This window comes from Papio anubis, chromosome 2, assembly GCF_008728515.1.
Source record: "Papio anubis isolate 15944 chromosome 2, Panubis1.0, whole genome shotgun sequence".
Lineage (NCBI taxonomy): Eukaryota > Metazoa > Chordata > Mammalia > Primates > Cercopithecidae > Papio > Papio anubis.
The window spans coordinates 134,062,915-134,135,003 of NC_044977.1; positions in this window are offsets into that span (position 1 = coordinate 134,062,915).

Genomic DNA, 72,089 nt, shown 5'->3' on the forward strand with positions numbered 1-72,089 from the left:
ATAAAAATATATAAGTTTATTTATTTCTGGACTCTATTCTGTTTCATATCTACATATCTGTTGCTATGACAATATCACATTGTCTTTTTACTGTAGTGGTGTAGTATGCCTTGAAATTTTATAATGAAAGTCCCTCAAATTTGTTTTGTTTTACAAATTTGTTTTGGCTATTCTAGGTCCCTTGCATTTCTATGTAAACTACAGAATCTGCTTGATAATTTCTGCAAAATTAAAAAAAAAAAAAAGGCCGGCCAGATATTTTTGGGAGGAGAAAGTATTGTGTTGAATTAATAGATCCATTTTGAAAAACTTGATCTTTTAATAACATTGAGTGTTCCATGACTTTCTATTTATTTAGGTCTCCCTTAATTGCTTTCAGTAATGTCTAATGTATAGTACTTCCACATGGTAAAAATTTTTTTCCTAAATATTTTCTATTTTTAGGTTATATTGTAGATGGAATTTTAAAAATTTCATGTTTAAGTTTTTGTTGCTAATATATAGAAATGCAATTTATTTTTAAACATTGGCCTTGTATCCTGCTATGTTGGCAAACTTGCTTACTATTTCTAGTAGCTTTGTGATAGATTCATTTTAGCAGCTTTTTCATAGATGGTTTAGTTATTTTCTACATTCTACCATGTGATTAGAGAATGAGGGTGGTTTTACTTCATCCTTTCTTATCTGGAAGTCTTTATTTTATTTTACTTTTGTTTTATTAAACTAGTCAAACCCTCACACTGTTTAATATTAGTGATAAAAGAAGACTTGCTTCTGATTTTAAGGGGTAACACTCAGTCTTACAATTTGAGGAATTTTCTATTTCTATTTTTATTGAGAATTATATGAGTAATGGCCCTTGGATGTTGCCAAATCCTTCCCGGATTTATTGAGATGTATACATGGTTTTTCTTTTTTAGTCTGTGGATCTGGTGAATTATACTGTTTTATTTTTTAGTGTTAACTTTAACCATCAAATTGGGTACAGAACAAACATATCTCAACATAACAAAAACCATATATGACAGACTAATAGCTAGTATCATACTGAATGGGGAAAAACTAAAAGTGTTTCCTTTGAGATCTGGAACATGAAAAGGATACCTACTTTTACCACTGTTATTCAACATAATACTGGAAGTCCTAGCTAAAGCAATCAGGCAAGAGAAAGAAATAAAAGGCATCCAAATGGAAAAGAAAGAAGTCAAATTATCCTTGTTTACAGATGATATAATTTTATATTTGGAAAAACCTAAAGACTCAACAAAAGACTATTAGAGCTAAAAAACAAATTCAATCAAGTTGCAAGATACAAAATAAACTTACAAAAATTAGTAGCACTTCTATATGCCAACAGTTTAGAATCTGAAAAAGAAATCAAACAAATAATCCTATTTACAATAGCTACAAATAAAATAAAACACCTAGGAATTAACCAAAGAAGTGAACAATCTCTACAATAAATATTATAAAATGTAGATGAAAGAAATTGAAGAGGACACATAAAAATGAAAAGATATTCCATGTTGATGAATTGGAAGAATCAATATTGTTAAAATGTTCATACTACCTAAAGCAATCTATGGATTCAATGCAATCCTTATCAAAATACCAATGACATTCTTTGCATAAATAGAAAAATCAACTCTAAAATTTATATGGAACCACAAAAGGCCTGGAATAACCAAAACCATTTTGAGTAAAAAGAACAAAACTGGAGGAATCACATTACCTGACTTCAAATTATACTACAAAGCTATAGTAACAAAAGAGCATGGTACTGTTGTAAAAACAGACACATAGACAAGTGGAACACAATAGAGAACTCAGAAACAAATCCATATATCCACAGTGAATTCATTTTTTACGAAGGTGCCAAGAACACACACTGGGGAAAGGACAGTGTCTTCAACAAATGATGCTGGGAAAATTGGATATTCATATGCAGAAGAATGAAACTAGATCCCTGTCACTCACCATATACAAAATCAAATAAAAAATGAATTAATGACTTAAATGTAAGACCTCAAATTGTGAAGCTATTAAAATAAAACATTTAAGCAACTCTCCAGCACATTGGTCTAGGCAAAGATTTCTTGAGTAATAGCCCACCAACACAGGAAACCAAAGCAAAAGTGGACAAATAGGATCACATCAAGTTAAATACCTTCTGGCACAGTAAATGAAACAATTGACCAAATAGAGAGACAACCCACACAATGGGAGAAAATATTTGCAAACTATCCATCTGACAAGGCATTAATAACCAGAATATATAAGGGGCTCAAACAACTCTATAGGAAAAAAATCTAATAATCCAGTTAAAAATGGTCAAAAGATCTGAATAGACATTTCTCCAAAAAATACATACAAATGACAAATAGGCATATGAAAGGCCCAACATAATCATCAGAGAAATGCAAATCAAAATCACAATGAAGTACCACCTTACCCCAGTTAAAATGACTTTTATCCAAATAGGCATAATAAATACTAGTGAGGAGGTGGGGAAAAGGGAACCCTCATATTCTGTTGGTAAAAATGTAAATTGGTACAACCATGATGGAGAACAGTTTGGAAGTTCCTCAAAAATCTAAAAATAGAGCTACCATGTCATCCAGAAATCCCACTCCTAGGTATAAACCCCAAATAAAGGAAATCAGCACATTGAATAGATATCTGCACTGCTATTTTTGTTGCAGCACTGTTTACAGTAGCTCAGATTTGGAAGTAACCTAAATGTCCATCAATAGATGAATGGATAAAAAAAAATGGTACATATACACAATGGAGTACTATTCAACCACAAAAGATGAGGTCCTGTCACTTGCAAAAACATGGATGGAACTGGAGGTCATTATGTTAAGTGAAATAAGCTAGACACAGAAAGACAAACTTCACATGTTATCACTTATTTGTGAGAGCTAAAAATTTAAAAAGTTGAATTCACGGAGTTAGAGAGTAGAATCATGGTTACCAGAGGCCAGGAGGGATAGTGGAAATGGGGAATGGGATAGTTAATGGGTACAAAAATATAGTTAGACAGAATGAATAAGATGTAGTATTTGATAGCACAACAGGGTTATTATAATCTGTACATTTATTTATTGTACATTTCAAATAATTTATTTTACATGTAAATAAATTAAATGTGTAAACTAAAATAGTATAATTGGTTTTTCTTTGTAACACAAAGAAGGGATAGATGCTTAAGGTGATGGATATCCCATTTACTCTGATGTGATTATTATGCATTGTATGCCTGTATCAAAATATCTCATGTACCTCATAAATATATACTTACTATGTCCCTAGAAAAATGAAAAATAGAAAATGTCACAAAATAACATGTATCCCAAAAATATCTACAACTATTAGATATCAATTAAAATTAATTTTAAAACTTTAAATAAAAAATATAATAGAAAATAAAAATTGCCCACAATCCCATTAAAGAGAAATAACCACCATCGGCATTTTGGGTTATTTTCTTTCCTTCTTTCTCCCATCCTTCTTCTGATTTAAATCCTATGAATTTAAATAGGACATATATGTAACTGGGTGTTGAGGGACATCTCACCTGTTTCCCTGGAGTTGGCACAGAGGACCCAAAGCTCAGGGCAGAGAGCCATTGGTTACCCCACAGTCAAAAAGAGATCTTCAAACAACTGGGGTCCAACTGCTCACTCGGAATTTATCAAGAAGTGGCCAAACTTCTCCAGTGTGTATAAGCAAAAGTCTTCTGGCGAGGGAGAGGGAGGTGCATCAGAATCTCAAATGGTCTGCCCTATAGGGAGGACTGCACCACACCTCCCTCCAAAGCTAAAGGGCCTAGAATTGTCCAAAGATGGGGGTAGGTCTACAAGAATGAGGAATCAGTCTTTTTCTCCTGGGGAATCCTCTGCTGAAACCCTGTGCTTTTAGATCAGCTCTGTGCAAAAGAGAGATCTAAATAGCATGCAAAAAGAGAATGGAAAGCTGAAGGAGGAGCAGTCTCACTGCTTGGCAAGGTGAGCATGTATAAGCTCCTTCTGGAACTAAAGGATACCTTGAAAGTAACCTAGTTTGATTCAGCTTGCCTCTATAATACTCAAGGTATCATTTCCTAAAGTGATGGGGTTCCTACTATCCAGACACTGCAGACTGTACCTTTGGAACAGCAGCTGAAGAACATTTGGAGTTTCCTGGTTGCAGAGCTCCCATAAGATTCCATGCCATGGGGAGGTTCACTTGAGCAGTCAGAGGGTCTTCAAGTAACACCTGCCACATGGAGGGCTCCTATGTCAGGGGTTGTGAATCTGAGAAGCCAGCAGAGAAACCTACAGAGAATCATATTGGTGGTCCAGTTATGGAAAGGCTAGTCTCATTTCTTTCATCCTTCTTCCCAGGTTCCAATCCTTAAAAAGGCTGATCCCAGTAAAAAAGAGAAGAAAGAAGAAGGAAAGGTGGATCTCTTCCCTGTTCATGTCTTTTATGAGGGAGGCTGGGTCAGTGCTGGGCTGTGGGTGGGAAAGAGAATGAATGAGTATTCTAGGTTTTCCAATTTGTTGGCACATACTTTTTCATAATAGTCTCTAATGATTCATTGTATTTCTGCGGTCTCAGCTTTTATGTCTGCTTTTTTGTTTCTGATGTTATTTATTTGGGTCTTCTTTCTGCATTTTTTTTTTTTTTTTTTTTATAGAGTCTTGCTGTATCACCCAGGCTGGAGTGTGGTGGTGCAATCTTGGCTCACTGCGACCTCCACTTCCTGCATTCAAGCAGTTCTCCTGCCTCAGCCCCCTAAGTAGCTGAGATTATAGACATGTGCCACCATGCCTGGCTAATTTTTGTATATTTGTAGAGACAGAATTTTGCCATGTTGGCGAGGTTGCTCTCAAACTCCTGACCTCAGGTAATCTAACCTGCCTTGGCCTCCCAAAGTACTGGGATTATAGGCGTGAGCCACTGCTTCCAGCCTGGGTCTTCCTTCTTTTTTCCTTAGTCTAGCCAAGGATTTGTCAATTTTGTTTATCTTTTTGAAAATCAATATTTTGCTTCATTGATCTGCATTTTTTTAGTCTCAATTTTATTTATTTCTACTATGATCTTTATTTATTTATTTTTTTTCTTTTTTAAATTTTTTTCAACCTTTTATTATTATTATTATTATTATTATTATTATACTTTAAGTTCTAGGGTACATGTGCATAACGTGCAGGTTTGTTACATATGTATACATGTGCCATGTTGCTGTGCTGCACCCATCAACTCGTCAGCACCCATCAACTCGTCATTTACATCAGGTATAACTCCCAATGCAATCCCTCCCACCTCTCCCCTCCCCATGATAGGCCCCGGTGTGTGATGTTCCCCTTCCCAAGTCCAAGTGATCTCATTGTTCAGTTCCCACCTATGAGTGAGAACATGCGGTGTTTGGTTTTCTGTTCTTGTGATAGTTTGCTAAGAATGATGGTTTCCAGCTGCATCCATGTCCCTATAAAGGACACAAACTCATCCTTTTTTATGGCTGCATAGTATTCCATGGTGTATATGTGCCACATTTTCTTAATCCAGTCTGTCACTGATGGACATTTGGGTTGATTCCAAGTCTTTGCTATTGTGAATAGTGCCGCAATAAACATACGTGTGCATGTGTCTTTATAGCAGCATGATTTATAATCCTTTGGGTATATACCCAGTAATGGGATGGCTGGGTCATATGGTACATCTAGTTCTAGATCCTTGAGGAATCGCCATACTGTTTTCCATAATGGTTGAACTAGTTTACAATCCCACCAACAGTGTAAAAGTGTTCCTATTTCTCCACATCCTCTCCAGCACCTATTGTTTCCTGATTTTTTAATGATTGCCATTCTAACTGCTGTGAGATGGTATCTCATTGTGGTTTTGATTTGCATTTCTCTGATGGCCAGTGATGATGAGCATTTTTTCATGTGTCTGTTGGCTGTATGAATGTCTTCTTTTGAGAAATGTCTGTTCATATCCTTTGCCCACTTTTTGATGGGGTTGTTTGTTTTTTTCTTGTAAATTTGTTTGAGTTCTTTGTAGGTTCTGGATATTAGCCCTTTGTCAGATGAGTAGATTGCAAAAATTTTCTCCCATGCTGTAGGTTGCCTGTTCACTCTGATTGTAGTTTCTTTTGCTGTGCAGAAGCTCTTTAGTTTAATTAGATCCCATTTGTCAATTTTGGCTTTTGCTGCCATTGCTTTTGGTGTTTTAGACATGAAGTCCGTGCCCATGCCTATGTCCTGAATGGTACTACCTAGGTTTTCCTCTAGTGTTTTTATGGTATTAGGTCTAACATTTAAGTCTCTAATCCATCTTGAATTAATTTTCGTATAAGGAGTAAGGACAGGATCCAGTTTCAGCTTTCTACTTATGGCTAGCCAATTTTCCCAGCACCATTTATTAAATAGGAATTCCTTTCCCATTTCTTGTTTCTCTCAGATTTGTCAAAGATCAGATGGCTGTAGATGTGTGGTATTATTTCTGAGGACTCTGTTCTGTTCCATTGGTCTATATCTCTGTTTTGGTACCAGTACCATGCTGTTTTGGTTACTGTAGCCTTGTAGTATAGTTTGAAGTCAGGTAGCGTGATGCCTCCAGCTTTGTTCTTTTGACTTAGGATTGTCTTGGCAATGCGGGCCCTTTTTTGGTTCCATATGAACTTTAAAGCAGTTTTTTCCAATTCTGTGAAGAAACTCATTGGTAGCTTGATGGGGATGGCATTGAATCTATAAATTACCTTGGGCAGTATGGCCATTTTCACGATATTGATTATTCCTATCCATGAGCATGGTATCTTCTTCCATTTGTTTGTGTCCTCTTTGATTTCACTGAGCAGTGGTTTGTAGTTCTCCTTGAAGAGGTCCTTTACATCCCTTGTAAGTTGGATTCCTAGGTATTTTATTCTCTTTGAAGCAATTGTGAATGGAAGTTCATTCATGACTTGGCTCTCTGTTTGTCTGTTACTGGTGTATAAGAATGCTTGTGATTTTTGCACATTAATTTTGTATCCTGAGACTTTGCTGAAGTTGCTTATCAGCTTAAGGAGATTTTGGGCTGAGACAATGGGGTTTTCTAAATATACAATCATGTCATCTGCAAAGAGGGACAGTTTGACTTCTTCTTTTCCTAACTGAATACCCTTGATTTCTTTCTCTTGCCTGATTGCCCTAGCCAGAACTTCCAACACTATGTTGAATAGGAGTGGTGAGAGAGGGCATCCCTGTCTTGTGCCAGTTTTCAAAGGGAATTTTTCCAGTTTTTGCCCATTCAGTATGATATTGGCTGTGGGTTTGTCATAAATAGCTCTTATTATTTTGAGGTACGTTCCATCAATACCGAATTTATTGAGCGTTTTTAGCATGAAGGGCTGTTGAATTTTGTCAAAAGCCTTTTCTGCATCTATTGAGATAATCATGTGGTTCTTGTCTTTGGCTCTGTTTATATGCTGGATTATGTTTATTGATTTGCGAATGTTGAACCAGCCTTGCATCCCAGGGATGAAGCCCACTTGATCATGGTGGATAAGCTTCTTGATGTGTTGCTGAATCCGGTTTGCCAGTATTTTATTGAGGATTTTTGCATCGATGTTCATCAGGGATATTGGTCTAAAATTCTCTTTTTTTGTTGTGTCTCTGCCAGGCTTTGGTATCAGGATGATGTTGGCCTCATAAAATGAGTTAGGGAGGATTCCCTCTTTTTCTATTGATTGGAATAGTTTCAGAAGGAATGGTACCAGCTCCTCCTTGTACCTCTGGTAGAATTCAGCTGTGAATCCTTCTGGTCCTGGACTTTTTTTGGTTGGTAGGCTATTAATTGTTGCCTCAATTTCAGAGCCTGCTATTGGTCTATTCAAGAATTCAACTTCTTCCTGGTTTAGTCTTGAAAGAGTGTAAGTGTCCAGGAAATTATCCATTTCTTCTAGATTTTCCAGTTTATTTGCATAGAGGTGTTTATAGTATTCTCTGATGGTAGTTTGTATTTCTGTGGGGTTGGTGGTGATATCCCCTTTATCATTTTTTATTGCATCGATTTGATTCTTCTCTCTTTTCTTCTTTATTAGTCTTGCTAGTGGTCTGTCAATTTTGTTGATCTTTTCAAAAAACCAACTCCTGGATTCATTGATTTTTTGGAGGGTTTTTTGTGTCTCTATCTCCTTCAGTTCTGCTCTGATCTTAGTTATTTCTTGCCTTCTGCTAGCTTTCGAATGTGTTTGCTCTTGCTTCTCTAGTTCTTTTAATTGTGATGTTAGAGTGTCAATTTTAGATCTTTCCTGCTTTCTCTTGTGGGCATTTAGTGCTATAAATTTCCCTCTACACACTGCTTTAAATGTGTCCCAGAGATTCTGGTATGTTGTATCTTTGTTCTCATTGGTTTCAAAGAACATCTTTCTTTCTGCCTTCATTTTGTTATGTACCCAGTAGTCATTCAGGAGCAGGTTGTTCAGTTTCCATGTAGTTGAGCAGTTTTGATTGAGTTTCTTAGTCCTGAGTTCTAGTTTGATTGCACTGTGGTCTGAGAGACAGTTTGTTATAATTTCTGTTCTTTCACATTTGCTGAGGAGTGTTTTACTTCCAATTATGTGGTCAATTTTGGAGTAAGTACGATGTGGTGCTGAGAAGAATGTATATTCTTTTGATTTGGGGTGGAGAGTTCTATAGATGTCTATTAGGTCTGCTTGCTGCAGAGATGAGTTCAATTCCTGGATATCCTTGTTAACTTTCTGTCTCATTGATCTGTCTAATGTTGACAGTGGAGTGTTGAAGTCTCCCATTATTATTGTATGGGAGTCTAAGTCTCTTTGTAAGTCTCTAAGGACTTGCTTTATGAATCTGGTTGCTCCTGTATTGGGTGCATATATATTTAGGATAGTTAGCTCTTCCTGTTCAATTGATCCCTTTACCATTATGTAATGGCCTTTTTTGTCTCTTTTGATCTTTGATGGTTTAAAGTCTGTTTTATCAGAGACTAGTATTGCAACCCCTCCTTTTTTTTGTTCTCCATTTGCTTGGTAAATCTTCCTCCATCCCTTTATTTTGAGCCTATGTGTGTCTCTGCGTGTGAGATGGGTCTCCTGAATACAGCAGACTGATGGGTCTTGACTCTTTATCCAGTTTGCCAGTCTGTGTCTTTTAATTGGAGCATTTAGTCCATTTACATTTAAGGTTAATATTGTTATGTGTGAACTTGTTCCTGCCATTATGATATTAACTGGTTATTTTGCTTGTTAGTTGATGCAGTTTCTTCCTAGCTTCGATGGTCTTTACATTTTGGCATGTTTTTGCTTATGGCTGGTAACAGTTGATCCTTTCCATGTTCAGTCCTTCACTTCATGAAATCTTAGTTTGGCTGGACTAGTGAAATTCTGGGTTTAAAATTCTTTTCTTTAAGAATGTTGAATATTGGCCCCCACTCTCTTCTGGCTTGGAGAGTTTCTGCCGAGAGATCTGCTGTTAGTCTGATGGGCTTCCCTTTGTGGGTAACCCGACCTTTCTCTCTGGCTGCCCTTAAGATTTTTTCCTTCATTTCAACTTTGGTGAATCTAGCAATTATGTGTCTTGGAGTTGCTCTTCTCGAGGAGTATCTTTGTGGCGTTCTCTGTATTTCCTGGATTTGAATGTTGGCCTGCCCTACTAGGTTGGGGAAGTTCTCCTGGATGATATCCTGAAGAGTGTTTTCCAACTTGGTTCCATTTTCCCCCTCACTTTCAGGCACCCCAATCAGACGTAGATTTGGTCTTTTTACATAATCCCATACTTCTTGCAGGCTTTGTTCATTTCTTTTTCTTCTTTTTTCTTTTGGTTTCTCTTCTCACTTTATTTCATTCATTTGATCCTCAATCGCTGATACTGTTTCTTCCAGTTGATCGAGTCGGTTACTGAAGCTTGTGCATTTGTCACGTATTTCTCGTGTCATGGTTTTCATCTCTTTCATTTCATTTATGACCTTCTCTGCATTAATTACTCTAACCATCAATTCTTCCACTTTTTTTTCAAGATTTTTAGTTTCTTTGCGCTGGGTACGTAATTCCTCCTTTGGCTCTGAGAAGTTTGATGGACTGAAGCCTTCTTCTCTCATCTCGTCAAAGTCATTCTCCATCCTGCTTTGATCCGTTGCTGGCGATGAGCTGTGCTCCTTTGCCAGGGGAGATGTGCTCTTATTTTTTGAATTTCCAGCTTTTCTGCCCTGCTTTTTCCCCATCTTTGTGGTTTTATCTGCCTCTGGTCTTTTATGATGGTGACGTACTGATGGGGTTTTGGTGTAGGTGTCCTTCCTGTTTGATAGTTTTCCTTCTAACAGTCAGGACCCTCAGCTGTAGGTCTGTTGGAGATTGCTTGAGGTCCACTCCAGACCCTGTTTGCCTGGGTATCAGCAGCAGAGGCTGCAGAAGATGGAATATTGCTGAACAGCGAGTGTACCTGTCTGATTCTTGCTTTGGAAGCTTCCTCTCAGGGGTGTACTCCACCCTGTGAGGTGTGGGGTGTCAGACTGCCCCTAGTGGGGGATGTCTCCCAGTTAGGCTACTCAGGGGTCAGGGACCCACTTGAGCAGGCAGTCTGTCCCTTCACAGATCTCAACGTCTGTGTTGGGAGATCCACTGCTCTCTTCAAAGCTGTCAGACAGAGTCGTTTGCATCTGCAGAGGTTTCTGCTGCTTTTGTTATTGTTTACTGTGCCCTGTCCCCAGAGGTGGAGTCTACAGAGACAGGCAGGTTTCCTTGAGCTGCTGTGAGCTCCACCCAGTTCGAGCTTCCCAGCAGCTTTGTTTACCTACTTAAGCCTCAGCAATGGCAGGCGCCCCTCCCCCAGCCTGGCTGCTGCCTTGCTGGTAGATCACAGACTGCTGTGCTAGCAATGAGGGAGGCTCCATGGGCGTGGGACCCTCCCGGCCAGGTGTGGGATATAATCTCCTGGTGTGCCTGTTTGCTTAAAGCGCAGTATTGGGGTGGGAGTTACCCGATTTTCCAGGTGTTGTGTGTCTCAGTTCCCCTGGCTAGGAAAAGGGATTCCCTTTCCCCTTGGGCTTCCCAGGTGAGGCGATGCCTCGCCCTGCTTCAGCTCTCGCTGGTCGGGCTGCAGCAGCTGACCAGCACCGATTGTCCGGCACTCCCTAATGAGATGAACCCAGTACCTCAGTCAAAAATGCAGAAATCACCGGTCGTCTGTGTCGCTCGCGCTGGGAGTTGGAGACTAGAGCTGTTCCTATTCGGCCATCTTGCTCTATGATCTTTATTATTTCTTTCCTCTACTAATTCTGGGCTTGGCTTGTTCTTGCTTTTCTAGTTCCTTGAGGCACATTATTAGATTGTTCATTTGAAGTCTTTTTCATTTTTTCATATAGGCATTTATTGCCATAAACTTCCCTCTTAGTACTGTTTTTGCTATATCCTATAGATTTTGGTATGTTGCACTTTCATTTTCATTTGTTTTAAAATGTTTTTAAATTTCATTTTTAATTTCTTCATTGACTTGTTGGTCATTTAGGAGCAGGCTGTTTAATTTCCATGTGTTTATGAAGTTTCCAAGTTCCTCTTGTTATTTATCTTTAGTTTTTTCCATTGTGGTCAGAAAAGATATTTGATATAATTTCTACATTTTTGAATTTGTTAAGACTTGTTTTGTGGCCTAAGATGTGACTTCTTCTAGAGAACACTGCATGTTTTGAAAAGGATGTGTATTCCACAGCAGTTGTGCAAAATGTTCTGTAAATGTCTGTTAAGTCTGGTGTATAGTTTAACTGTTGTTTCTTTGTTGATTTTCTGTTTGGATGATCTGTCCATTACTGTGAGTTGGGTGTTGAAGTCCTCAACAATTATTTTATTGCAGTCCACCTCTCCCTCTGGATCTATTAATGTTCGCTTTATATATGTGGGAGCTCCAGTGTTGTTGGATGCATAGATTTTTAAAATATTTTTTATATCCTCTTGCTGAATTGACCACTTTATCATTATATAGTAACTTTCTTTGTTTCTTTTTACATTGTTTGATTTGTAATCTATTTTACCTGATATAAGTATAGCTCTACTGCTCTTTTTTTATTTCCAGTTGCATAGAATATCTTTTTCCACCCCTTTGCTTTCAGTCTACATGTGTCTTTCTTTTCCTTTTTACTTTCTTTTTTTGTTGTTGTTGAGATAGGGTCTCACTCTGTCAGCCAGGCTGGAGTACAGTGGCATAATCACAGCTCATTGCACCTCCTGAACTCAAGTGATCCTCCTACCTTAGCCTCCTGAGTAGCTAGGACCGCAGGTGCACACCACCATGCCTAGCTAATTTTTAAAACTTTTTGTAGAGATGAATCTCCTTGTTGTCCAGGCTGGTCTTCAGCTCCTAACCTCAAGAAAACCTGCTGTCTCAGGCTTCCAAAAAGCTAGGATTCCAGGTATGGGCCACTGCACTTGGCCCTATGTATGTCTTTATAGGTGAAGTGGGTTTCTTGTAGGCAGCATGTAATTGGGTCTTGTTTCTTTATTCATTCAGCCACTTTGCTTTTTAATTGGAGAATTGAGTCCATTTACATTCCGTATTGTTATTAATAAGTAAGGACTAACTAATGCCACTTTATTGCTTGTTTTCTGGTTATTTTGTAACTCTTTTCTTTCTTATTGTCCTTCTTTGTGTTTAAGTTACTTTCTCTGATAGTATGTTTTAGTTCATTGCTTTTTATTTTTACTGAAGTTTTTAATGGGTTTTTGCATTGCAGTTACAGTGAGTCTTAAAAAAATCATCTTATAGATATAAAAAGTTGTAAAGAGATGACAACTTATCATAGATCACAAAGAATAGAAACAACCCCTACCCTTTAATTTCAACCTTCCAGCCATTTTGACTTTTATTAGTCTTAATTTACATATTTTTATATTGCCTATATTTTAATAGGCAGCTGTAGCTATTTTTGTTTTCTATAGACTTGTCTTTTGGACTTCTTACTAGAGTTATGAGTGGATTGTGCCCCACAATTACAGTATTATTCTCAATTTGTCCATATCCTTAATTTTACCAGTGGGTTTTATACCTTTCAATTCTTTGGAATCTCCCCCCACTTTTTTTTTTGTTAGTGTTTTTTTGTTCTGTCTGATTGAAAAACTCTTTTTAGCATTTCTTGTAAGATAGGTCCAGTGGTGGTGAATTCTCTCACCTTTTGTTCATCTGAAAAAGACTTTATCTCTCCTTTGTATTTATAAGATAGCTTTGCTGGATACAGAATTCTTAGATGGCAGTCTTTTTTTCTTTCAACACTTTGAAAATGTTATTCAACTCCCTTCTGGCCTCTATAGTTTCCATTGAGAAGTCTGTTCTCAGATGAATTGGAACTACATGATATATTATTTCTTTTCTCTTGTGGATTTTAGGATTTTCTCTTTGTCCTTGGCCTTTGAAGTTTGATTATTATATATCTTGGGGTACTCTTACTTGGGTCAAATCTGTTTGGTGTTCCCTGACCTTCCTGTACCTTAACATTTATATCTTTGTCAAGTTTTGCTCTTGCTCTTGCTCAACTTCCTCTTAAACACCAATGATTCTTAGATTTGGTCTTTGGAGATAATTTTCATTATCTTGTAGGTGATCTTCATTGATCTTCATTATTTTTTCCTTTTCTTTTCCTCCTTTTTCTGTGTATTTTAAAATAGCCTATCGTGGAGTTCCCTGATTCTTTCCTCTGCTTGATCCATTCTGCTGTTGAGAGCTGCTATTGAATTTTTTAATTCAACAAATGTATTTCTCCATTCCAAGATTTCTGTTTGATTTTTCAAAATTATTTCAATCTTTTTGTTATACTTCTCTGATGCATTTCTGAGTTGCTTTTCTGTTATCTTGGAGATTTTGGCATTTCCTTAAAACTAGCATTTTTGAATTAATGTTCAGAAAGCACACATATCACTGTCTCATTAGGGTTAGTCACTTGCTTTGTTCATGTTTCCCTGTTTGCTGTGGTTTTTGTTTTTTGTTGATGTACATCTATCTCTTTGCATTAAAGGATTAGTTATTTATTAATTAGTCTTTTTTATGTGGCTTGTGTTTTTTTTTCTTTTCTTTTCTTTTTTTAGTGAGTATATTTGCTTAGAGGTCCTTTACTGCTAGGTTGCTGCCTTCTTTTCAGCTCTAGATGGTGCCTTAAGCCCAGGCTCACCTTGACTCCAGTAAATAATGGTAGCACTGCCCTTCACAAATGGGGAATTCCTAAAGGGAATGTCCGAGCAGTGTATGAAGGTTGGCTAGTGGTTCATGCCCAGGAGACCCATGGGACAAACATCCTACTGTGTGAAGCTACTGAATACCCACTCTGATTTGGCATTTCCTTTGGGCAAGTTATAGGAAAGAGTTTCCAGGGCTGGAGGTGGTAGTCCTGCCTTTCTCCTTTGTCTCTGGCTTTCTCAGGCATAATTTTTCCATCCAGGCATTCGTGATGCTTCATGATGCTCCGTGTTAAGGCAGGGACAGGTCTCCTATTTAGCTTTCTCCATGTCTTTTCATGGCTTAATAGCTCATTGCTTTTTGTTGCTTAATAATGTGCCATTGTATGGATGCACCACAGTTTGTTTATTCATTCATCTATTGAAGGACATCTTGGTTGCTTTCAAGTTTTGTCAATTATAAATAAGGATCTCATAAACATTAGTGTGCAGGTTTTTGCGTGGACATTGATTTTCACTCATTTGAAGAGTCACAGTTGCTGGGTAATATGGCAAGAATAAGTTTAGTTTTGTAAGAAACTGCCAAACTGTTTTCCAACGTGGCTGCATTATTTTGCATTCTCACTAGCAATGAATGAATGAGAGTTAACCTGTTATTCCATATCCGTAATGGCATTTGGTGTTGTCAGTGTTTGGATTTTCACTATTCTAGAAGGTGTGTAGTGGTATCTCATTGCTGTTTAATTTGCAATTCCCTAATGACATATGATATTGGGCATCTTATCGTATGCTTATTTGCCATCTGTATATCTTATTTGGTGAGGTTCAGATGATTTGTCCATGTTCAAATTGGTTTTTTTGTTTTATTGTCCTAGAGTTTTAAGAGTTCTTTGTATATTTTGGATACCAGTGGTTTATCAAATATGTTTTTTGCAAATATTTTCTCCCAAATGGTAACTTGTCTTTTCATTCTCTTAACCATGTCTTTCTCAAAGTAGAGTTTTAAATTATAAAGTCCAACATACCAATTTCTTTTATAAATCATGTTTTTGATGTTGTATCTAAAAGCCATCGCCAAGCTCAAGGTCAGTTAGATTTTCTCCTGTGTTATCTTCTAAGAGTTTTATAATTTTGTATTTTACATTTAGGTCTATAATTCTACACAAGTTTTTAAATGCTCTTCCTACATATCTTATATCAGCAAATAACTTTGAGGATATTAGACAATTGTTTTTGCTTCTTAGCAATTCCCTTCTCTCCAGAATCTTGACCCCTCAAGTCCTGACTTCCTGGGTAGCCCTGGACTTCAATTTCTGTCTTTCTAACCCTGTAAGGTTGCTGAAAGCTGTACTCAGTTTCTGTGTCTTTTAGCATCTGCTTGTTTCTTTGCTTATAAGCCTGTCCAACCATGATGTTATGAACTGGAACTACCGTAAGGGGAAAAAACAGCATAGCATAGAATATCATGTTTACGTCAGTGAGTTTCCCTCATTTCTGAGGCCTTGAACCCTCATATCCAGGGTGATTCAGTAGTTCTTTTATTTGTCCAAAGTTAGATTTTCTAAAAATTAAATCTATCTTTCTTAGTTGCTCCTGATAAGAAAATAGATATGCTATGAACCAATCTTCTATTAATAAAACTGAAAGGTATGGTTTAAAAGCACAGTTCACACATATCTTTATTGCCTAAAATCCTTTAAAAGCTCTCCACTGCCACTGAATCTGGCATACATGGAAGAATATACCCCATTATATTCTTCATCCTGTGGTTCATGCCCATGCTTCTGGGTCCAGTCTCTACTTCATATATGCTTTCAAGCAATATAATAATTCACAATGTTTTCTCATATTTATGTGCTTTTGCTTCTGTTTTTCCTTTTACCCACAAAATTCTTATGATACTCCAAATTACCTAATTACTCATCTATCTAGCTTCAAATCAAATGTCATCTTTTCTGGGAAACATTCTCTGAGCTCTCTCCCTAGGAAGAATTAATAGTTTGCTCGTTTACATTCTTATTGAATATATGACAAACTCCAATTACAGTACTTTTCACATTGCATTTAATTAATTGTTTTTGTCTCCATCTCCTACCTCAGACTATTAACTTTTCTATTATCAGCACACAATAGGACATAGCATACAATAGGAGATCAATAGATAACTATTGAACCATTACGTATGTGAACTGTTAAATCACCTGATTTATCTCACCATAGGTTCTCACTCTTATGTTTTCTCCATCACTCAGGAACATAGTTAATTCATCCATTTAATTTTTAAAATCTACTAATTCAACAAAAATATACCAATTACCAACCATGTGTCAGGTGCATTTCTAGGAAATACGGGGACTACAATGAAGAACAAAGTAGAATCAGTCATTGTCTTCATGGGGCTTCTAATCTAGAGGTATTAAGCTTTGCTTTTGAAAACGTTTCCCACATGGGTGGCAGAAAGCCATTTCAGCTAGAATGTTTCCCTCTCGGCTTTCTTTCTTTATTGTTTGTCTTAGATCTGTTGATACAGTTTGGCTCTGTGTCCCCACCCAAATCTCATTTTGAATTGTAATCCCCATGTTTCGAGGGAAGGACCTGTAATCCTCCTGTGTCGAGGAAGAGAAGGGATTGGATCATAGAGATGGTTTCCCCCATGCTGTTCTCATGATAGTGAGTTTTCATGTGAGCTGATGGTTTTAAAGTGTGACACTTCCTTGTTCTCGCACACACTCTCTCCTGTCAACTTTTGAAGAAGGTGCCTGATTCCCCTTTGCCTTCCACCATGATTGTAGCTTTCCTGAGGCCTCCTAACCATGCTTCCTGTTAAGTTTGCAGAACTGTGAGTCAAGTAAGCCTTTTTCCTTAATAATTACCTAATCTCAGGAAGCATTCTTTTTTTATTTTTTAAATTTTACTTTTTGATAAGTTATTGGGATACAGGTGATATTTGGTTACATGAGTAAGTTCTTTAGTGGATATTTGTGAGAACCTGGTACACCCATCACCTGAGCAGTGTCACTGCACCATATTTATTGTCTTGTATCCCTTACCCCCTTCCCACTCTTCCCTGCAAGTCTCTAATATCCATTATATCATTCTTATGCTTTGCATCCTCATTGCTTAGCTCCCACATATCAATGAGAACATATGATGTTTGGATTTCCATTCCTGAGTTACTCCACTTGGAATTTTATATATATATGTGTGTGTGCATATATATATGTATATGTGTGTGCATATATATATATATATATGAGTTTCTTTATCCACTCATTGATTGATGGGCATTTGGGTTGGTTCCACAATTTTGCTATTGTAAATTGTGCTGCTATAAACATGCGTGTGCAAGTATCTTTTATAAATAATGATTTCCTTTTCTTCTGGGTAGATACCCAGTAGTGGGATTTGGTGGATCAAGTGGTAGTTCTACTTTTAGTTCTTTAAGGAATCTCTACACTGTGAATGTAAAGTAGTTAAGGGAGTATTCTTTATAGCAGTGTGGGAATAGGTTAAAAACATCTGTTACACTAAATGTCATTACAGCATTTCATACTCTCATGTATTGTGGCACTCTATATGCAATAGAAAATAACTTACTATGCATTATGTAATATGTACTATGGAAAACTGTGTACTATGGAGGTGTTTATATGCTGAGACTTCCCATCTCAAGTAGCAGTTAAAAGAGTTTAGGTGGCTTTCAGTTGGTTTACAGAGAATGTTTCATTAACCAATATAATTATTTTGTCTCCATTTAAGTGACAAGGATAAAAAAATTTATGTCAATTGATATTGCCAAATGAAAATTTGATAAAAATATTTCATTTGATGCCAAATAAGCATTTGTTTGGACCCTTTTTCTTATTCTCATTTTGGGGTTGGAGGAAATGGAGAGTAATGGATATTGTAACACTATATGGTAAGTTCATCATGTGTGGCAGCTAGAGCAAAATCTTGAACATATTCTATCAAATATATAATGGTTTTCCATGATGAATATTTTAGTTTTCTTGTTATATTTACTACATGTATCTGTATCTCAGTAAATGACAAATTCTTAGACAGTAGGAATTATAGGCTATGAAAGTGCATTCCTTCTAAAGGGATTTCCTAAATGTTAAATGTAAAGGTTCTAAAATTTAAATTGTGCCTTAAAATTTTTACATTTAATTCTTGCAGTATTTTATTCGAATTGACCTATAAATTTAAAAGTGATCATTGCTTTTTAGACCTGCATTTATCACATTTCTAATACATGAAGCAAAATAAAGCGTGGGAAAGTTATGCCTAGGATTTTAAATACTATAAGACTTAGACAGCCGCACAATAACAGTGGGAGACTTCAACACACCACTAACAACATTAGACAGATCATCAAGGCAGAAAACTAACAAAGAAATTCTGGACTTAAGCTGGCCACTTGGCCAATTGGAACTAAAAAACACAGAGTATCCAACAAAAACAGAATACACATTTTTCTTGTCTGTACAGGGAACAAATTCTAAGATTTGTGCTCAGTCATAAAGCAAGTCTCAATAAGTAGAAAAAAATTGAAATCATGCCAAGCATGCTCTTGGTCCACAGTGCAGTAAAAATAGAAATCAATACCAAGAAGGTCTCTCAAAACTACACAAATACATGGAAATTAAACAATTTGCTCATGAATAATTTTTGGGCAAACAATGAAATTAAGTCAAAAATTAAAAAAAAACTTCTTTGAAATTAATGAAAATAGGAACAGAACTTACTAAAATCTGTGGCATGCAGCTAAAGCAGTGTTAAGAGGAAAGTTTATAGCACTAAACACCTTCATCAAGAAATTAGAAAGATCTCAAATTAACAATCTGACATTGCACCTAGAGGAACTAGATAAAAATAATAAACCAACCCCAAAGGTAGCAGAATTTAAAAATGACTAAAATCAGAGAAGACCTAAACAAAACTGAGATGCAAAAATCCATACAAAAGATCAGTGAAACCAAGAACTGGTTCTTCGAAAGAATAAACAAGATTGATAGACTGCTATCTAGATGAAGGAAGAAAAAAAGAAAAAGGAAGAGAAGATCCAAAAAAGCACAATTAGAAATGACAAAGATGGCATTACAACCAAGCTCACAGAAATACAAAAGATCCTTAGAGACTATTATGAACACCTCTATGGACACAAATTAGAAAATATAGAGGAAATAGATAAATTCATGGAAACACACAACCTCCCAAGATTGAATCAGGAAGAAAGTGAAAACCTGAACAGACCAACGTCACTGAATCAGTAAACAAACTAACTGAAACTGAATCAAACACCGAAACAAACACAAAACTTAATCAGAAAACAAACAAACAAACAAAAAACCCTACTAACGAAAACAAAACCCTGGACCAGATGGATTCACAGTTAAATTCTACCAGATGTACAAGGAAGAACTGTTACCAATCCTACTGAAACTAGTACCAAAAATTGAGGAGGATGGCTCTTCCCTAACTCATTCTATGAATCTAGCTTCAACCTGATACCAAAATTTTGGAGATATACAATGAAAAAAGAAAACTTTAGACCAATATCCCTGATGAGCATAGACAAAAATATTTTCAACAAAATACTAACAAACTGAAACCAGCAGCACATCAAAAAGTTAATTCACCATAATCAAGTAGGCTTCATTCCTGGGGTGCAAGGTTGGTTCAACATACAAAAATCAGTAAATGTGACTCAATGCATAAACAGAATTAAAAATAATAACCATATGATCATCTCAATAGATACAGAAAAATATTCTGACAAAATCTAACATCACTTAATGAAAGAAAAACCCAACACACTAGGCATTGAAGGAACATACCTCAAAATAATAAGAGCCCTCTATAACAAACCCACAGTTAATATTATACTGAATGGGCAAAAGCTGGAACCATTTCCCTTGAGAATTGGAACAAGACTGGGTACTCAATCTTAGCACTCCTATTCAACATAATACTGGAGTCTTAGCCAGAGCAATCAGGCAAGATAAGAAAAATAAAAGGCATCCAAATAAGAAAAGAGGAAGTCAAACTATCTGTCTTTGCTGACCACATAATACCACACCTAGAAAAGTCTAAAGACTCTGCAAAAAAGCTCCTAGAACCGACAAATTATTTCAGTACAGTTTCAGAATATAAAATAGCATTAAAAATCAGTAGCATTTCTATATACCTGTAACGTTCTAGCTAAGAGCCAAATCAAGAGCACAATCACATTTGCAATAGCCACAAAAAACCTGAAACACCTAAGAATACAGTCACCAGAGGAGGTGGAAGATTTCTATAAGGAGAACTATAAAGCAGTGCTGACAGAAATCAGAGATGATACAAATAAATGGGAAAACATTCTATTTTCATGGATTGAAATAATCAATATCATTAAAATGGCCATACTGTCCAAAGCAATTTACAGATTCAATGTTATTCCTATGAAACTACTAATGTTATTTTTCACAGAATGAGAAAAAAAGTATTCTAAAATTTATATGAATCCATGGAAGAGTCAAAGTAGCCAAAGCAATCCTAAGCAAAAAGAACAAAGCTGGAGGCATCACATCACAACTTCAAACAATACTATAAGGTTGCAGTAACCAAAACAGCGTGGTACTAGTACAAAACAGACACATAATCCAATGGAACCTGTTAGAGAACTCAGAAGTACAGCCACATACCTACAACTGTATGATTTTCAAAAAGTCAATAAAGACAAGAAATTGGAAAAGAACTCCCTATTTAATAAATGGTGTGGAGATAACTGGCTAGCTATATGCAGAAGAATGAAGCTATACCCCTCCCTTTCACCGTATACAAAAATTAACTCAAGATGATTAGAAATGTCGATGTGAGACCTTAAATTGTAAAAATCATAGAAAAAAATACTAGGAAATACCCTCTAAACATTGGCCTTGGCAAATACTTTATTAATAACTCCCCAAAAGCAATTGCAACAAAGATAAAAATAGACAAGTGGGACCTAATTAAACTAAAGTCATTTTGCACATCGAAGGAAACTATCAACAGAGTAACCTACAGAATGAGAAACTTCCTAGACAACCTACAGAATGAGAAAAAATATTCACATACTACATATCCAACAAAGATCTAATATCCACAATCTATAAGAATCTTAAATGAATCAACAAGCAAAACCAAATAATCCCATTAAGAATAGGCAAAGCAAATGAACAGACACTTCAAAAGAAGACATAGAAGCAGCCAACAAACTTGAAAATAATGCTCATTATCGTGAATCATCAGAGAAATGCTGACCAAAACCACAATGTGAGACCATCTCACACCAGTCAGAATGGCTATTATTAAAAAGTCAAAAAATAACAGATGCTGGTAAGTCTGTGTTTAAAAGGGAACACTTATACACTGTTGGTGGGAATGTAAACTAGTTCAGCCACTGTGGAAAGCAGTTAAGAGATTTCTCAAAGAACTTAAAACAGAACTACCATTCGGCCCAGCAATCCTATTGGTGGGTATATATTCAAAGGAAAACAGGTCCTTCTACTAAAACACATGCACATATATGCTAATCACAGCACTATTCATAGCAAAGACACAGAATCAACCTAGATTCTCATCAACAGTGGATTGGATAAAGAAAATGTGGAACATATGATACATTGTGAAATACTATGCAGCCATAGAAAAGAATGAGATCATGTCCTTTGCAGCTACATGGATGGAACTGGAGGCCATTTTCCTTAGCGAGTTAATACAGGAACAGAATACTACATGTTCTCGTAAGTGAGAGCTAAACATTGAGTACACATGGACACACAGAAGGCACCAATTGACATTAGGGACTACTGCGGTGGGGAGGACTGAAAAACTACCTGTTGAGTATTATGCTCACCACTTGGGTGATGGGATTATTCGTATCCCAAACCTCCAGGTCATGCAATATACCAAAGTAACAATAAACCTGCACATGTACCTCCTGAATCTAAAATACAAGTTGAAAACTGCTTACAAATATAATTGAGACTTTTAAATAAATGTTTAGTATAAGTAAGCATTCACATATGAGAAGGATATAAGAGGCATCTTTTAATAGGTTGAGGAGGAAATATTTTATTTGACCCTGGAGTTCATAACAGTCTTATTTACACTAAAACATTAAGTGCTGTGTATGAGAGAAATAGAAAATCAGATCAAAATATCTGAGGGATGAAGTATTTCTTGAAATATTCCTTGGTGAAAGGAAACAATTCTTAAAGGAGTGGGTATGATTTCTCTAAAATGCACACAAATAAAACCTTTCTTCAGATTTTATTAATCAGTTCAAGTAGCTTAATGTTTTGACAGTAAATTTCCTCACAGTGACACTGAAAAGAGGAGCAAGGAACAGGACCAAGATATTCATTCCATAGTGTAGGAGATGGGCCCAAATTAAGTGCTTGAGTGTGGTGGGGTGGGGTGCAGTTCTGTGTGTGAACATTTGAGATAAGGAGATCAAAGTGCAAGAAGCATACAACTTATCACAGAGCACAGTGCAGTTCACTCCTCAGCTGCAAGACAGCTGTAAACCCTCGTTTGGCCACAGGATACTCAATACCAAAGAGCATGTGTAGGCTGGGGAAATTAATTGGTATGCTTTGTTTGGAAGCTTCAGAAAAGATAATAGACTGTGTGACTTCTAGCATATTTACAGTTCACCTTGGGCTTTTCTTAAAGTATAAAGTTTCTTTGGCTTGAACTTGGTGAAGGATATGAAGAAAGCACAAAAATCCAGTGGGATATTAGTTGGAAGGCTCATACGCTCTAATTAATGGGGGTGGGGAGCAACTAAGGAGAAGCTTAATGGGAGGGAATCCGGATGTAGAACAGCTTTAAAGTAGGGATAAGACACTTCACTGGGATAACACTCAATGTTCTCATTAACTTTCCTCACAAATTCAAATTCAAGCTCTGTTGCTGGCATATGAGAACCTACATCTTATAGTCATACTATCTCCTTTTTCCTAGGGTCCTCCAAGTCTAGGATTCTAGGTCATCTCCTCATGGCCTTGCCACTCCATGCCTGGTGCCACTACTCCTGCCACTACTCCTGCCACAAGGGTCTCCCTGCCATTCTTCCAGCACTGGCTGGGCACCTCTGGTTTTTCTCCTCCCTCTGCCAAGGCACTTTTCTCCCCATCTCCCTGGAATGCTACACGAAATTCACAATAGACCTAATGCTGTCTCTTTCAAACCTTCCCATTCTCCATAGCCTCTGGGTCCTTTGGGCCCCCATGGCAGTAATCTCAGTAATCACATTCTGCCATATTTTATAGGTCAGTTTTATATCCCTCTGGTTCACCTCTTGGATTGTAAGTTCTTTCAGGTTCTGGGCAATGAGTTGTGCATGTTCGCGCTCCTTATAGGATCTAACTACTACTACTAATATTAATCTTTACATAGCACTCACATATCATTTATTTATTTGTGCCTCACAACAATCTTGTGAGAGCAATGAAACAGGGAGTGATTTCTCTACTTTACAGAAGCAGAACTTGAGGTTCAGAAAAAGTAAGCAATTTACCTTCAGTCACACAGCCAGGAACTGGGAGTTTCTAGACTTAAGTTCAGGTCTTTTGACTTTGTTCTGCTTTAATAAATGACTGTGAAGTTGAATTAAAGGATCCACCAGTCTACATCCTAACAAGCTCTAAATAACTACTTATATTCAGGTTCAAGCTGGTGAATGAGCTCAGGGAGAAGGGCCTTAGTTCATGGTTTGAGATCTGCAGCTACCCAAAATCTGTAACTGAATTTGACTTTGAATCAGTCAAAAGGGGTATTTTCAGCTTCATTTTGCTTGGGGTTTGTGTGAGCTCTGATTAAATGCAACCAATCTCTGCTCTTTCCTATTCATCTTGTCGAGTAAGAGGCTTTCCTTTCCTCCCTGAGAGGAACACTTGAATCTCATCAAAGTGAGTGGCAGGGGTTTTACTTAACACATATGGCAAACCAAAAAGAGAGGGCAGGAGATCTCCAAGAGTGAATCCAGAGAAGCTTCTAACAAAGAGGACAGTTAATTTGTAAGGAAAGGGCTAGAGGAAAAATCATCAGCAACACTGGCACTATCAGCTGAGAAAATACTTTGAAGGAAATAAGCCGAGGCATCTTGGTGTCTTGTAGCAGAATGACATGGAGTTTTTGAACATGATTGTATACACAGGACTCAGGAATTGGTGGCCACAGTGCTCTTACCTGGTGCAAATGGGACAAAACTCTTTACCTCTGTGTGGTCTTGTATGGAGTTTGTAAAGCTAGAGAGAGCTTCTTTAGGGTATTCTTCCTAGGAACATGCTTGAATCCGCTTTTATTGGAAACTGCTCTCAGACAAAAATAAGAACACATCCTCTTTTGATGTAAAACATCTGACATCTCCAGGATGTAGGTTCTAAGTCAGAATGTTATGTCTTTTATTTGCCAATATGAGTTTCTTTAGGGCTGATACCACATCAGTGAAGGCACAGTCGATGAAAAATGCTCTGTTAACAGTTTGGTAACAAAGCAATTTAATTTGCCTCACAGCCCCATTGCCGTAGGCTTAAATCTGGTTTAGATCCCACATAGAAATATTTTAGAAGTCCCAGATACAAAGTTCCCAAGAAAGTTTTGCCCCATCCTGGTGTTATCAATGCATCTGCCCTTTTCTTTTGTGCCTATCGTTTCTACAGTCTTGGGTATTACAAAATAATCTTTGGGACCTCAGGCCACCCCAGCCTTGGGTTTCAAGAGGGTTGCGTAAGGAAAGACAGTCTTGCCCCTCCCCTGGTTTTCATACAGGACCAGCAGTCACCCACAGAGTGGTTGACTGATTTCCAGGGGGCATCAGATCTGTGTATGAGCTATTATGACCAGTGACCACAGCGCATCTGCTGGGTATTGTTGCCTCATTGGGACCTCATTTCAGTGTCTGTTGGTGTCCCTTGAAAGGATCCCTGCTGTGTCTACCATGCAAATGACCATTTCTTCTGTCCTTTGTCACTTGTGCCCCACAAACACTGGGAAACATTACCCAGGTTGCTGCCAAACACTTTTGCATCATTTCTGAGACTTCACAGCCCTTTGTAGCCCACTCTGTGGCTGAAGCACAAAGTAGGCCGGTTTCTTTGCCCTATGGTGTTATGAACTGTTAGCAAGGCTCCAGAGCAATACTTTCCTGTGCCTGTTGCTTTATGGTGGTTTTACTGAAAACAGTTATTTTAATTATTGCTTTGTAGCCTCCAAGAGCTTCTCCCCCAAGGACTAGACTAAGAACAAAAAAGCCGCCAATGACGAACACCATATTCACGCTTCCTCACCTCCTCCTCCTACCCTCAGCCTTCTCTGAGGCTTTGTCAGAAGACCTTCTTGCCTGCATCATTCCCCTTAGCACAAGTTCTAAATATATTTAGGAATATGTTAAGGATCATTTTGTTCATTACTTTATTAGTTTCCTATTGCTGCTGTAGCAATTTACCACAAACTTAGCAGCTTAAAAACAGCACAAATTTATTGACATACAGTTTTGAATGTCAGAAGTCTGAAATGGGTCCACTGGGTTAAAATCAGGTCGGCAGAGTTGCATGCCTTCTGGATGGAGGCTCTAGAAAACAATCGATTTTCTTATCTTTTCTGGTTTCTAGGGACTGCCCTAATTCCTCTTGGTCCTCTTCTATCTGCAAAGCCAGCAACGTAGACAAGTCCTTCTCACTGGTTTCCTGTCCTCTGCATCCCTTTTCCACCTATAAGTACTCTGTGATTACATTGGGCCCACCTGGGTAATTCAGGCTAAGCCTGCCATCTCAAGGTCAGCTGATCTCTTTATTACACGTGCAACCTTAATTCCTCCTTGCCACATAAGGTAACATATCCAGAGGTTCTGGGAATTCAGACGTGGACATCTTAAATTATCTTACTTGTCACAGGTGACATAGTATAGCTCAGTGAGAGCTACTCAAGATGGCTCTGCATGGGTAATAGGCAGGGTAGACCAGCTGAGTAAAGAACACAGCCAGTGTGACTTGGGGTTTCTTGATGAATTTGCCCTTGTCCCTGGAGCATGTTAGTCACAGTCTGGCTAACCGAATTAAGGTGGCCACTTTCTATCCTTGCAAAGGCTCACTGCTACCACACACTGCTCTGCTCTTTCCTCTTTGTAATCTTCCATCTCCCAAACCCTTTGCCACCATAACCTAATCAGCTGCTGCAGGTGCTGTCCTGATGTTGGAAGACCTTTTAAAGGCCTCTAGACCAAAACTTATACTCTCATCCTCATACTAGATGCTGACAGGTAGGCAAATCAGAGCCTACTTTGTTCATGTCTGAAAAATATCTCCCCTGCCGGACAGCATGTTCTGGGAATAATTATTGTGACCTGGAAATATCACATTGGCTACATTAATTGGTCCACTTGGACTGAACATAGGCTTTCCTCACAAAGTAGGCATGAACAGCTGGGACTTACATGTGTTCTCTCCATAGACATAAAGACTCACTGATTTCCAGACCACCTAATCTGACCTCAATCTACTCTCACCTTAACACATGAGGCCTTCTTGGCACAGGAGAATCAAGATGGTGCTAAATGAAAACTAGGACAGGTAGATAGGATCAGAACCAGGAGGTAGAGGAATCCTCAGCCCTTCCAACACCATCACTATAGATCTGTGGGCAGATTGTCAGTTTATCTCAGCACCAACGACCACTCTTGGGTCACTGAGATATTTTGGATATTTCGTGAGATATTTGTAGTGCCTGCATATATCTGTGGTCTAGTCTTTGCCCTGCAGAAACACATTTTCAGATTGGTTAATGAAATGATGCTAACTGGTTCTCCCTTGCATTCTCTCTAAGATTTTTCATTTTACTTCATTTCTGTATTTGTTCATGTTTTGGTGCTCACACATGTACAACACTGATACCACATCTAGTCATTGGTAGCGTATGTCAAAACAAAACAAGCTCCAACTAAGTGAAATACCAGCACGTTTCCCCAGATTCAGAGATGGGCAGTTCATTCTCTCTGAAAGCACATGATATTCAGAATAAGCATCTCTTGAGAATACCAGAAATCTAGTAAAAATTCCCATCTTGGCATAATTTTGATCCAACTTATATGGAAAATATGAGAACTTTAACCTAATTTAAGATGGAAATGTAACCCATTTACAGTATCTGTACACCCTAGATGAATAATAAGTTGTCATTCTCATGTAGTGCAAATGTATCTCCTAAGTTTGAATTTCTTGTTTTGCAAATCCCTTGAGAAGGAGAATCTCGAGAGAAAAGTAAGAAACAGTGAGAGTCAGCAAGTGGTTCCCATGCCCCACAGCTAATTTGAGCATCAGTGATACCCTAAGCAGCATCCTGCTGCCATCTGTAATGAAAAACATGCTCATTTCTAATTTGTAGCATTCCTCCCCTTTCTGATTATACAAGATGGGTTCATTTATTATTAATCCAGTTTGTCAGACAGCATGGCCCTTCAAGTGTCAGGCTTCCTTGTTTCCAGGCAGTGAGTTTGTGTAGGAGCAACAAAATTTCAGAATGCACAGATCAGCAAGCTCTTGACTGTACCTGATTAAAGTTGGATAGGCCAACTTAATAGGCTTAAAATAATTCTACATGAAGCAGCAGGACACGTTTCTATATTTGTCCTTATTATTGGAAAGGACATGGACTAAAAAAAATGTTACTTTTCTTCCAAACTGCACCTGATTTGAAAGGGAGTGAGGAAAAGACAATGATTCCTCTTTGTCTATACCAAAGAGCCTAGAAATTGAAAATAGCAGAGGAGACATAAACTCCTAGGTTACTTTAAAGATAGTAGTTAAACACACAAATATACACATGCATGGACACATGCACACACACATACACAAAACAATCATAGCTTTAGGGAACCTACAGTTTAATGTTAACCAGATTTTGATATCATGCTGTCATTGAAAAAGAGTGCTAGACTTGTCAAATGAAGACTTAGATTGGTATAATTCTCAGGAAAGGTGCTTGAACCAATTATCTGTTTATGGGCCATGTGACTGGGTTCCAACACACACCTGGAGAAAAGAAAAAAAGCAATGCATTATGGGGAACAGACATGGATACTATGCACTTCAATACAGTAATTATTATGTAATAGACTGAGAAATAATCTCTAGCTTATTTCCCAGCCATTTGAATGAGCACTGGAATAATTTTCCTTTTGTGTTTCTTAACTTTAGGGGAAGTGGGTAGATAAAAAGACCACGTGACAAAATCTTGAACTACATACAGGCATACCTTTGAGATCTTGTGGGTTTGGTTCCAGACCACGGAAATAGAGCAAATATCACAATAAAGTGAGTCACACTATTTTTTTTGTTTCCTAGTGCATATAAAAGGTATATTTACCTTATGCTGTCGTCTATTAAGTGTGCAATAGCATTATGTCTGAAAAACAATGTACATACCTTAGTAAAAAATAGTTTATTGCTAGGAAGTGGCAACAATCATCTGAGCACTCAATAGGGTGTAATATTTTTGTTGGCGGAGGATCTTGCCTCAGTGTTGATGGCTGCTAACTGATCAGGGTGGGTATTGCTAAAGGGTGGGGTGGCAGTTGTAGTTTCTTAAAATAAAACAAAAATGAAGTTTGCCACATTGATTGACTCTTCCTTTCTCAAAAGAGTTCTCTTAGCATGCAGTGGTGTTGCATAGCATTTTTACCCACAGCAGAACTTCTTTCAAAAGTGGAGTCAATCCTCTTAAACTCTGCTGCTGTTTTAGCAATTAAGGTTATGTAATATTTGAAATCCTTTGTTGTTATTTTAACAATGTTCACAGCATCTTCACCAGGAGCAGATTGCATCTCAAGAGACCCCTTTCTTTGCTTATCCACAAGAAGCAACTCCTTAGCTCTTCAAATTTGATTGTGAGACTGCAGCAATTCAGTCACATCTTCAGGCTTCACTTCTAACTCTAGTTCTTTTGCTATTCCCACAACATCTGCAATTACTTCCTCCACTGAAGTCTTTAACCTCTCAAAGTCATCTATGAGGGTTGGAATCAACTTCTTCCACATGCTTGTTGACATTGATATTTTGACCTCCTCCCATGAATCGTGAATATTCTTAATGCATCTCGAATGTGAGTCCTTTTCAGATGGATTTAAATTTGCTTTGCCCAGATCCATCAGAGCAATCACTATTCATGGTATCTTACAAAACGTATTTCTTAAATAATGATTTGAAAGTCAAAATTACTCTTCTACCCATGAGGTGTGGAATGGAGGTTGTATTAGCAGGCGTGTAAACAACATTAATCTCCTTGTTCATCTCCATCAGAGCTCTTAAGTGACCAAGTGCCTTGTCAAGAAGCAGTAATATTTTGAGAAGCATCTTTTTCTGAGCAGTAAGTCTCAATCTGAGCAGTAAGTCTCAACAGTAGGATTAAAATATTCAGAAACCATGTAAACAGTTGTACTATCATCCAGGCTTTATTGTTCCATTTATAGAGCACAGGCAGAATAGATTTAGCATAATTTTTAAGGCACTAGGATTTTTGGAATGGTAAATGAACATTGGCTTCAACTGAAGTCCCCAGCTGCATTAATTACTAACAATAGAGTCAGCCTGTTGTTTGAAGATCTGAGGCTAGGCATTGACTTCTCTTCTCTAGCTACGAAAATTCTAGATGACATCTTTCAATAGAAAGCTGTTTCATCTACACTGAAAATCTGTTGTTTAGTGTAGCCACCTTCATCAGTTATCTTAGCTAGATCTCCTGGAAAACTTGCTGCAGTTTCTACATCAGCACTTCCTACTTCACTTCCAGCTTTGTACTTTTATGTTATGGAGGTAGCTTCTTTCCTTAACCCTCATGAACTAACTTCTGCTAGCTTCAAACTTTTCTTCTGCAACTTTCTCATCTCTCAGCTTCATAACATTGAACAGTTAAGGTCTTGCTCGGAATTAGGCTTTGATTTAAAGGAATTTTGTGGCTGGTTTGACCTTCTATCAAGATCACTAAAAGTTTCTCCTTAAGAGCAATAAGGCTGCTTTGCTTTTTTTAAAAATCATTTTTGTGTTCATTAAAAGTTAGTAGCATTTTAAACTTCTTTCAGGAACGTTTTCTTTGGATTCACAACTTAGCTAACTATTTGGCACAAGAGGTCTAGCTTTTGGCCTATCTTAGCATTCAACCTGCCTTCCTCACTAAGCTTCATCATTTTAAGCGTTTGGTTTCAAACGAAAGACTTGCCACTGTTTTCAGTTGAACACTTAAAGACCATTGTAGGGTTATTAACTGGCTTAATTTTAACATTGTTGTGTCTTAGGGAATAGTGAGGCCTGAGGAGTGAGAGAGAGACAGGAACTGGGCAGTCAGTGGAGCAGTTAGAGTACACACAACATTTATTGATTGAGTTCACTATCTTATATGGGTTAGTTCATGGCGCTCCATAACAAATGGTAACATCAAAGATTATTGATCACAAATCACCGTAACAGATATAATAGTAATGAAAATTTGAAATGTTATGAGAATTACCAAATTGTGACCCAGAGAATTGAGCACATGCTGTTGGAGAAAATGGTGCTGATAATCTTACTTGAGGGAGGGTTGCCACACACCTTCAATTTGTAAGAAAACAAAAACACAAAACAAAACAAAAAAACACTACCTGCAAGGCATAAAATGAGGTATGCCTATAAAGTAAACAAATTTTCATCTGTTTGTTGAGAGCTTTTTGATAAAAGTCTCTCTTGACATTTTTTTCTTCTTGGTAGTACCCATCAGAAACCCAATACTTTGATCAATCAAAAAACTCTCTGGGCAGGTTCTTGCCCCTGGCATGGAGGTGTCTATATATGTATTACCATTCACAATTGGTAAGCCATTCACAATTATGACTTTTGTGCTGGTACAAACTTTGGAGAGTGTTTAGGTAAAAAGGAACAACAGTGGTGTGGGGGCTATGAGAGATTATTTATGCAGATTCATCAGCCAGAAAAACCAAGTGGACAGAGTAATCCTAGATAGAATCTGAAATTGGCACCAAGACAAAGAGGGAAGACTGCAACTATTAAGGATATGGGAAGTTTCATTTGCCTAAAGGATGTAGCTGAAAAATCCTTGATGCAGGTTGCCAAAAATTTCATTCTCAAATCAAAGAAAAAAATTAAAGGTAATTGCTACTCTATGTTGATGGTTCTCATTTGGGGAAAAAGTCTGCAATTTTGCCTTCCAGGGGACATTTGGCAATATTTGAAGATATTTTTAGTCATCTCAACTAAAAGGAAAAGATCCTTGTTATGAGCAGAGAACAAAAAAAGAAATGGTTTGGGAGAGAGCTAGCCAGTCTTGCTACAACCTCATTGAATATCAGTTTTTCATCTGTAAGATGGATATTATAATACTTTATTTAGCTATTGTAAAGATTAAATAGGGTAACATCTAAAATACTTTTCACAGTGCCTGACACATAGTGATTCCTCAATAAACTGTCACTATTATTATTAGCATTATCGCATAATTTTAAGTAATGATATTACATTATCAAGTCAGGGGAAAATGACTTGAGAATTTTAGGAAGCTCTTAAAAAATAAATTTCTGACAAACTTCAAGCCAACAATGCTAGTAAAAAATTAAATGAGGAAAGATGTACAGAATTCAGTGTGGCAGCAGTAAAATCTCCTGGCTGAATCGTACATTAGTAGGATATATACAAAACATGAAAAAACATATTACAAAATAGCTTTAAAAATAAAGAAATATAAAACAGAGAGAACAATCTTGACTAAAGCCTATAACAAGACTGTCCAATAGAAATGCAATGTGAGCCCTACTTCCAATTTTAAATTTTGTAGTAGCCACATTAAGAAATAAAAAGAAATAAGGAAATTAACTTTAATAATATATTTCATTTAAGCCAACATATTAAAAATGTTATCCTTTCCACCTGTAGCCAATATGAAAAATTGTCGGGTAGTTTCTTTATTAAGTCTTTAAAATCAAATGTGTATTTTAGACTACAACATATTTTAGTTTGGACTAGTCACATTTCAAGTGTCTAGTAGACACGTGTGACTAGTGACTATCATATCAGACAGCAAATGTGTAGAATATAGTTGTAAAAATGTCATGAATGACAAAACTAAGTCTTCAAAGTCAAAGTCAGAGGAAAAACAATAATAAAGAGGATACAAGTCTGTTGATAGAAGAAGATTATTTGACGTTAGTATTTCTTAACTATTTTTAAATTTCCATCCTTCTCCTTTCGCAAACTTATTGCCCAGTAGATGTGGTTAGACCTCATCTTAATTCACAGTATGTGATAAAATGTGGAGAGATCATTCTGAGTTCTAATAATAAATTAAAATATCTCTTACTGGACAAAACATGTTTTAGAGAATTGAGAAATTCTCAAATAGGTGGGAGAAATTGTAAGTGGCAACAGGGGTATGGAAAGACTAATACTGGGAAGAAGCAATTATGTCCTGATTATCGAATGAAGAAAGTTCCATGAACTCCCACACAAGCTTGATATGCTCCTTTGCCATAGTCAAGTTCTGGGTCCTAGATTTCTTATCCATAGAATAAGAAATAGAGGTTGAATCTTATGAATTTCATGGTACCTTTGTGTTCTAACAGTCTATAAATCTGTAAGATTATCCAAAGATGAGTGTTCGAACAATGAGAAAGAGGAGAGATGATCACTGGGTTTAGCAATCGTTTATGGAAAACAAGTAACACCAGCCTAACTTCATTTCTTCTTGTGACGGAAAGGCTAGGATTATAGCACATCTGGATTTTGGGAAGAGATTTGGAAATTATATTTAATGACCACCTACTATTCATTTAACATTCATTCAACAGACACTATTGAGCATCTACTATGTTGTATTTCATTTTTCCATAGTTTGTAAAATGTTTTTTGTCTCAATATCTTTAGAGGTACAAGTGATTTTTGGCCACATGGATAAATTGTTTGGTGGTGAAACCTGGGCTTTCAGTCCACCCATCACCTGAATAGTGTACATTGTAACCACTAGATAATTTTTTATCCGTCATCTCCCTTCCACCCTCCCCTCTTATAAGTCTTCAGTCTGCATTATACTACTCTGTATGCTTTTGTGTACCCCTAGTTTAGCTCTCACTTTTAAGTGAGAACATACAGTGTTTGGTTTCCCATTCTTGAATTACTTCACTTACAATAATGGCCTCCAGTTCCATCCAAGTGTCTGCAGAAGACATTATTTCATTCTTTTTTATGGTTGAGTAGTATTCCATAGTGGAATACTATCACACCATGGAATGTATATCACTTTTTCTTTATCTCCTCATTGGTTGATGGGCACTTAGGTTGATTTTGTATCTTTGCAATTGTGAATTGTGCTGCAATAAACATGCATGTGCAGGCGTCTTTTTAATATAATGACTTCTTTTCTTTTGGAGATACTGAGAAGAGGGATTTCTGGAATGAGTGGTAGATCTGCTTTAAGAGAAATCTCAATACTGTTTGTCACAGAGGCTGTACCAATTTACATTCCCATCCCCTTTTCACCATATCTGTGACAACACTTTTTTTTTTTTTTTTTTTGACATTTTAATAGTGCCCATTCTGGCTGGGGTAAGGTGGTACCTCATTGTGGTTTTAATTTGCACTTACCTAATAATTAGTGATGTTGAGCATTTTTGTGTATGTTTGCTAGCCAATTGTATATTTTCTTTGGGAAAATGTCTGTTCATGTGTTTTGCCCACTTTTTAATGGGATTTTTTTTTCTTGCTGATTTGTTTGAGTTCCTCATAGTTTCTGAATATTAGACCTTTGTTGGATATACAGTTTGCAAATATTTTCTTCCATTCTGTAGGTTGTTTGTTTATTCTGTTGATTATTTCTGTGCTGTGCAAAAGCTTTTTAGTTTAATTAGGCCCAATTTATTGATTTTGCTTTTGTTACATTTGCTTTTGGGGCCTTAGTCAGAAATTTTTTGCCTAGGCCAATGTCCAGAAGAGTTTTTCCTAGATTTTCTTCTAAAATTTTTATGGTTTTAGGTCTTGGATTCTAGGTATCTTAATTTTAATTTTAGACACTAGGGATTTGATAGTAGATAAGATGCCTCTTAAGAAACCAATTATGCAAATTTGACTATGGAACAGTGTGGAAGATACGAGGGAAATATGTTTGAGGGGTCACTTAACTCCTTCACAAGACATTACAGGAGATTTTCTCTAGAAAATGGTTTCAAAGCAGACACTTGAAACTATTAGCCAGAAAGGATTTTGAGGTATGAGACCAAGAAGAACATCTCAGGAAGAAGAGATAGTGGGCATGAAGTCGCAAACATCAAAACAGACTTAGTTTATAGAAGAGCAGTGCTTCTCAAATTTTAATGTTCACATTGGTCACCTGGAGATCTTGTTAATCTTTTTTATCCTTAGGATCCTAATGCGTACATATGCACAGAGACAGAAGCAACCCAGCAACCCTCAGCATCACAATGAGATGATTTCCTAGTTTTCTATCTTTCACTTTCTGGAACATGGATTCCTTTTGCAGATGCCACTCAATAGGTAGGCAACTGTCACATGCTTTCTTTATGCTTAAGAGATGGAATAGTAGGTTTTACCACATGGCTTGTTAAGTAGGAAAGCCATGCCATTAGCAAGCACAAGCCTCAGTGGCACAAAGGTCAACCAGTTTTTCCTTCATTGAAGAAAAAGCAAACATGCATGTTCCCTATAAAAACATTGATATTTAACATTTAACTCAACCCTCGTCATTCATTAAGAAAAGGAAATTCAATGAATCAGGCAGATATGACTATGGGAAAAACTGCTTCTGAAGAATCTAGCTGTTTACAGGAGTTCGAGTAAAAGAGAAATCAATTTCTGAAATAAACATGTTAAATATAGATTGTTACCATCATTATAAATACTGTTTATTTTGTTTTTATTCCTATAGTGATGATCTTTTATATCTTATACAACTATGTTTCTTCAGTCTTTTGGAATACTTATTAAAGAATCTCATTGAGTTTGAACTTTAAACTTCTGGGTCAGAAAGTGAACAGTGATGGTCAAAATCCTAGCTATTTCTGATTTCCAAAAACAAACAGATTTTTAGGAGACACATTTTGTAGGTCATAATTTGTGGGAAATGTAGTAGGCACAGTAAATTGGCAGCAGAGAGAAGGCAAAAAGTAATAGAAAACAGACAAGAACTAGAAAAGCATAGCCATCTGGGATCATTTAGTGAAGGGGCAGACAGTTCTACACACCTCAGCAGTCCCTGGGGAATCCCTAGGTCAAAGGGCATAATCTGTTTTATAAAGCTTCCCATCCATAGAAGTTTTAAAAGATGCCATTAAATAGTGTTTGTGCCTAAAAGAGAAAAGATGCCTTTTGGGGAGTGAATAGAGGATTGATTGGGAGCAGAGAGATGTTTAGGGATTTAAAAACCCAGAGATTTTGAGAGGGAAAGAGGAAAAAGAAATGGATGACAGATTGCATTCTTTAATGTTATACAGCTTTAGGTGCTTTGTTTTAAATGGTTATAAAGAAAATGAAAAAAAAAAAAAAAAAAACTCAAGCATGCACTGAAAAGTGGCAAAGCTAAAGTATAACTGTTTCTGCCTGACTGTAGATCTAGGAAATGTGAACATGGTAGGTTTTATACTGTCTTTACTAGGTTTCCCCTTGGAATTATGGGCAGCTTCATTGCTTCCTCTTCCAGCCAAGTCTCCATCCTGCTGAGCCAAATAAACACCACTGAGGTGATTTCCCCAACCCCCTTACCCAAGGCAATCAGGTACAAGAGGGTGTGAGCTTAGAAAATGAAGGTGACAGTTGAAGGCTTAAGGACCTTGTCAAGACAACAGCAATGATGCCAGCCTGCCAAAATGCAGATGAGAGACTTAATACAGAAATAGAAGGACTCCCCCAACAGACACTTAATGAAGTGACAGTTAGTGTATGGGACCGTGCCAATAGTCCCATCTACAATGTGAACTCAAGTACTATTTTTAAATGATGCTTATTGGTTCATCCATTATTTTCATGGTTTTGTGCATGTCATGTCTTCCTAGCTGGCCCTGCAAATAGTCTAAAGGACATAATTAAAACCATTATAATCATTGCAGTTAATTATTCTATTGTTTTTACTAGCAGAAACACATCAGACTTACTAGAGTTCTTAGTTGCCCTAAAAATTACACATGGTACATTTTGTTTAACTGTGGTTCAGAAACTCAAAAACCATGGGTCAAAATGGGAAGGGATCTTATGACTATGAGAACAGGATGTGGGCAGCAGAGCGTGAAGGTTATGGTTGAATATTTAATGTATTATGTACCCAATATTCCTGCTTTCTTTCTGTTTAATTTGCAGAGACAATAGTCATAAACCAAAGTGAGCCAGAATAGTTTGTGATTCACTTATGCTACAATTAGAACATTTTAGTGAATTTTGGTACTTATTGCTAGAGCAAAAAGAGCAAAATCCTCCCTCTCTCCTTTCCTTTCTTCCTTCCATCCTTATTCTCCTCCTCTCTCATTCTCTCTAAAAAAGAAGTTTTTTTTTTAGCTTGTGCTAAGTAACACGTGTAGTCTGGAAGCAAAAACCTAAGTCTCAGATTCAAGTCCCTAGTATGACATGACCAGACTTGAGCTTCATTGGTGCTAACTATATAGAGGATTAAGCCAAAAGCTAAGCTGGGCTAAGTGCAGATCTTAAAGCTATGCTAAAGAGTGTGAACTTTCTCATAGAATGTGCAATAGGGAATCATTCAAGATTTTATATGCAATACAAGTTATTTCATTATATTTTATGACTTTCTTTCTTGGAAGAAACCTAGTATCATACAATTGATGCTGTTTCAGTTTGTGCTCTGTTATATTTGCTAACCAGAAGTGCTACACATAGCATAATAAAGCATTCTTTTCTGCCTCCAGGTTTCCATGGTATTCCCACATCCCACATCCTGAAACTCTCCATGGAATTGTCAACAGTGCCAGAGTTAGAAAAGTCTACAGCAAGTGGACTTTTGTTATCAACGATTCACTAGTAAATTGTCATAAGTTACTTTCCCAGTGTTGGAAGGAATTATTTCTCAGGGCACCATTAAAATTAATGGTTGGATACAACGATTGGGTTACAGAGAAGCAGCAGTTTGGTGGGGAAGGCAAGGGCTTTGGGTCAGCTCGGCCAAGTTCTGAATTTTCTATGTGTCTTTAAGTGAGTTTATGTTACCTGAGTTTCAATTTTTTTTAAAAAAAATATAAAGTTGAGGTTACCGTCTCATTTTGAGGATTAAAAAAAAATCGTTTATGTGAAGCACCTAGCATGTAATACTCATAATGATAATGATACTCAGTGATAAAGAAAATGATAGTGAAGTAATGATGATTTTAATGGTAATAATGATGATAATGAGGATTGTGGTGTACTTTTGGGGGGTCAGTATGGTATCAGTGGTTAAGATAATAGAACCAGACTATTAGGTTCATATCCTATCCCTGGCACTCACTAGCTATATGGTCTTGGGCAAGGGTACTAGTTATCTTTTGCTTCATTACAAATTACTCCAAAACTAAGGGGCTTAAAACAACTTATATTTATTATCTAAGGCATGACTTAGCTGTGTCCTCCACTTCTCATTCTCTCAAAGGGATGCAGTTAAGGAGTTGGCCCAAGGTTTGTGGTCCCATCTGAAGGTTAGACTGGGGAGGGATCCACATCCAAGCTCACTCATATGGTTGCTGGCAAGATTCTGTTCCTTTAGGCCTGTTGGACTGAATGTCTAAATTCTTTGCAGGCTGTGGGCTGAAGGCTGCCCTCAGTTCTTTGCCCCATGGGTGTTTTTGACATAGTAGCTTGCTTCATCTAAACCAGCAGAAAAAACAGTCTGTTAGTAAGACAGATGTCACAGTGTTTTGTAACCTAATCATGGCAATGATATCTCATCGCTTTTGCTGTATTCTCTTTGCTTGATGTAGGTCACTAGGTCCAGCCCACAGTCAAAGGGAGGGAATTACACAAGGTGTGAATACTAGAAAAGGAGGGGGATGCTTGGGAGCCATCTTGGAAGTCTGCCTCCTTAGCCCAAGTTACTTAACCTCTCTCTACCTCAGTTATTCCACCCACCAAATAGAATTAATGATAGTACCTATTTGCAAGAGCTATTGTAAAGATTAAACAAGTTAATATTTATAAAGTGTTTATGCCTGCCACATAGCAGGCATTCAAGGATTGTTTAACATTATTTTACCTCCGTTTATAGCTCTTTGCCCTGCTATCAAAGTATTGGCCTGATGTACTTAATAGCACCTGTCACTCCAGGTCGAAAATTGGTTGTTGCGTCACCAGTTAATACATAAATATGGCAACAAATTTCAGGGCAAGATAGTGCTATGGACCCTTCAAGGAACATTGTAGAATGAGACTTGAGTCCAAGTTCTATTGTTCTCTTAACAAGATGTGTAGTGGGGGCAAGTCACTTCACACCTCTGGGTGGCTATATCTTTATCTGTGAAATGAGGACTTCAGACCCTATTGGGATGATATTAATGATATTTAGCAACTGCCTGGGGTCAGGCACTGACCAGTCAGCACAAAGGCTGCTGTGAGCAGTGGCATGGCCGTGCTGCTCTGGGCTGGCTGCATGTCAGCCTCAAAAAGTTATCTTCACAGTTCCTCTACCCTCAAACATCTAAGATCCCATGACATATTCCAAATCACTTAATGATTTCATAATCCACAAAACCCTTTTTATTCCCCTTACTTTCATAACTTCTTACCAAGGTGGTTTATAAGCCAGCATGCTAAAACAATCTCAATAAAAAGCCATTTAATATTATATGATTATCCTAGTCTGTGGTTTTAAACGGTGTGAGCAAATGTATCTAAATATAATCATGATATTTGGTTCAGGAGCTAATCCCATTAAGTGTGTTTTTAAAACTCAACAAATGTTATTTCAGACACTCATTACCAGAATGAAAATTTTAACCTGAGTTTGTCTCTGGCAGATCTTCTGGATCCTCCTCAGGAGCTCACATATGCCTTCAAACACAAATGTCACCCAGTAAAGTGACAATGTCCTTGCTCTGTGTCTGTTGCTTCCAAGACTCCCTGTGTGACTTGTCTCTTTCCTAATGCTTGCTAAGTACCTGATACTTTCCTATGCAGGAAGCTTATATGAACTAATTAACATTTAATGAGAGGAAACCAACTGATTAGAATGCTTTCCGTGGTACTTTAGCTAATAAATGTTGTATATACTTTTGACTGCATCTCGTCAGCATGTGGCTTCGCCTCTCGACTGCACCCCCCCTTTTTTTTTTTCACAGCTCTGCCCTGCTCTAGGGCTTGCTACAGTAACCTGACTGAACAGTTCGCCTTAGTTAATTTGAGAAAAGTTTTGGACCAAATTTATTGAAGTAAATATTTGGATTAAACTTTGCTTAGAGCAGTAAGTGAATGGAGCTTCTGAATCCAAATCAAGACCAAATCATTCCCACCTTGCCTGATGGAGAACAGTGAATTTGATGAAAAGCAAAACCTGCCCGGCAGAGTCCCAGGCAGCTGAAAATGATTTTGCCTGTGTTTACAAAGGTAGTTAGGGCTGTGCTAGTGCAGTGCTGGAGGCTCAAACAGAGGGGCAGGAAGGTGTAACTTCAGAGGCTCAAACGTTTCCCGAGGATTAGCTGGATCTAGCCATTCCATACCTGCCAGTGTCTTCTGATTTATGGAAAGTGCCCTAAGATGAGCTGGGTCAAGGTCTTTTACATCAAACTTCTTGGTCAGGTATTATCAGTAAAAATCCATTGAGCTGCACTTCCCCATTTATTTATAGATTGGCTACATGTAGTTCAATTGTTAATGTCTCAAAGCATAACATACACTTGAACTGAAGTCCAGCATTGATGGCAATGGATAAGTTCACATTTTGAAAAATCATGATGATTTTTGTCATATTTGAGTAAATCCTCATGGTTTTAACCTCATGATATGGCTGGGATCAAAACATAAGTAGGACAAGGGTCGACTCTTTTGAGCTGAACAATTTTCTTGTTGTTCACCAGTGCTTGCCTAATTAATATTATCTTTAGCATTCAGATATTTTGCAGGAATATTTTAAGCAACAGAACCATTTTCTTTTAATTTCAAATATTGGTTTTGTTAAAACCAGATAACATAATATGTAAATCCACACAAACAGGGCCATGCAAACTGAAATGAGTTGTGAAACAACAAAGTGAAAATGAATGAGCTCTGAGCCCTGCTGGGCAGTGGAATGTCCTCCTCCTTCAAGACATGTCCTGTGTGTGTTTGTCATGTGTGAAAGAGAGGGAAGGGAGAGCACCAGCATTAGCCTAGTTATTAGATGTTAGAAAAGCTTAATTTCTGTTTTATTTTAAAATAAAGTTATTACAATAAGAGAAATTCTAATATTTTCTTACCACTCAGCTGTGGATGGTCTAGAACACCCCCCTTAAGGACTATGGGTCTAGATCTTATGTCTGAAGACACAGTCTGGCCAGATCTACTTAAACTAGAATAAGCCTCTAATGGTCTATTTTATTTCTCTCAGTTCCCACCTCCTTGACCAAGCTGCAGAGAACTGTTCTGACACTTGACTCAGTGACAAGCTTGGGATTTTCTTGCCGTGTGCACCATAAGGCATAGCTGTCATCTCCATTCAACTGTTCAGTTTTGTTCTGATCTCCCTAGTCTCCCATGAAGTGAATTAAATGGTCAGGATGGCTCAGTGCATAGTGGGACCTCCCTGAACAGGTACTCTCTTCTGTAGGGTAATCTGAGAGCTTCCAAGAAGCTTCTTCAACTTCCATAAATCTAAGCTTCTTGCTATTAGATGTTTGTTCTTTTTCTGTCATCAGGATGGAGCATGATGTAGAGAGGGTGTGGGGTTGGCCATTAGACAAATGTGAGTTCAAGTCCTGGCTTTGGGACATCCTGTGTGATCTGGAACAAATTCTCTCACCTCTCTCTGTGCTTCAAGGTCTCCATCTTTTAATGAATATAATAATACATATTTTATTAGATTGTTGTGAGAATTATGGAAAATACAGATAAAGCATCTAACCCAATATCTGAAGGTAGGTATTCATTACATGCTAACTATTGGTACTCATTGTTATAGTTGTTGTAATTATGCAAATTTTTTTCTTGGAAAGATAATGTTTTCATAGACATTATTATTATTATTATTATTAATACCAGAAATGAGTTTATTAGAAATTAGTTGCATCCCAAGCCTGAAATAGATTATGGATCATGTACAGGGAAATTGGTGGGGAAGGACTGGCTATGGAGTGGGCCCCAGGGACTCAATGGTACTCAGTTACTGAAATGCATTGAGCCAAGGGTATGAACACAATGAGGTAGAAAGCCAAGGTCTATCTGGATTATGTCATAGTCAAAACCCAGAAGTCCAGGTTGGCTGTGAGAAAAAATAAGCCTCATAAATGTTCTGCTCCTGTGGGGCTTAGTGCTTGTTGGGAGCTATGTTTTAAAGGAGGTGTAATAAGGTCAAAGGCTAGAGAGCAGAGCATCTCCCTTTGGAGTTCACTTTCTTATCAGTAGTGCGTAAGAGTTAAGTAAAGCTAGGTATTATAACAAAACAACTCCCAATCTTAATGGCTTCACACAAAAGGTTTGCTTTTTAGCTCCTTCACAGTTTAGTGTGGGTTGGTGGGCAAGCAGCATTCCGCATACATGTGCAGGGGCCCAGGCTCCTCCAATTTTGTGGCTCTACCTTCCTCTGGGTCCTCTCAATTCAGTTGCAAATAGGGAAAAAGCAAGGGTCATGTCTGGGAGATGTTCATGGGCAAGGTTTGGAAGGGATGCACAGCACTTTTTCTCACCTTCCGTTAGCCAGATCTCGGTCATATGGGTACACCTAACTAACTATAGGAGAGGCTTGAGATGTTCCAGGTGTGTTACCAGAAAGGAGGGAGAAATGCAAATATTGGCAAACAATTGCAATTTGCCATAAATGACTTTCAAACTTCGTGGACTTACCCTAGTACACAATCAACTTCATATCAATACTCAGTAACCCAATCCCTACACACCTCCAGAACTTGCAAACAATACTTGTTCTTATTACATGTGACACCAGTGAATATTTTCTATTTTATCTCACTTAAAAGTACTAGTTGTGCCACAATGAACTCCACAATCTGGCAGAGTGAAAAACAGTATTCTACATTGTAAGCCTGAGGATAATATCCCACTTATTGTTACTAGACAGAATATGAGGCCCCGCCTGCAATGATCAGAATCTGTGCCTGACAGCATCCGCTGGGGAGACCTGTGATGAGAAAACCCATAGATGGGTCCAGAGATGGCAGACTTCAGTGACACCACCTGTGTAGTTTAGGGTTCCACCTGGGATGAGACCCGGTATTCAAACATTTTTCTTTCAACACAGCCACCTTGAAATGTAGTTAAAAATAAAAGCAGAACAAAACCAAACAGATCCCTGATCCTTGGGTAAACTTTCCTCCTCATTTCCTCCTACATTCACAAGCTGTGAAACAGAATGTCATCTCATTAGCTGGACTTCATACTCATATCCCCCTGCTCCCATCCAAGTAAGAAATTGGTATCTCATACTTCAGATACCACTATTTTAAGAGAGTCATTTTCACACTGCTATAAGGAGATACCCGAGACTGGGTAATTTATAAAGGAAAAAGGTTTAACGGACTTACAGTTCTGCATGGCTTGGGAGGTCTCAGGAAACTTACAGTTATAGAAAATGGGAAATCAGGCATGTCTTACATGGCAGCAGGTGAGAGAGAGCATGTGTCAATGCAGGAAAACCTGCCATTTATAAAAACATCAGGTCTCGTGAGAATTAATTCACTATTATGAGAACAGCATGGGAGAAACCACCTGCATAATCCAATCACTTCCCACCAGGTCTCTCCCTAAGCACATGGGGATTACAATTCAAGATAAGATTTGGGTGGGTACACAAAGCCTAACCATATCACTCCTGTAGGATGAACCATAGATATACATTTTTCATATTTTGATATTTATACTGCAGCATGAATATATAATCCTCTGTATTTCATTATACAGAACTTGCTTGTCATTACAGTGGTATTGAATTTTCACCTGGCAGTTGAGGTATAGAGCCTTATTGTTAAAGAAAGACAAAATCAGGCATAATGAAGGCCTTCATATATACGTTCTCACTCTATGCATAGAAGTTCCAGGAGGTACAAAGTCACATTCTTATCTCCAAATCATGCAGTGCATGTAAATTGAGTTGTATAGCATTTAATCTGAGAATATGCTCTCCAAACCCTCTCTGTTCTCTCCTGGCTCCATCAATTAGTCTTAGCATGAATTTTATTTTCTGTAGTGTGGCTATAGTTTACTATTCTGAATATTAAAGTAACCTGGCTTTTATATGTGGAATGCTGGTTTTCTAATCTTTAGAAACCAAATTACAAAATGAATTTATAGGTGAGGAACAACATAACAAAAACTGAATTGGCTATATATTAATGGCAGCTGTGTGTATAACAAATATAAATTACCTTCTGTTTAATGAGAGTTCACTTTAGGAGTGTTCTTAATGAGTAAATGACTTATATCAATAGAAAAAGCAAGAGGTAAAATTTCAAGTGACTGAGATGATCAGACCACATGATATGATGAACAGAGTACCTGAGAATCTTGTGACATACATCATTATAGACTCTGGTCACTGCAATGTACCACCAGGCAAATGCTTAAGTTAGATCATTCTAATATCTAATACCTTTTTATATTGAATTTAAAGCCACTGGCACTGCATGCTTTTGGCCATGCTAAAATCTGTCTTTCTTTAGGCTGACTTCACATGGATCCAGTTAACCTTCAATATTTAGGACTTTGCTTTCAGGATTAGCAGTATTATATTTGTGGTTGAACTGGCCCAGTGAACGTTTTCCCCATTCTCCTATTTTATTGAAAAGAACGACATTGGAAATTGTGGTTCTCAGTTTAAATTGAAGACTTGACAGTTTTCATTATAAGGATGATGTCATTGAGAACCACAGGGACCTACCTTCCCAGAGTCTTCAAGGAAAAATAAAACCACTGGAAGGGGTAAGAGGTGATAATTAAAACTTTGAAACTGTGATAGGTTAATGGTATTATTTTACAAACAATGAAAAAGATGCTAACATATGACTTTATCAACAAGCCTTTCAAATATCTAATTTAAGAAGTAAGAATATAAGTATCTTATTAAAGTTCTGTGTTATTATTTTACCATCCCTCACCCTCAAATACCCATTCATTCGCTTATTTGCTTATTCAGCAAACAGTTATAAAGCCTGTTATGTGCCAGGCACTGTTCTGGGTACAAATGAATAAATCAGATAAAACTCCTTTCCTTTCAAGAACTTATACTCCAGAGGGCAATAAATGAGTAAGTAAAATGTGAAATATGTTAGTGCTGAAACCTGAGGAGAATAAGAAAGAAGAAAAGAGGGAGAATAAGTGGCAGAGAGGGGTTGCAATTTTAAACAATATGTCCAGGAAAGGACTCACTGATAACATGACACATAAGTAAGGACCTTAAGGAGGTGAGACAGTGAGCCACGTGATACCTGGGGGAAGAGGGTTCAAGGAGGAAGAAGCGAAGACTTTGAGTGGGGAGCATGCTGGTGTGTTTGAGGAACACCAGTAGGGCAAGGTGACTACAGTGGATATGGTGAGGTGTAATGGAGGAGTGCCATGGTGGAAAGGTGACTGAAGGCCAGAAATGCAGGGTGTTGTAGAACATGGTAAGTATCTTGGCTCCCACTGTGAGTGTGATGGGGAGCCATTGGTGTTTTCAGCAAATTAGTGACTTACACAATTTAGTTCTTAACAGGATCACTCCAGCCACTTGTTGAGAATAGGCCAGTTAGGAGGTCTGTGCAACAGTCTAGAACAGGGATGATGGTGGCTTGAACCTGGGTGGTAGCAATGTGGATCTGAGGAGTGCTTGGATTTTAGAGAGTTTGAAGGTGACACCACCCAGATTTGCTGATGAATCAGATGTGAGCTATAAGAGAATCAGAAACATGAAGCCTGAAGAAGTTTTTGTGGTGTTTGTTTGTTTGTTTGTTTGTTTTTGGAGGGAGAGACTGGGAGGAGCAGGTTTAGGGGAAAAGAGAAGTTCATTTTGGGTACTATTAAAATGGAATGGTGATATCAAGAAGGCAGTTGGCCATTTGAGTCTGCAATTCAGGGGACATTGTGCTTTACTTCCAGGTTTTTTCAACCCTCCTGTATATTGGACAATAGAGCTGTTGTAAGTTAGTAATGGGGCAACTTTATCTTCAAAGAAAGGTGGTCTAACCTCTGGTTAAAGATTGAGTTTCATTTCATAAAAAATAATTTCTATGCAGGATGCTTTTCTTAAGATTCATCTTCATAGTTGGCTACCCTCACCCAGTTGCATAATCATAAGGTTCTCTTTTTCTGTAGTGTCTATCATGACTTGGAGGGTTTGCTTCTGACCTCAAGCCAATTTAGTGTCTATTAATTCAGCTATTGACATATAATATGGCATATAATATGAAATTAGGCTCAGGGTATTTCCTCTTTGTCCCATGATGCAATAATTATGCATAAGTTTGTGACTTCTTACTTCTGCAGGGTTTTGGCCATACTTCTAATTAAAATATAATTAGCACCCCACCCCTTGTCAGGAAAAGTGTTCTATTCTAAACTGAGCAGGTCAGGGCACCAAAAGTGGGCATCTGAGGTGACTGAGAATTCACACTCAGAAACATCAGAGAACCTGGGCTGAGCCCTTATGATAACACACTACACAAATGACTACCCCACTATCTTGAAGAGTGGATTTTTTTCTTTTGTATATGATAGGAGGTTGATGGATTGTGTCTGCTGCAGAGACACAAGGAGAGAAAGGTGACTCAAGTCCCAAAATAGCCCTTCTGAATGCATTAGGAGAAAGCATCTCTGACACAGACAGGAAGCAAGGGAAGAGGCGGCAGGAATTGGTGACAAAATGTTCATAGTGCGTTGGTCACCAGCATTGATTCATATTAAATTATTGTCCTCTGCTAAGAATGACACTGTCCTCTGCTTTTATTTTAAATTATAAAAACACTCTAACAGTACACAATTACCTGAAGATTAAATTGATTGTCCATTATCTGTATTTTAACAGTCTACTTGGTAAGTGTTTCCTACCATTTCTTCATCACTTCACTCCCGGTTGGGGTTTGGAGTGGGTCTTATGCGTAGTTGTATTTGATAATGTGGTGGTTATGTACCTGAATGCTCTATAAAAGTAACAACCTCAGTATTGAAGTGACACAAGAAGAAAGTCTCACTTAAGTTTGCTGTAAATAGACAAACAATATCTGAAAGAAACTTTAATGGAAGAAATTATCCCATTCACAATAGCTGCAAAAACCATTACAGATATCAAACTCAATAAGAAATATGTAGGAAATATATGAAGAAAATGCTAAAACTAGTAAAGGAGATAAAAGGAGACTAAATAGGCAGGAAGACTCACTAATGTAAAGATGCAAGTTATATCTAAATTAATCCATAATTGTGATGCAATTTCAATAAAAATCCCACTGGGGTTTATTTTGTTTTATTCATGAATTGTTTGTTTATTCTGGTCAAGAATAGTGAGAAAAAGTAGAAAAAGCCTATTGAAGCCGGACACAGTGGCTCACCCCTGTAATCCCAGCCCTTTGGGAGCAAAGGTGGGCAGATCACTTGAAGCCGGTAGTTCAAAACCAGCCTGGCCAACATGGCAAAACCCACATCTCTACTAAAAATACAAAAAGCAGTGGGGCATGGTGGTGTGCACCTGTAATCCCAGGTACTCTGGAGGCTGAGACACAAAAGTCACTTGAGCCTGGGAGGCAGAGGTTGCAGTGAACTGAGATCATGCCACTGCACTCCAGCCTGGGTGATAGAGCAAGACTCTGTCTCAAAAACAAGCAAACAAGCAAGCAAACAAACAAAAAACAGTGAACAAAGAGTATTAAGGGAGACTTGCCCTACCATATATTAAAAGTTTTTATAAAACTATAATAATTAAAACTTTGTAGTATCAGCACAGACTAGAAATATTAGACCAATGGAACAGAATTGAGTCTAGAAATAGACCTAACTTTATATGAAAATTTTATATGTAATAAAGCCACCAGTTAAAATCAATGAAAAAATTGATTTTTCAATAAACGGTTTTAGGAAAACTCACTAGGCCCCTGGGAAAACAATAAAATTGAAATTACTCGGTCTTCCTCCTAATAGCAAGATAGATTCCAGATGAATAAAAAATTTAAAGATAGGAAAAGGAAACCAAAGGAGTACTCAAAGCAAACATGAGGTTTGTCTATACTTTTGAAAAGGTGAAAAGCTTTCTTTTCGTTCTTTTCTTTCCTTTTTTTTTTTTTTTTTTGAGATGGAGTTTCACTCTTGTTGCCCAGGGTGCAGTGCAATGGCACAATCTTGGCTCACTACAACCTCCACCTCCTGGGTTCAAATGATTCTCCTGCCTCAGCCTCCCGAGTAGCTGGGATGACAGGCGTGTGCCACCACACCCAGCTAATTTTTGTATTTTTAGTAGAGATGGGATTTCACCATGTTAACCAGGCTGGTTTTGAACTTGTGACTTCTGGTGATCAGCCTGCCTTGGCCTCCCAAAGTGCTGGGATTACACGTGTGAGCCACCATGCCCAGATGAAATGGTGAAAAGTTTTCTAAGCAGGAAACAAACCTAGAAGCCATAAAGTGAAAGGTTAAATTTCACTACCTAAAAATTAAATTTTATGCACAGTAAAAATATCATAATAAATATAGTCAAAAGACAGATGACCAACCAGAGAAACATTTAAAACACATAATACTGACAAATGATTAATTTTCTCAATATATAAAGAGCTATCTGAACTCGATAAGGAAAAGAAACATGAAATTTGAGTTAAAAAAGATGAAAGATTCATAAATAAGTGAAAAAGTTTTCAATCTCCCTAACAATAAAAAATTTTCTTTAACAATTAGATAACATTTTTTAATTTTCATATTAAGAATTAAAAAAAAAAAAACACATGAGGCAAGGATCCAAACATGCTCATTCAATGTAGACAGGAGTATAAACTAGTTCACCCTCCTCAGAGGACAATGTGGCAATATCTAACAAATATAAAATGCACACATCCTTTTGGTCCAGCAGCTGACACTGGGGAATTTGTCCCATATTATATTTACCCATGTGCAAGAAGAAGGATGAAGTGAGGTGTTCATTGTAGCACTGTTGGTCATAGGCAAAGACTAAAAGAATTGACAACAAACAGCCCATTTGTTTAAATAAATTATGACACATATATACAATAGAATGCTGTAAAGTCACAAAAAAGAATGAAGTAGTTCTGTTGATCTTATAAAGTGTTCCAAGATATATCATTTAGTTAAGAAAAAGCTAAGTGCCAACTAATATGTGTAGTTTGCTCTAATTTATGTAAACATAAAATAGGATACATGTACTTGTATGATGTATGTCATACACACGTACACCTCATGCTCATACGCCTAGAGCACTTCTAGAAAATGTTTCCCCCTAGGGAGGGGAAATGAGGAACTGGGACGAGGGGAAGAGTTGGTGATGAGAGGTAGACATTGTATATACTTTCTGATGTTTCTGTCCTTTCTTACCATGGGCATATATTATTTTTACAATGAAACAAGCTATTTTTAAAAATAAATACTAAAACACGGGAATTTAGAAAATATAAATGTAACATTTCAAATTGATAGGGGGAAAATGAATTACTAAATGATTGTTGACATACTGGCTAACCATTTAGAATAAAGCAAAGTTGGATGCACCAAAATAAATTATAAATGGGTCAAAGTCTTAAATATAATAAAAAATAAAACCATGAGCATTCTCAAAGAAGACAGTGATAATTTTTTATAATCTTGAATTGGGAATAAAACTTTCTAATCATCTAATGAAAACTCAGAAAAACTGAAACATTTGACTACAAAAATATAAACTTTATTAAAAATATCATAAAGTTGAAAGAAGCAAAATAGGAAAGACATTTGTAAAGACGAATGATAGATCACAAGTCAATATTATTAATGAAATAGTCATTAAAAATCAAGAAAAATGTTTAGTGAGCATAGGACATGAATTATTTACTTTGTAGAATTTACTCTGAAAAGTCAATCTTTGAGTTCAAACTGTTAAAATCTCAGTGATGTTCTTTACCGTGCTGTTCAGAATAGCTCCCTGCTAAAAGATTGGAAATCATCTAAATATTCAGACAACTCACAGAACTAAAACATTCAACACATGAGGTTTCAACCATGCCAATAATCAATGAAATGCAAATAAAAAAGGACGAAGTTCATTTTTCACCCAGAAGATTGGCCAAAAAAAAAAAAAAATTAAGTTAATAAAACTCAGTGCTATTGAGCAACAGTTCTCTCTAGTACTATTTGGTGGATATATAAGTTGATACTTTTTTGAATGTCACTTTGGTAGTTAAAATGTGTGTACTATTTACCCCAGTAATCCTTCATCTAGGAATTTACTCTGAAGAGAGACTCATTCAAGTTCAAATGAATAAAACCTGAGTGATGTTCATTACAGTGTTGTTTAGAATAGTGCCCCACCAAAAAAATTGGAAACCATCTAAATGTTCATCAGTGCAGCATTTGTTGTATAAATAAGACACTTACATTCAATGGAATACAATATTGTCTTTTAAAATATGTGTGGACATGCAAGTTTCTCCTTGACCAATTGTCAAGTGCTTCAAAACAGATTACAAAACACCACTTGGAGCACAAAGTATTTTACAGACAGGAAGCTCTCTGGAAGTTGTCTCATATAAACATTTACAGTGGTTTTTATTGAGTGGAAGGAATGTAAATAATTTTTACCTTCTTACACTTTTTAAATGAAATGAGAGCATGTATCATTTTACCCCTCCATGCTCCAATTAAATGAAATCTGTGAAAACATTAAAAATAATTAGAAAGAAAAAAATCCCATGAAATTATGTTTATAATTTATTAAGTGGAAAAATATAGGTTACAAAATAATAAGTACAGCATTTATCTCCTTTTTGGAATAAAGTATAGAAACATATATCCATATGCATTTGTGACTGGAAAAAAATAGCCCAAATATATTAACAGAGGTAATCTCTGTGTAATGACATTTTGGGTAACATTTTAGAAAATATTTCCTATATTTTCTTTAATGAAATTGTATCACTTCTAAATGAAAATCATTGCAACTCTCTCTAAAAATAATATTAACATAAAATTGTCAAAACCTGGACTTCATGTGAATACAAAAAAAATCATCCCCTCTCAATTTACTTCATAACCCAATATTTAAAAGCAAGATTACAAAATGGTGAGGGGGTCATTGGATTACAGACGGTGGAAACTATATTACATAAAGAATCTTGATGATTTACAGTCCCACTACAGTGGTTTCACCATTATGAAATTAAAGTCTTTCCAAGGTATTAAAAAAACAACTAACTACTTTATGCGAAGTATAAAGAGGATTATCCCTTGAATCAACTACCTCCCTCACCAATATTATAAACCATATGCACAAACTTACACCTTGGATTAATGAACAATAGGATATCTCACAAATCCATAGCTGCATGAGCCCTTCTTAGCTTTATGAGCCAAGAAGAATAAAGGGTTAAGTTGGGCATTAAAACTGCCACAACAACAAAAGAAACTAAAACCCCCTTGGAATTTGTTTTCACGCAACATCCTGAAGCTTGCTTTGTTGTGAACTGGCACTTGAACAGTAGATGCCCTTTTTACAGAGAACCATAGGTTTTCAAGGGCTGATTTTATTTCTGATTTGTTTTTCATTATTTCCTGAAGCTATTGATGTTTCAGAGGCAGTGGGGGAAGTGAGAAAGCCCTGGGAGAGTTTCAGGCTTTGAATTTCGGAACTCAACCATTCAGAGGTTCATACTCATGTTCACAAAAACAATGTCATGGGGTCACTTTGGCCAATGGAGTGTTTTGTGCGAGGGCTGGAGCTTGGGTTCTGTGTGTGTTTGCCTCAGTAGCCTTCCACCCTTTCCACACTTCCCTTTTTCTCTTTCTTTTCCCCTTTATATCAACATGTTGTAGCCTGTGACACCAGCTAAATTAATCACTCACTGCACTCAGGGAAGTCACCGCAGGATATAGAATAACAAAGACAACAAAATTATTGCAAGGCTGGAGAGAAGGGACTAGCTTGTGAATAGAGCAGCACACCCTCACCAGCTGTGTCCTCGCAGGGGCTGGAGCAGCAGATTAAATCAGGGACTGTTTTCTATTCCATTATTTGAATCTGAGAATAGTCACAATACAGTGCCAAGCACCCCTAGTGAAGGGAAATCCCTTTGGGAAACTTAGCTTGTCAGAACTAAGGCTCTTCCCAGCCCATGAGAGTCCTCTTAGGGTTCCCCTTGGGCAAGCTCTGCTTGGGCAGATCCAGCTGAGTGACTGCTGAGCCTCCAGGATCCAGAAGCATACCTAAGGGCTCCTAAGTCAAAGCCAGCAGGAAAATCAAACCTGCAGCTGCTGAAAAGATGTGGTTTGAGTCCTAGTAAGCTTACCAATCTGCATGATAGCCCAAAAAAAAGATGGAATGGATGGGGGCTGTCAGCTTGTTTGACTCAGAGGAGAAAGGAATCTCTGATGACACATGTTGGCAGGATGCTGGGTGAGTTCACCAGTGTTCTATGCACCTGAATGTCAAACTACGGGGGACAGTTCAAGGGTGACCTAGAGCTCTGTCAGATATTTTTGGTTAAACTTGTCTCCCAGCAACTTAGATAAAGGTAGGGAAGATATACTCATGAAGTAATGGACGTATAGCTGACAGGACTAACAAGTATATAAGAAAAACAGCATTATGTACAAAAGCTCTTCAAAGCCACAAGTAAGAAGTCAAAAATAACAAGAGGAAATGTAATGAGAATGGTAATAAACATGTATTCTATAATCATAAACAAAACCAAATGTGAATGTAAATGACTACATTCGGGTTCAAAAAATCAATTGAATGATAATAGAATGGGGGAGATTAAACCTGACAGCAAAGTCACCCCAAAGAAATTCTAGGATTTACATTGAACAAAAGCTCGTGAAGAGGCAGCTGAATGATGCAGCTGTTAAAAAAGCTAAGACCAAGGGAAGAATAGTATCTGAAACAAGAGAAGCAAGTGTTGAATGATCCTCAGCATTGGTTAGACCACGTAGGAAGAAGGCCTTACCTTTGGATGACTCTTGCAAGGAGGAAAGCATTTCACATATCTGGGAACTAGAGAGAAGAGAACTAGTCCCAGTGTGGGAAAATGGAAGAGAAACAGATTGGGGCATGCAATGGACTCAATTGTGTCCCCCCAAAATCCATATGTTGTAGCCCTAAGCCCTAGTACCTCAGGATGTGACTGTAGTTAGAGATGGGGCCTATAAACAGGTGAGATGAGGTTAAAATGAGGCTTCCAATCTGTCTTCATAAAGAGAGGAGATTTGAACTTGCTGAGAGACTCCACGGACTTGTGCACACAGAAAAAAAAAAAAAACAAACGTGTGAAGACATAGTGAAAAGATGGCCATCTGCAGGCCAGAGAGGCCTCAGAAAAAACCAAACCTGCAGACACCCTGATCTTGGACTTCCCAGCTTCCAAAACAGTGAGAAAAGTTCTATTAAGCCACCCACCCTGTGGTATTTTGTTATGGAAGCCCAAGCAAACTAACACGGGATTCTAAAGAAAGAAACGTCTTCTAACCAAGTGGCTGAGTGCAGTGCCAAGAGCGAGGCCTCATTTGAATCCTGACTCTGCTACATGACTCTGGGCAGCTAATCTCCCTGGGTCACATTTGCCTTGTTTGTAATCTGGAGATCACAAAACCTACTTCATGGGATTGTTAGGAGATTAAATGAGAAACTGAATATAGTGCATGGAGTATGTCTTTGCCCAAATGATCAACTGTCCAGGAAAGGAATGGACTGCCTTGCACTAGGACCTCTGAATAGAACCTGGCTTAGCCAACCACAACATACACTGGCTCTTAAAGGCTTCCACCCAGGTATGGCCTTTACTTCTGTTCACATTTTGCTGGACAAAGAAAGTCATATGGCAACTCTTCATGAAAGTGAGGAGGTGAAATCCTATATAAACCTGGAAGGAGAGAAATGGAAACATTTGCTTTAAGCTTTAAAGTCTATAACTACTTTTTTAGAAAAATAAAATTAATTTATGTTTATACTCTAACATGTTGATATTCTAGAAAGTGGCTTTATTAAGATTAATAAGATATTGTGATGATCCTCATAATATTGTGGAGGGGACAGGGATGTCCACCACCAACTTTAGGTCAATGTGGCAACTGCCATTTCACTGTCAGTCCCATCACCCCGTGCCACCTAGAAGATCTGCTCTTCCCTTGGACCCTTGAAGAGACTGCCTTTGGCCACCACTGATAGACCATTATCCAAGGTGATTTGACTGGATGAAGCCAATTGCCCTTGGCTTTAGCCAGATAGGTCACCTACTTAGTTATGGGCCTATTTCCTCTTTCCTGATCCAGTGCTATTGGAAACCTCAATCCCAGGAACTGGCCTCTGTGGCTTGAGTCCAAGACCCCAACAGCCTGGGCCCATCTAGTAGGCACTTGATCCAATTTGTGTGGCATCAGAAAGATGATACTGGAACAGAGCTACTATAAGAAAGATCCTTTAGTTGGGGAGGCAGGTGGAGGACACAGTTTCAGAGTTCCATTCCAATACTATTACTCAGTATTGGGGGTAGGTTCCTGATAATTCAATGTGGGTTCTTTTCTATTTCCCTAAGTGTTGGCTGGTCTGAGAAATAAAGGAAAGAGTACAAAACAGAGAAATTTTTAAAGCTGGGTGTCTGGGGGAGACATCCCATGTTGGCAGGTTCCATGATGCCCCCCCAAGCTGCAAAACCAGCAAGTTTTTATTAGTGATTTTCAAAAGGGGAGGGAGTGTACAAATAGGGTGTGGGTCACAGAGATCACATGCTTTAAGGGCAACAAAAGATCACAAGGCAGGAGGCCTGGGTGAGATCACAATGTCAGGGCGAAACTAGAATCACTAATGAACTTCCATGTCCCGCTGTGCACACATTGTCATTAATAAACATCTTAACAGGGTTCAAGAGCAGAGAACCGGTCTAACTAGAATTTGCCAGGCTGTAATTTCCTAATCCTAGCAAGCCTGGGGGCACTGCAGGAGACTAGGGTGTGTTTCATCCCTATCTACATCTGCATAAGGCAGACACTCCTAGGGCAGCCATTTTAGAGGCCCCATCCTGGGAATGCATTCTTTTCCAAGCTTTTAATTATTAATATTCCTTACTGGGGAAAGAATTCAGCGATATTTCTCATACCTGTTTTCGTTAATAAGAGAAATATGCCTCTGTCCTGTGCAGCCCACAGGCAGCCAGACTGTGGTTATCTACCTTGTTCCCTGAAAATTGCTGTTATCCTGTTCTTAAGGTGCTCAGATTTCATATTGTTCAAACACACATGCTCTACAAACAATTTGTGCAGTTAACACAATCATCACAGGGTCCTGAGGTGACATACATCCTCAGCTTACGAAGATGATGAGATTAAGAGATTAAAGACAGGCATAAGAAATCACAAGAGTATTGATTGGGAAAGTGATAAATGTCCATGAAATCTTCACAATTTATGCTCATAGACTGCAGTAAAGACAGGCATAAGAAATTATAAAAGTATTAATTTGGGGAACTAATAAATGTCTATGAAATCTTCACAATTTATGTTCTTCTGCCATGGCTTCAGCTGGTCCCTCTGTTTGGGGTCCCTGACTTCCTGCAACACTCAGACTCATTACCAGGGTTGTGTGTGTTAGTAATAGAACCTACAGTTATACTAAGATGGGACATTCCTATAAATGGCATGCATCTCAATTTCTTATATTCCTATAACTTGGGTCTATATATCTTATCACTGGGATGACTTACCTTCAGTAAAACATTCAACCCCATGCAACAGGAACTTGGAGGAAGGTACCAGGCCTTGATATTTTCTTGGAATTTTCCAGGGAGTCTCAGGAATATTAATGCTCACTTCCCTGGAATACAGGCCATTCATCAGTCTGCACAGTGTGAACTGATATTTGTGAGTGAGTGAATGTGTGTTTGTGTGCACATGCATCTTTGTGTGTGTTTGTCTCTGGGACTGTTCTTGCCATCAATGCCAGCTCCCTCTCACCCACATGGCTTGTTGGAGTCCTTTTATTTTAACACACTCTGTAAGAAGCCTTCAGTTTGATAGGATTGCTGACTCCTACAAATGCATCTGACAACAATGCACACTTCTGCCCACTGGTAATCAGAGCAGTTACTTAACTAGTACATCTCTATTTCCTTCAGGGTGGACTAATTAAAAGGCTTCCATGCTGTTGCCAAGAATGGACAGAATGTGTTTTGCATTGCTTTTTGGAAAAGCTGAAAACTATCTTTGGGCTCTATAAGGAAACATTTTCAGCATTGCTCATAGGATTCACTTCTGCCCTTCCAGGGTAGGCTCCATTGTTGGCCATTGACTGATAAGGCAGGACAAACAGTAGGCCTGCAGTTCAAATTTACTATTTTGAAGAGAGGACGTCTAGAGCAATAGAACAGTGGTTCGCAATCTTTAGCACCCATCGGAATACCCTGGATGGCCTGTTAAATGCCTGCTGGCCACATTCCAGAGTTTCTGATTCAGTATGTCTGGGAAGGGGTCTGAGAAGTTGCACTTCTAAGTTCCCAGGTGACGCTGATGCTGCTGGTCTGGAGATCACACTTTTAGAAAACTGCTATAGAGAAACGCTTTTATTTTCCTGGTCCCACTGCTCCTTAAGGCAGCAAAAGCGTCACTTTTCTAGTGAGGCCAAAGGAGAGAATCAGCCTTAGACTCAATGTTGTTTTGCAAGATGGAATAGGTGCTAAAGGACACTTGATTCAGGCGCAAGGAATGTAAACTTTGAGTTCAAATCTCAGGTCTGCCGCTTGGTAACCATGTGACCTTCAGCTGATTACTGGATTCTCTGGTTCTCAGTGTTCTCATTCATAAAGTGGGGATCTGGACTTCACTAGACTGCTATGAGGCTGTATAGAGTACCTAGTGTAGGGCATGACATGCCCCCATTGCCAAGTGAAGGATAGGCCCATTCTGGTTTCTTCCACTCATCTCTTCTCCCAGATCCCTGGATGGTTTTGAGTGACTTTTTTATTCTTCAGAGTTCATGTAATACTCACGTGATAAATGTCAGGCACAGTTTACTTCATGCTACAGTGCACTTGTTAGAAAGATTTTCTTAAGGTAAATCCTGTCTTAAGATATAAAGGATAAATGTTAACTTTTCCATGGACTTTGCATGCAGGGAACTTTTTTAACAAACAGAAAAAGAAAATATACATTTCCAAAAGGTACTTTCTTCCATGGAAACATGTTAGCACAGGGAGGCAAAAATACATTGACATAGTAGTATTTTCTACATTTGTGCATCAAAAGCTTGAACATACAGCCAATTTATACCAAAAGTCTACAGTAAATATATTTTAAATAAATGAGCCCATTGCCAAGCATGGTGGCTCACGGCTATAATCCCAGCACTTTGGGAGGCTGAGGCTGGAGGATCACTTGAGATCAGGAGTTCGAGACCAGCCTGGCCAACATGGTGAAACCCCATATCGACTAAAAATACAGTGCCTATAGTCACAGCTACTCCAGAGACTGAGGCAAGAGGTTTGCCTCAACCCAGGAGGCAGAGGCTGCAGTGAGCTGAGATCTCGCCACTGCGCTCTAGCCTGGGTGACAGAACAAGACTCTGTCCAAAAAAAAAAAAAAAAAGCCGCAATAACAAAGGGAATTTCTAGGAAGAAGTATAAAAGGGGTATGAGGTTAAAGATTTGTTAAATCTTAAGAGATTTAAAAAAAAAACAACTGTTACTTTGCCAGGGCCCTTGTTTGCAGTCTCAATTTTCTGTGCTCATATCCTCTGCCTTCTCAAATCCTACTGAAGGTTATTAGTTCTGCTTTTGATACTAATAAAATAAAATCACCTAAAAAAGAACACCTCTCATACCTACTTCCTACCAAGCTTACTAAGAAACTGTGGTGGTTTTAGTTAATCACAACTTTGGGGTCTTTATCAAATAGCTACATTTTTTTGAGCCCTTATTATGTGCCAGACTTTGGGCTATGTTTGCATTCATTGTCTTAGATAATTCTCACAGCCTGGTAAAGAGGGTACTAAAATTTCCCTCAATTCATCGATGAAGAAACCGAAGTCTGGAGAAGGAAATGACTTGCCCAAGCTCCTAATTAATGGAGCAGGGTTTCAATTTCAGGCCTGCCTGGCTTTTTGAAGATCTACAAAGCCTTCTTAACCTATTCATCTATTTTCCCCTCTAATCAAGGGACATTGAATGCTGAAAAGATCGTTTTGTAAAAATTGAACCAAGTAGGACCCAGTTGTCAACGCTTCCCTTAGGACAAGCAACCCAGTTTTTCATGAGTCTGGTTTATGTGCCAGTGAAACCAGAGTATGCTCAAAGCTTAGAAGCATACTTAGGGTATGATAAAAGAAACATTAGACCACAAAATCTCTGTCATGCCCAAATATCTTCAATCTCTGCCAGAGCAGTGCCTGACATTTTCTAAAGAGAATACCAAACAACTGAAATTCATAGAATCTCTGCTAGTCTGTAACTTCTATTAGGGAAATCTCACCCTTTTAGAGTTAAGGTCTCGAAACTGAAGTGAAAAATGAAGGTTGATATTTAGAGCTACTTAGTATTCAATGGCGTAACTTCCCAAATACACACAAATTTAATGCACTTTTGATTGATCCCATAATTACAAAATTTGTTTAAAGCCGTTATATTATCTTCTTATTTGACACAATATGGCACAACTTTGTTATAGGATTGAAAACCAAATAAGACAACTACAGCTGGTAGCATTTCAAAGAAATACTCCCTTTAAGATGAAATCAATCCTGTTTTAAGTTTATTCCCTTGCTTTATGATTGAGGCTCTAGGGGTGTATTTTGCTGAAAAATGTCTTTTTGATTTTTTGGAAATTATTTAGATTAATATGCAGCTCTCATTGCAAGGCAAATCTAGACCTGCTTTTATGTTTCCTCTTTCCCCAGGCTGCAACCAGTGCCTACCTCTCCAGGAGAGACGGTCCACTCATTCCTGATTGGGGCTTAATATTTCAGGTCAGACAGCAAAGAATTTGTCAACTCATCATCATTTAGAGCACGTCATACTTTGTCTATTTACATTACAGAATTCATTTATTTGCTTAATATGTCCAATATCTTGGTCTTGACATTTTGTTACTGTCTAATTTTAATTCCTGTTCTCACACACACACACACACACACACACACACGTGTTACTCACACCCACTGTGTACCATACCATATTCTCACAGTTCTCAACATAGCAAGAAAAGAACCCAGGGTTTTGATTTATTTCTGAGTATAGTTTCAGCGTTTATTTCATTTCATTCAAGGCTTTCCTTCATATCTTTCCTTCTGTTTCAACTTAAAGGGCAGTGGACTTTCCTCTTCTGTTCTAATCACTGGTGTGTTTTTTCTTTTTTTTTTTTTTATTTTTTTTATTTTTTTTAATTTTATTTATTATTATTATATAGGATTGTATGGTACATGTGCATAACGTGCAGGTTTGTTATGTATGCTTGTGCCATGTTGGTGTGCTGCACCCATCAGCTTCGTCATTTACATCGTTATAATCCCAATGCAATCCCTCCCCCTCCCCCTCCCCATGATAGGCCCGATTGTGTGATGTTTCCCCTTCCTGTAGGTCAAGTGATCACCATTGTTCAGTTCCCACCTATGAGTGAGAACATGCGATTGTTTGGTTTTCTGTTCTTGTGATAGTTTGCTAAGAATGATGGTTTCCAGCTGCATCCATGTCCCTACAAAGCCTTAAAACTCATCCTTTTTGTGGCTGCATACTATTCCATGGTGTATATGTGCCACATTTTTTCTTAATAATCAGTCTGTCACTGATGGACATTTGGGGTTGATTCAAAGTCTTTGCTATTGTGAATAGTGCTGCAATAAACATACGTGTGCATGTGTCTTTATAGCAGCATAATTTATAATCCTTTTGGGTATATCCCCAGTAATGGGATGGCTGGGTCATATGGTATCTAGTTCTAGATCCTTGAGGAATGCATATACTGTTTTCCATAATGGTTGAACTAGTTTACAATCCCACCAACTTAACAGTGTAAAAGTGTTCCTATTTCTCCACATCCTCTCCAGCACCTGTTGTTTCCTGACTTTTAATGATAAGCCATTCTAACTGGTGTGAGATGGTAATCTCATTAATGGTTTTGATTTGCATTTCTCTGATGGCCAGTGATGATAGACATTTTTAGAGTATGTCTGTTGGCTGTATGAATGTCTTCTTTTGAAATGTCTGTTCATATCCTTTGCCCACTTTTTTGATGGGGTTGTTTGTTTTTTTTCTTGTAAATTTGTTTGCTTGGAGTTCTTTGTAGGTTCTGGATATTAGCCCTTTGTCAGATGAGTAGATTGCAAAAATTTTCTCCCGTTCTGTAGGTTTCCTGTTCACTCTGATGGTAGTTTATTTTGCTGTGCAGCTCTTTAGTTTAATTAGATCCCATTTGTCAATTTTGGCTTTTGCTGCCACGTTGCTTTTGGTGTTTTTAGACATGAAGTCTTTGCCCGGCATGCCTATGTCATAATGTAATTTTCACCTAGGTTTTTCCTCTAGGATTTTTATGGTATTAGGTCCTTAACATTTAAAGTCTCCTAATCCATCTTGAGATTAATTTTATTATAAGGAGTAAGGAAAAGGATCAGTTTCAGCTTTCTACTACTTATGGCTAGCCAATTTCCCAGCACCATTTATTAAATAGGGAATCCTTTCCCCATTTCTTGTTTCTCTCAGGTTTGTCAAAGATCAGATGGCTGTAGCAGATGTGTGGTATTATTTCTGAGACTCTGTTCTGTTCCATTGGTCTATATCTCTGTTTTGGTACCAGTACCATGCTGTTTTGGTTACTGTAGCCTTGTAAAAGTATAGTTTGAAGTCAGGTAAGCGTGATGCCTCCAGCTTTGTTCTTTTGACTTAGGATTGTCTTGGAGATCTTTGAGGGCTCTTTTGGTTCCATATGAACTTCACAGCAGTTTTCCAATTCTGTGAAACTCATTGGTAGCTTGATGGAATTGGCATTGAATCTATAAATTACCTTGGGCAGTATGGCCATTTCACGATATTGATTCTTCCTATCCATGAGCGTGGTATGTTCTTCCATTTGTTTGTGTCCTCTTTTTATTTCCAGTGAGCAGTGGTTTGTAGTTCTCCTTGAAGAGGTCCTTTACATCCCTTGTAAGTTGGATTCCCTAGGTATTTGATTCTCTTTGAAGCAATTGTGAATGGGGAGTTCATTCATGATTTGGCTCTGTGTTTGTCTGTTATTGGTGTATAAGAATGCTTGTGATTTTTGCACATTAATTTTGTATCCTGAGACTTTGCTGAAGTTGCTTATCAGCTTAAGGAGGTTACTGGGCTCTGAGACAATGGGGTTTTCTAAATATACAATCATGTCATCTGCAAACAGGGACAATTGACTTCTTCTTTCCTAACTGAATACACATTTCTTTCTCTTGCCTAATTACTTTCTTAGAACTTCCAACACTATGTTGAATAGGAGTGGTGAAAGGGCATCCCTGTCTTAATGCCAGTTTTCAAAGGGAATTTTCCAGTTTTGCCCATTCAGTATGATATTGGCTGTGGGTTTGTCATAAATAGCTCTTATTATTTTGATGCGTTCCATCAATGCGAATTTATTGAGGCATTTTAGCGAGGCTGTTGAATTTTGTCAAAAGCCTTTTCTGCATCTATTGAGATAATCATGTGGTTCTTGTCTTTGGTTCTGTTTATATGCTGGATTATGTTTATTATTGATTTCGCGAATGTTGAACCAGCCTTGCATCCCAAGGGATGAAGCCCACTTGATCATGGTGGATAAAAGCTTTTGATGTGTTGTTGAATCGGTTTTGCCAGTATTTTGTCGAAGTTTTTGCATCCAGGTATTCATCGAGGGATATTGGTCTAAAATTCTCTTTTTTTGGTAATGTCTCTGCCAGGCTTTGGTATCAGGATGATGTTGGCCTCATAAAATGAGTTAGGGAGGATTCCTCTTTTCTATTGATTGGAATAGTTTCAGAAGATAGTACCAACTCCTCCGCGCACCTCTGGTAAATTCAGCTGTGAATCCATCTGGTCCTGGACTTTTTGGTTGGTAGGCTATTAATTATTGCCTCAATTTCAGAACCTACTATTGGTCTATTCAGGGAGTTCAACTTCTTCCTGGTTTAGTCTTGGAAAGTGTAGAGTGTCCAGGAAATTATCCATTTCTTCTAAGGTTTTTCCAGTTTATTTAGCATTAGGGTGTTTATAGTATTCTCTGATGGTAGTTTGTATTTCTGTGGGGTCAGTGGTGATATCCCTTTATCATTTTTTTAATTAAATGCGATTTGATTCTTCTCTCTTTCTTTATTAGATGTAGTGGTCACAATAATTTTGTTGATCTTTTCAAAAACCAACTCTGGATTCATTGATTTTTTAGGAGGGTTTTTTGTGTCTCTATCTCCTTCCAGTTCTGCTCTGATCTTAGTTATTTCACTTCTGCTAGCTTTGGAATGTGTTTGCTCTTGCTTCTCTAGTTCTTTCAATTCTGCGATGTTAGAGTGTCAATTTTTGATCTTTCCTGCTTTCTCTTGTGGGCATTTAGTGCTATAAATTTCCCTCTACACACTGCTTTAAATGTGTCCCAGAGATTCTGGTATGTTGTATCTTTGTTCTCATTGGTTTCAAGGAACATCTTTATTTCTGCCTTCATTTAGTTGTAGTAGTCATTCAGGGCAGGTTGTTCAGTTTCCATGTAGTTGGCCGGTTTGATTGAGTTTCTTAGTCCTATGAGTTCTAGTTTGATTGCACTGTGGTCTGAGAGAGACAGTTTGTTATAATTTCTGTTCTTGTACATTTGCTGAGGAGTGCTTTACTTCCAATTATATGGTCCAATTTTGGAGTAGAGTACTATGTAGTGCCTGAGAAGAATGTATATTCTGTTGATTTGGGGTGGAAGTTCTATAGATGTCTATTAGGTCTGCTTGCTGCAGAGATGGGTTCAATTCCTGGATATCCTTGTTAACTTTCTGTCTCGTTGATCTGTCTAATGTTTGACAGTGGGTGTTGAAGTCTCCGGCATTATTATTGTATGGGAGTCTAGGGTCTTTGTAAGTCTCTGGGACTTGCTTTATGAATCTAGGTGCTCCTGTATTGGGTGCATATATATTTAGGATAGTTAGCTCTTCCTGTTGAATTGATCCCTTTACCATTATCTTGTAGCCTTCTTTTGTCTTTTTGTTGATCTTTGATGGTTTAAAGTCTGTTTATCCAGAGACTAGGATCCAACCCCTGCTTTTTTGTTCTCCATTTTCGCGTGGTAAATCTTCCTCCATCCCTTTATTTACGAGCCTATGTATGTCTCTGTGTATTGAGATGGGTCTCCTGAATGCAGCAGACTGATGGAGTCTTGACTCTTTATCCAGTTTGCCAGTCTGTGTCTTTTCATTTGGAGCATTTAGTCCATTTACATTTTAAAGTTAAGATTGTTATGTGTGAACTTGATCCTGCCATTATGATATTAACTGGTGATGATTTTGCTTCGTTAGTTGATGCAGTTTCTTCTTCTCCGATGGTCTTTACATTTTGGCATGTTTTGCAATGGCTGGTACCGGTTGTTCCTTTCTGTATTTGAGTGCTTCCTTCAGGGTCTCCCTGTAAGGCAGGCCTAGTGGTGACAAAATCTCTAAGCATTTGCTTATCTGTAAGGATTTTATTTCTCCTTCACTTATGAAACTTAGTTTGGCTGGATACTTGAAATTCTGGGTTTAAAATTCTTTTCTTTAAGAATGTTGAATATTGGCCCCACTCTCTTCTGGCTTGGAGAGTTTCTGCCGAAGATCTGCTGTGGAGTCTGATGGGCCCTTTGTGGGTAACCGACCTTTCTCTCTGGCTGCCCTTAAGATTTTCCTTCATTTCAACTTTTGAAATTGAATCTGGCAGTATGTGTCTTGGGTTGCTCTTCTCGAGGGTATCTTTGTGAAGTTCTCTGTATTTCCTGGATTTGAATGTTGGCCCTGCCTACTAGGTTGGGGGATTCTCCTGGATGATATCCTGAAGGTATTTTCCAACTTGGTTCATTTTCCCCTCACTTTCCAGGCACCCCAATCAGGCGTAGATTTGGTCTTTTTATAATCCCATACTTCTTGCAGGCTTTGTTCATTTTCTTTTCTTCTTTTTTCTTTGGTTTCTCTTCGCTTCATTTTCATTCATTTGATCCTCAATGTGATACTCTTTCTTCCAGTTGATCCGAGTCGGTTACTGAAGCATGCATTTATCCGCGTATTTCTCGTCATGGTTTTCATCTCTTTCATTTTAGTTTAGGCTACCATTAATTTACTCTAGCCGTCCAGATTCTTCACTTTTTTTTTCAAGATTTTTAGTTTCTTTGTGCTGGAATACGTGAATTCCTCCTTTAGCTCTGAGAGATTTGATGGACTGAACCCTTCTTCTCATCTCGTCAAAGTCATTCTCCGTCAGCTTTGATCCGTTGCTGGCTGATGAGCTGCGGCTCCTTTGCGAGGGAGATGTGCTCTTATTTTTTTGGATTTCAGCTTTTCTGCCCTGCTTTTCCCCATCTTTGTGTGGTTTATCTGCCTCTGGTCTTTGATGATGGTGATGTGCTGATGGGGTTTTGGTGTAGGTGTCCTTCCTGTTTGATAGTTTTCCTTCTAACAGTCAGGACCTTCAGCTGTAAGGTCTGTTGGAGATTGCTTGAGGTCCACTCCAGACCCTGTTTGCCTAGGTATCAGCAGCAGAGCTGCAGAAGATAGAATATTTCTGAACAGCGAGTGTACCTGTCTGATTCTTGCTTTGGAAGCTTCCTCTCTCAGGGGTGTGCTCCACCTGTGGTATGGGAGTGTCAGACTGCCCTAGTGGGGGATGTCTCCCAGTTAGGCTACTCAGGGGTCAGGGACCCACTTGAGCAGAGCAGTCTCTGTCCTTCTCAGATCTCTCAACCTCCGTGTTGGGAAGTCACTACTCTCTTCAAAGCTGTCAGACAGAGTCGTTTTGCGTCTGCAGGATTTTCTGCTGCTTTTGTTGTTGTTGTTGTTGTTGTTGTTGTGTGTGTGCCCTGTCCCCAGAGGTGGAGTCTGCAGAGACAGGCAGGTTTCCTTGAGCTGCGCCAGGCTCCACCCAGTTGGAACTTCCCAGCAGCTGTTTTCTGCCAATCACTCAGCAATGGTAGCCCCTCCCCCAGCCTGCAGCTGCTGCCTTGCGGTGAATCACAGACTGCTGTGCTAGCAATGAGGGAGGCTCGTGGGCGTGGGACCCTCCCGGCCAGGTGTGGGATATGATATCCTGGTGTGCCTGTTTGCTTAAAAGCAATATTGGGGTGGGAGTTACCCGATTTTCCAGGTGTTGTGTGTCTCGGTTCCCCTGGCTAGAAGGGATTCCCTTCCTTGCGCTTCCCAGGTGGCGATGCCTGGCCTGCTTCAACTCACCGGCTGAATCCGAGACTGCAGCAGCTGACCAGCACGGTCGTCCGGCACTCCCAGTGAGATGGTTGGTACCTCAGTTGAAAATGCAGAAATCACCGGTCTTCTGTGTGCATTTCAGCCTGGGAGTTAGCAGAGACTGGAGCTGTTCCTATTCGGCCATCTTGCTCCGCCTGGTGTGTTTTCAATTCTCCCCTCTCTCCAATTCTCCTTTCATAGATGCAAACTTGTTTATCTCTGCATTTCAGATGTATTTCCCAAAGGCAGATTTGTACCCTTCTCCTCATCCTATGAAAACACAAGGAGATACAGAATAAAATGAAAATTTCCAAAAACTTCTTTTTTAATACATATTAGACACCAAACAATTTTTAAACACCTAAACAATGAAAGCTAGCTGCCTGTCAATCTCACAGCATGTGAAGGACACACATTTGTGTTGGCTTTTTTAGAAAGGAAACATCATCATTGTATTTTAGTAGATTGAATGTGGACTGTAATTCACTGGACTGAACAGGACGTGTTAATGACAGAAGATTAGGAACTTTGTTGGTAAGAAATGGGAATGTCTTTCCATAATATTAATTATAATCTAACTAAGTCCAGCTAAACAGCCTTTTGCTCCTCTTAATACTTGAAAAGAAATCTGGACAATATAGATTCCACTGAATTATTGAGAGAGAATATTATAACATTAGATCAGGTGTCAGCACACTGAAGGACGCAGACCGGACCAGGCCTTCCTCCTGCTTTTGTCAGTACAGTTTTGTTGGAACACAGGGCATCCACTTGTTTACATATTGTCTGGCTGCTTTCATGCTATAACAGTAGAATTGAGCAGACTGAAATATTTACCATCTGGTCCATTACAAAAAGCTTGTCAACTTTTTGGTGATATTTTTAAGCCTTTCTTTCCTAAGAAAAGGATGAATTAGTCAGGCTTGTTCTTGGGTCTCAAGGATACACAAATTATAAGAGTTGTGGCTTCAAACTCATCACATCAGGGCAGATTGTGCACAAAATAATGGTCCCTGCCTAGAATTTACAAAGACATTCCATTTTACTTAACCAGTAGAATAAAGTGCTTCTCAAATACAGTAAGCATATAATTTATCATTCATTTAGAAAGTAAAGGGGACACTATTAATAATTACGCTGAAACAGTAAGTACAAACTAGAACTGTTCAGGCAAACCAAGATGTATATTCACCCTATAAGGGTACATCAGTGTACCAGATTCAGGAAAATCATAATACAAAAGATAAATACACATGGCTTTAAGTGCAGTTCTTCTACTAAAGCATATTCATATTTAGAACCCTTGTAACTGGAATTTTAGCATAAATGTTAGGAAACAAATGGGTATTTCCAGTTCATATGGGGAGTTACCATAATATCTTTGGACCATCAGAAAATATGTATGCAGTAATCAATACAGCTTTTAAAAAGAAAATTGAGCTTGAAAATTCTTGCTATGATTGCCCACCTGGACAATGAGACAGTAACAGATATAAGTTATCTTGATTATTACTGACACTTTTAGTTGTCTCTGAAATGATTGGCAAGCTATAAAAGAATGGCTTTGACCTTTCTGTCATGCTCTTCAAGGACAATATCCTCAGATTTCCCTGATCCATACTAGCATGGTGTGGAAGGGAGATTGAGAGAACCAAGAGTACAAAGATCCTAAGAGTCATTGTTCAATTTCAAGATCTTAAACATTTATCCTCTATCTACATGTAAACAACTCTAAAGCAAAAATATTCATCATCCATGACAATTATTCTGCTTTGTTAATATTTTGCAGGAAGATCTCTAATTGAAGATTCATTCTACCCTCAGAAAAGTAACAGAAGATATTGGAAACTGCCACATATATTGGAATCTTTAAAGGTATCCTCTCATATTTCCATTCAAGGTATGTATGGATAAAGAAACTTATTATGTGCCTCTTATATTTGAAAATTCTAATATTATTTGTAACATTTGCATGTTGCTTTATCTTTTACACAATACTTTCAAATATATTCCCCTACCAGATTTTCACAATATACCAATAAGTCAACAATGCAGGATTATTATTATTATCTCTGTTTCTTGTGAATAAAACTGAAGCTCAGAGAGATTAAAGGACTTGTGCAAAGTCACATAGCCAATAATACTACTACCAGTGTTGGTCTAGACCTTTGAACTCCATATCCTAGGCCACTTAACTCAATCATATTGCCTTCTAAATTGCTATGAATTAGTAATGTTATTAATAACTGTGAAAACATAAATGAAAATGAAAATGACCTTGACCTGTTGAAGAAGAGGCCAAAACAAGCATGAAGCTTATTGCAGGCTACTTACAAATACTAAAGGAAAACTATAGGTATTACAGTTAAATGAGAACCATCATTGTGGTTTTAGTATAATCAAAGTCAATAGGGATGAAAAGAAGCTTAATATATAAATGGTTAATAAATATACAGTAGGCCTGGTGCTGTGGCTCATGTCTGTAATCCCAGCACTTTGATAGGCCAAGGTGGGCAGATTTCTTGAGCCCGGGAGTTTGAGACCAGCCTGGGCAACATGGTGAAACCTCATTTCAAAAAAAAAAAAAAAATAGCTGACTGTGCTGGCGTATGCCTGTGGTCCCAACTATTTGGGAGGCTGAGGTAGGAGTAGCTGGGACCCAGCCTTGGATCCTGGGAGGTCAAGGCTGCAGTGAGCTGAGATCATGCAACTGTACTCCAACCTGGGCAACAGAGTGAGACCCTGTTTTGGGGGGGGAAAAAAAAAAGAAGGAAGGAAGGAAAAGAAAGAAGAAGAGAAAGAAAGAATGAAAGAAAGAAAGAAAGAGAAAGAAAGAGAGGAAGGAAGGAAGGAAGGAAGGAAGGAAGGAAGGAAGGAAGGAAGGAAGGAAGGAAAGAAAGAAGGAAAAAAGGAAGGAAGAGAAAGAAAGGAAGGAAGAAAGAAAGAAAGAAAGAGAAGGAAAGAAATAAAGAGAAAAAAGAGAGGAAGGAAGGAAGGAAAGAAAGAAGGAAAAAAGGAAGGAAGAGAAAGAAAGAAAGAGAAGGAAAGAAAGAAAGAAGGAAAGAAAGAAAGAGAAAAAAGAGAGGAGGGAAGGAAAGAAAGAAAGAAGGAAGGAAGGAAGAAGGAAAGAAGGAAGAAGAGAAAGAAAGAAAGAAAGAAAGAAAGAAAGAAAGAAAGAAAGAAAAAAGAAAGAAAGAAAGAAAGAAAGAGGAAGAAAGAAAGAGAGGAAGGAAGGGAGGAAGGAAGGAAAGAAAGAATTTATTAGTTAGAATTTAAGTATATTTTGTCTGATATTATCTCCTGGTTTTGGCAGCATGTAACAGAAAACATCCACATAACAATGCGTTAAACCAGATTGAAATTTATTTATCCAACAAAGGAAGTCTATATGTAGGCAGCTAAGACCTGCATGGAAACTTAAAGTGTCACCCAAATCCCCTTCAACTTTCTATTCTGCCGTCCCTAATACGTGTTCCACATCCCAGGAGTTCAAGGTGGTAGACCTAGCTACAGCTATAACATCTATGATACAAGCGACAAGAAAAAGGAAGAAAGACAGAAAAGCGGCTTCTCTTAAGGAGACCTCCTAGAAGGTAATACATGATCCTTTGGCTTATATTTGCTGGCAGAACTTTTTCGCATGGCTGAATATAGCTACAGGGGAGGCTGGAAGATGTCTTTAGCTGGGTCAACTCAAATTAGAGTCTTGTTACTACAAGGAAGGGACTCTAAAGGCTAGAAGGAAGAGACTGCTATTTGTAGATTGGAATAGATAAATAGCAGTCTCTGCCACAATCACCTTATCTAAAAAAAAAAAAAAAAAAAAAAAGCTAAAACTTAAAATCCGTTTTAGAGAAAAGGGACAAAATTTTGTTATTGTTTTTCTACTGTGTCAGCCTCTTGACATACATTATGCAACAATCCTTGAGGTAATTTTCATTAGTCCATATGACAAAGAAAAAAATGTAAGTCACAGACAAGTTAAACCATTTGTTTCTGTTTCTATGACTAGTAAATGTGGTGTAGAAGCCCATTTTCTTTCCAGTATGCATCCTTATCTCCTTGGTTATTTTTTTTTTAATTATACTTTTAAGTTCCAGGATACATGTGCAGAACATGCAGGTTTGTTACATAGGTATACACATGCCATGGTGGTTTGCTGCAACCATCAACCCGTCATCTACATTAGGTATTTCTCCTAATGCTATCCCTCCCCTGGCCCCCCACTCCCCAACAGGCCCTGGTGTGTGATGTTCCCCTCCCTGTGTCCATGTGTTCTCATTGTTCAACTCCCACTTATGAGTGAGAACACACAGTGTTTGGTTTTCTGTTCCTGTGTTAGTTTGCTAAGAATCATGGTTTCCAGCTTCATCCATGTCCTGCAAAGGACATGAACTCATTCTTTTTTATGACTGCATAGTATTCCATAGTGTATATGTGCTACATTTTCTTTATCCAGTCTATCACTGATGGGCATGTGCGTTGGTTCCAAGTCTTTGCTATTGTGAATAGTGCTGCAATAAACATACATGTGCATATGTAGATTGATTTAAAATCCTTTGGGTATATACCTAATAATGGGATTGCTGGGTCAAATGGTATTTCTGGTTCTAGATCCTTGAGGAATTGCCACAGGGTCTTCCACAATGGTTGAACAAATTTACACTCCCACCAACAGGGTAAAGGCACTCCTATTTCTTCACATCCTCACCAGCATCTGTTGTTTCATGACTTTAATGATCGCCATTCTAACTGGCATGGGATGGTATCTCATTGTGGTTTTCATTTGTATTTCTCTAATGACCAGTGAGGATGAGCTTTTTTTCATATGTGTATTGGCCGCATAAATGTCTTCTTTTGAGAAGTGTCTGTTCATATCATTTGCCCACTTTTTGATGGGGTTGTTTTTTTCTTATAAATTTGTTTAAGTTGCTTGTAGATTCTGGATATTAGCCCTTTGTCAGATGGGTAGATTGCAAAAATTTTCTCCCATTCTGTAGGTTGCCTGTTCACTCTGATGATAGTTTCTTTTCCCTAGTTATTTTTAATGGAAAATTAGTCAAATAGAAAAAGAAATTGAGGGAAACTTAATTGCTTGGTCAAGAAAATAGGATTTAGAAATGGTATGCATGCATTCCTTTATTCATTCATTTAGGTAACATTAATGTCTCCTACATGTCTCCCTTTCTGTCTTCAAGTAGAGAGTTGTTTGCGTTTTTTTTTTTTGTTTTTTTGTTTTTGTTTTTTTTTTTTTTTTTTGAGACGGAGTTTCGCTCTTGTTGCCCAGGCTGGAGTACAATGGCGCGATTTCGGCTCACCGCAACCTCCACCTCCCAAGTTTAAGCCGTTCTCCTGACTTAGCCTCCTGAGTAACTGGGATTACAGGCATGCACCACCACGCCCAGCTAATTTTGTATTTTGTTAGAGGCTGGGTTTCTCCATGTTGGTCAGGCTGATCTCAAACTCCTGACCTCAGGTGATCCGCCCACCTCGGCTTCCCAACGTGCTAGGATTATAGCATGACCCACAGTGCCCGGTGAGTTGTTTGCTTTTTAACTGAAGCCAAAATATTAATAAATAAGAATCAGAATGTTTGAGTCAGAGGGGTTTGCAAATCTTCTAGTCAGACCACCTCCTTAAAATGAAAATGAGGTCTGGTGTGATAAAGTCATTGTATTTTATTTCTCAAAGGAACAAAGGACAGGAAATAGATCTCTCTTTAGAATAAAAGAATTGTGTCCCAGGATCCTGTGATATAAAATATATCACTGAGGGAGGTCATGAAATCTCAAATCCTGGATGTTTTTAAGAAATTGGAAAAGTATTGGTTCTAGAGAGTTTCCCATTTTCTTGGATCAGATAACTGCTTCAGACCAATTCCAGTTCTGTGATGCCAGGAATGCAGGGATTTTATTGGGATAAATGGTGCTGTTCTGCATCTGCAATGGTACTAAACTTCACTTGGGTTTAAACCAGGGCTTAGCATCTTCAAGCACATGATTAGAAATATATTTTCAAATAGAAAAATATTAAAGTGGGAATTATTTCTTATCTTGTTTATAAAAATAGATTTCTGGAAGTAAGAAAACTACATTATATGTTTAGAATTTCATTCATGAGGGAGTTTTCTGCCTTCTCCCTTTCTCTGTTTGGCTCTGTTTTCAAGCATTTAATTACAAAAGTTTTATTTTACTATAGTTATCACAGTTGTTCGATTTAGACAGAAGTTGATGATCCTGTGTGTAATTCCATGGCCATGGGCATCCCATTACTATAGAAATCATCTCTGGAGTTGGCAGTTTACCAAACTGACTTTCTACCAAGAAAGGCAGAGCAGAGGTGGTAATAGCAAACTGTCGCAGTGGTAGAAGCAGCAGCTGCTCTGAAAGCAGCAGAAATGGTATGCTGAAAGAGTGGAAATTCAATCTATATATTTATACTAATGGGACATAAGTAGGCCCATGCCAAACATAGAGTCAAACCTTTTCCATTATTCAAAATAGGGTGTGATACACAGATGCCATGATTGGTATCTAATTAATATGTTTTTAAGGAATCCAATTCTATCCCGGTGTTCCTATTTATTCAATTCAATTGTTTTTAATTGTTCTGGTACTGTCCACTTCACTGAATAAAAGTGGAAGAAAGGTAGGAAGGAAGGAAAGAAGGAAGGAAGGAAAAGAGGGAGGGAGGGAAGGAGGGAGAGAGGGAGGGAAGATGGGTCAGGGATCAGAAAATGTTATACTGTTGCCCCAAAACATAGTGCTTTGATGTGAAGCAGCTTCAAGGTCTCTCTGACTTCCCCCCAACCCCTCCTGTCGCTTAATCCTCTGTTTCTCCCAAAGCGCAGGATGAAGTTGTTCTCTGAAGTTTCTTTATCAACCTAGAAGCTAGAGTTGCCAAAGAGGAACACATTGCCTTTAATCCCCTCCCTGAAGTGTCATTAACCAGAGAAGATTAAAATTCATATCACAGAGGAAGAGATTGAAAATTAAACATTACACTTGGATCCCAGACAATCTTTGTCCTGAACCATCGTCTGCTATTGGTCCCATCTAATTTCCAAAGAAAATTATTTTCTAGCCATTATCTGAGCATTGGGCCCATTCAATTCCCCCTAAAAAACATTTATTATCCCTCAGATTGCCACATTTCCCCCATCTGCCCTTCCCCTGTGAAGAAGAATGTATAAGCATCTCTACCTGACTGG